The sequence below is a fragment of the Labrus bergylta genome, chromosome 15 (assembly GCF_963930695.1).
Source record: "Labrus bergylta chromosome 15, fLabBer1.1, whole genome shotgun sequence".
Taxonomy (NCBI): Eukaryota; Metazoa; Chordata; class Actinopteri; order Labriformes; family Labridae; genus Labrus; species Labrus bergylta.
The window spans coordinates 4,091,202-4,161,788 of NC_089209.1; the positions used below are offsets into that span (position 1 = coordinate 4,091,202).

Genomic DNA, 70,587 nt, shown 5'->3' on the forward strand with positions numbered 1-70,587 from the left:
TGATGGATGGATAGATAGATGGATGGATGAATGGATGGATGGATTCATGGATGGATAGATGGATGGATGGATGGATGATGGATGGATAGATGGATGGATGGATGGATGGATGGATTAATGGATGGATGGATGGATGGATGGATTAATGGATGGATGGATGGATGGATTAATGGATTAATGGATGGATGGATAGATGGATGGATGGATAGATGGATGGATGGATTAATGGATGGATAGATGGATGGATAGATGGATGGATGGATTAATGGATGGATAGATGGATGGATAGATGGATAGATGGATGGATGGATGATGAATGGATAGATGGATGATTAATGGATAGATGGATGAATGGATGGATGGATGAAGGATGGATGGATGGATGGATGGATGGATGGATGGATGGAAGATTTGAAAATCGTCTTGTGTGCAGCCATCTTAAGGTAAAATCACGCCCAAATGCAAATTTCCATAAACTATATCAAACCCTTATATGGAGCGAAGTCACCGTTACACTTTGTTACAGTAGAAGTTACAGCTCATCCTTTTTAGCAGCTACTTTATTTTAATTTGTTGATTTATTTTGGGGATTTTTATGCATTTGCATTAGCTCCAGGGGCCCCATCTGCACCCCACTGCTCTTTCCTGTGTGCAATTGTGTCCTCACAAGTCCTCTTAGAAGATTTTGGTGTCTTTCCTACTGTTGTTTACTTTTTATGGTTCGACTTAGAGTTTTATTTATTATGCATTTAATGTTTGCAGTTTCTCCTCAGGGTTAAAATAATAAAATAAACCCCACCTACATACCAACAACAGACCGTAGTAACTTTACTTAGTCATACATATCATCCCCCCCATTCATTTCATTGTTTCCGTGCAGCTAACATAAAGCTCTTTCATAATCAAGCTCTCCCGTGTGATATTGTCTCACACCCAAGTCTCACACACAGTCTATAAAGGAGGCAGAGACACAGACGGAGGGGTGGGGGGCCCCTTCAGTCTCATGCTTCAGTAGTGATTTGTCAGCAGCATGAATGGACTCCTTCATCAGGGAGTGGAGACAGCAACAAGCTGTGTGTGTGTGCGTGCGTGCGCGTCCTGTATATGCGTGTGTGTGTGTACACTAGTGGGGCGGGGGGGGGGGGGTCCAGTTTTGCTCTCAAGCCTCCTCGCTCCCTTGTATGGGCCCACTCTCCCAACGGCCAATCAGAATCCAGAGATCTCATTACCTCACTCTCTGATGGGGGCCATGCCAAGCTGGACCGAATCCACCCTACAAAAAAAAAGGCTAATTTTCAAAGAGCAGGACAAAAAGAAGAAATGTGCCAATCTGTTAATTACAAAAAAGTCAATTTTAGAGCTTTAAAAAACGTAAGGTTCTTACTATAACTTAAGAGCTAACAGGTTCATAAAATAATGAATAATATAAAAGTAATTATCAACTGTAATTAACCTCAGACTTTTCCTATGCACAGATATTTGTCACTTCTATGTCCTTAGCAGTCGATAAAGATACTATAATAAACACGATCCCTTCTTACAAATTGTTAAGACTTTTTAGAGTACATCTGAAAACGTTAAATATTCAAAGGTAAACAGACACCTTTATGCACCTCATGCACTTTAACTGATGTATCACTGATTGCACAGCTCCCTATGTCAATACTGTCCATTTACAACTCTGTTTTTGCACATTTACATTTAATCTTTCAGATGTAAGACTAGTAATGCTTAGTTAAATCCTGGTTGTGTATATTCCCATTCTTAGTTTTGATATTTTTAGTACTTATTTACTTTGTATTTAATATTATATTGTGTTTAAATTTGCTAACATTGTGTTTTTTGCTCATATTGTGTGTTTGGACAACCTGCTGCTGCAACGCCACAATTTCCCAGTTTGGGATCAAAGTAATTCTATTCTATGAGCTGCACCTCGAGGGCGGCTGTCTAAGAACGTAAGCGTTGTTTTTGTGACAGTACGAGTGTGTGTGTTTTCGTGTGTGTTTTTGAGCTTTCTGAGTGTGTGAGTTGGAAAGAAGCCAGCCACTGACGCCCCGGCTGCACAGTTGAGTCTCCTCTTCCAATTAGAACTCAACCCAGAAACGGGACTTGTACATTTCCCACTGGAGTAGATCTATTGTCCCGAGAGCACAAAGCTGCGACTATTGTGGCGGTCATGAATTTATGAATGGGCACAAAAGATGGCATCCACTGAAAAAAAAGAAAGTGTCTCATTATGTTGTGGAATGTCTTTTTTGCGTTAGAAACAATGAAACCTGCAAAATTAGAACTGAACTTCCATCGTGGCCAACACGCTACAACGGCTGAACCGACGCACCCAAAAAATACTCATCTTGTGGGATTGGCAGTACCAGGAAAATGATGCGCACTCACACTAGGCAATCTGTACTGTGCCCAAGAACGCTTCCCCCCCAAAGTCCAGTTTGTTTGACTAGTATGAGTGCTCCCATCCGTGCTTAAGAACAGTGCACTTCCTCGGCCCTGGCACGGTTGGAAGAGGTGTGCTTCCCCTCGCACTTCAGCACTGCAATTCTGTGTGAACTCACAAACTGGGACCTCAATTACTAATGTGTAAGAACAAAGGCGTACTTCTTAATATTGTAGTTACAGAGCTGTAAATGGTTAACTCCAACACTGTAATGGCAATGCTACTTTCCCAACTCCAACTTTATCCAGACTTCCTCCGTCCAGTTCCCCGAGTGGGTATGGGTGACCGCGTTTAGATGAGCGACTGATATAATCTTTGTGCATGTAATCGTACTATTTCTGTTTGCCAGTATGTTCTCACCATTCACTAGTGAGTTGCAAATACACCCGCTTACAAAAGCATTGATAACAATCAATAGCGTCAGACTCAGTCCTCTGTCTTTCCACTGCGTGTTCCTTGGGCAGTGAAAACTTCTCGCCGTGCAGGTCATGTGTGAATAAGCAACTCAAGAAGATTTCAGGGCCCAGCCTGTCTCAGATTTTCCTGACATTTTCAGGAGTGCGCATGTGGAAACATCTTCAAACACTCATGTGTCTTTATGTGGCCTTCTTGGACTACATCTCACTTTCAAAACAGCCTTAACATGCACAGCACTTTATTTTATTATTATTTTTATTAAGCCAGAATAAACACCAAGTCCAAGAAGTCCCCCATGAGTCCACTTCTGTTATCCTTTTATTCCGTGTCTGTCCTGCACAGACCTGTCATACTGCAAAGACGGAAATCCAGGAGGTTAATCTGGCTGTAAATCTTAATCTCTCTGTTCTTTCCTCCATGCATCCTCCTCGCCATCCGCACAGGATCATCCAGACCCCCCCCCCCCCCCCCCCCCCAAACACAAACACACACACACCCCGACCTCATCCTCGTCCTGTCTGCTGTGCTTACAGGGTCACTGAGTTTGCCCTCATGTTACAGGCAGAGAGGGGTCGAGGGGCGTGGCTTGTGGACCACTGTCTTTGATCACTGTGGGGGTTACAGCCCCCTTTTATTCCACCTGATCAACACTGTACTGACCCTGCGCTCCCCCCCTCCCCCCCCCCTCACCCCCAGCAGAGACACAAATGCATCGGGGGGCTCAGGGGAAGGTCTGCAGAGGTTCTGTCTGTTATCATTTCGTCTCGTCTGTATTTTAAATGATTTGAAAGGTAAACATTCCCACCTCGTTCAATATCTCTGCAAACAGCCTTATCTCATTATTTATTTTTTTCGGAATATCTTAATTAATTTCAAACTTTCCATCACAGGGTCTTACTTCCAATCTTTTACCAACCAAAATAATAACGTACAATTTCACTTAGTTTACACTATTCATGAGTGAAATCAGGATCACATGAGACATTCATACATTTACATCCCAAGACACAACACACAATGACAAAAAAATAAAAAAAATAAAGTCATGTACATTCATATCTCATTCATTCAGCTAAAAAAAACCTCATTCATCACAAAGCACCCCCCACCCTCGTCCTTGTCCTGTATTCTCCCCCGACTCCCCACTTCCCCCGCCAGCCATGTCACAGATAGTTCCGTAATTTCATTTCTACATTCATAAACTTCCATACGACATTGAGTTGTTTAACCTTGTTTTTACCTCAAATAACGCCTTTTCTACAGTCAAATAATATCTCATTAATTCTTTCCAAGTCTGAAGGGCTGGATGGATGGATCCAGTGTTTTAAAATCAACTTTTTATAGATGAGGGCAAAGAACACAATCTGCCGTCCCAAAGAATATCGTTTGTTTTTTTCAGCATGTTTGGAGGAAGAAAAAAAAACTTTGGCCGAAGATTTGATTTCTGTTTTGACATATAACAGACCTCCATTTTTGAATTTCGTTCCTCACTTTGTTCACTTCAGTACAAAACCAAAACGAGTGCATGAGGGAGTCAGGAGATCTGCAAACTGCCCAATCTTGTTTAGCTGTTTCTACAGTTACTTAGACTTAGACTTAGACTTAGACTTTCTTTATTGTCATTCAAACTTGTACTTTACAGTGCAGATAAGAACAAAATTTTGTTGCATTTGGTCCGTTGTAGTGCAGGATAAAAACAGCAGCATGTATTTACATATAAAAAATAATACTTACAACATATCAAGCTCGTCTTCCATTGTGAGAAAATGTAGCAACAAATTACATCATTAGACCGCAGAGAAAACAAATTGAACCAGATTGCAGGGTGTAATAATCAGATAGAACTCCTCATCATCATCAGTCATTAATCTACAGGCAGAATTATCAAGGTGTTTTAATACCTGCATCAATGCTGCCATCTGCTGGTACTCTTGTAGTGTTGCCTTCATACTTCAATGATACCAAAGCTATACGCACTAGAAGAGGGCTTCTCAAACTTTTCACCATATGCAGAGGTGCTGCTTGTCAACAGGCAAGTTATAGGCAACTGCATGGGGCCCCAGGCCAATAGGGGGCCCAATGACAGTAGGATACCTCTCTAAGGTGGTCCCATATGACACCACTCCCTTACTCTCCATGCCCAAAATGAAGAAGAATTACTGTTTCTGTGTGTGAGTGCAAAAAGAAAGAGGAAGATGAGTAAGAGTCGGGACACTGGCAGACATCATGTTGATGAACGCTGGTTGGAGGGGCCCCTAATGAAAATTAGCTTAGGGCCCCAACAGACTCTAATAAATTCATAAGTGTTGGGAACTTTGTGTGCATGACACGTAAATAAAATACAATAAATCAGTCAAATTCTTATGTTAAACTATGAAGGTTTTAATTTTAAAAAAAGATCTGAGAGCTTGTTGCTTGGAAAATATGCCATGCAGATTGTTGAAATGCATGACTGCAAGTAGTGAGCTCATGGTGCTGTGGAGGATCTCTGCTGCCCCCCTCTGGTGAAAAGTAGAAAATGGCAACACTGCATGACTTTCTGTCTGTTTCTTGAAGGTTTTTAATTTGACTGATGAACTCCCTGTTTTTATCCTCATTACAGATTAACAGACATTTAAACATTATTAAACATAATTTTTTAGTATGCAATCTCAGTCTCAGAGCTCCCCAAAACATGTGTGTGAAGTTTCTTGTTCTAAATCCACTCTGATCCTGTATTTGATCATGTCTATAAACCCCTCTATTTCAGCCCTGCTCAGAACAGGCTGTTTCTGTGTCTGTACCTTTAAATATGTAAATGAGCTGTGTCTGATCACGCCCCCTCTCTGGAAGGGCTCTGGTGACTCAGGCTTTCTCGCTCCATGCCCTATTGTTTACATTGAGAAGGCAGACTCAGAGGGCAGAACAAACACCTAGCTGTGGGAGTGTCACCCACCTGGGGGAGGGGCTACTGCCCTTTGTGATGTCATGAAGGGAAAATCTCCAAACGGCCTGTTTGAGCACACATTTTCTGAAAAGTGGAGCAGGCAAAAGATGGAGAGGATGGACTTTTCTCATCATTGGGGGGTTTGTAGACGGACCAGAGACTCATATTAGTGTTTGAGAAATATGGTGATGTATTTGTTTTTAAGATGTTTTAAATGGAAACGTATTCTACATCAATCAGTGTTTTTGTCAGAGGAAGTATCGACTAGGGAGAACGCGGTTCTAGGAACTAGAGTAGTTCATAGTTTCTGGTGTGGATTCAGTAAAGAGAGGGAGGGTTCCAACAGTTTCTAGAATTATGAAAAAGTTCCTGAGGTCTGAAAACACCTTTAATGACCCTGCAGATGTGTTTTTAATAATGAAATGATCACATGTTAAGACACACATTTCTTCTCCTTTCAGTTTATTAAGCAGTAAGCTCTCCAAACATTTATCCTAAAGCTTGCCAGAGTGACAAAGAGTAAATCCACATGTTTGATGTCATTAATATTGATACAGAAGATCAGGAGATTGGTGTAACAGATTTGACATTACAGAGTTCTTCAGTGTCTCACAAATGTGCAAAAACAATTAAAAAACCTCAATCACATCTAAAAGATATCATCAATACTTTCTGTTCAATGATAAAGGAAGAATGTGTGACTTTATGATCCAGTAGATGTCGCCCTAAAGCACCAGCATGAAACCAAAACAAACTGCTGTTTGGCCACGCCTCCTCCATCCTGAAGCCATCACTGTCCTCCAGAGACACACCTCCAACCCAACTCCATATACATTAACAGGAAGGAGTTAGGAGTTAAGCGTAAGCAGCGGACAAAATCGTCTTTGGCCAGAGCTGCAATTGCCTGTGGTCTGCATTGTTGTGTTAGCATGCTACTGTTAGCACAGTTAAGTTAGCTTGTAGCTTCAAATTGTATATAAATTGATACAGATAACAATCTAAAAATGCTTATGTGATATCAAAATAATCAGTGAGTTTTGACTGGAGATCACTGTTAGTCCTATTTTGGGTCTTTTGGTTTCTTTAGTTTAATCTTTTCTTCTTAGGTAGTTTTAGAGGGAGGTACCATAATGACGGCACATTACGTGGTTGGCTCAGCATCTTCCCATCTTTTGTTTTTTTTCTTCCGGGTCTCCAGCCCCTTTTGTTTCTTATCTATCTTTGATTACTTTGGGGGGAGTGGGGTATTTACAATAAATAAAGCTAGGGTTGAACTTTAACTCTTTGTGGCGTCCTTGTATGTTTTCCGTCTCAGAGTTTTGAGCCTTGGTTTAATAATTTTGGTTAAGAAGGCCGTAACAAATATCAACTTCATATTCCACATCAGCACATTTATCAAATCCTCACTTAGTACCTCAAATAAAATGTGGATCCATGTTTTTATGCTCAAAAGTACAATATAGAAATGATTGAAAGCGGTGGATTAATGTATCTGCTGAGTGGATGTTTGTGTGGAAGTTGTTGATCAGTGGAGCCTGACAGAAGCAGAAGGTTCTCCAACATTTTCATAGTTCACTGAGCCTTCATCTCCATCATAATACACCTGTGAAAATACAAAAACATACGAGTTAAAATGGAGGTAAGAAATGTTCCTTTTCTTTATGAAGACAGTTCATATGAGGCTTTATTTCCAGCTCACAGTGATGTCATCAGGTGCTCTCTGGTTCCCTGAAAAATAAAGCACACAGAAAGATTTCAGCTCTGACTTTAAGGTTGGTGGTGATAGGTGTGAATAAAAGTTGGTGTGAGTGTTTCTCACCTCGAGCTCTGAAGAGAAGAACAGTGATCACAGTAATCAGGAGGAGTTCAGCCACACGCAGAGCCAACATGACCAAGTCCAGATCAGAAGAACCTGTACAATCTGATGAACAGGAACCAGAGGTGGGCAAAGTTAATATTTCATATTTAAATGACTTCACAGATTTTGACTTTATTCCATCAAAATCACAACATTCCTCCCTGAGGTCTTCTTCAGGTGATCGTGTTTTAACAAAGGAGGGGGGGCCACGCCCATTTATATAGATTTCAACACCAATAGGCTGATAGGCACTATGATGGCCCGGTGTGGTCAAAGAGTTTCTTCTTCTGGTTCTGCGTCCACTGAAGACACAAATGCAAAAACACAACAAGAGATAAAATCAAACAGCTAACTCAAGGCCAAGCTGAGAGCTCTGATTGGTCTGAAAGAAGCAGTAACTGCATCAACTACTTAGTAAGTTATTATCAAAACTATAGAGTTAAAGCTTTAAAAAAAACCACTTTAAAACATCTCAGTGAAGTGGAAAGTCTGCATGGTTGTGGGTTGACTGTTGAGTCATTTAAAGTTAAAGCTTTGTTTGCTTCTGTCAGAGGCTCAGTGTGATGGTTCAGAACATTTGGACATGTTGATTTGTTACCATTTATTAAACAACAAAAAAAGAGAAGAAAACAAAAAACAGGGATATTGGTAGACTGCCTGCATGTGTTGTCTTTGTGACAATTTAATAAAATCAGACGTATAAAAACGCTGACTCACCGCCGTGTTGACCTGTTGTTGTTGTTGTTGTTGTTGTTGTTGGTGGTCTTGTTGTTGTTGGTGGTCTTGTTGTTTCTCTTGCGTCGTCGCCTGAAGAAGAGATAAACACAACTCATCAAACTGTTCAGTATAAAATTTGTGTTTTCATATAAAATTCAAATTTAGAATCCAAAATATTTTTTTTCATATTTTAGGCAAAACAAGTTTATTTATAAAACATCTTTCAGACTCCAGACAATTCAAAGTGCTTCACACAGACACAAAAAACATTTCAAACATTTCACAAGATGATAATAAAACTCTAAGAAGAGAATAAAAGTTGAGGTAAAAACTGAAGGTAAAAATAAGATTTAAATACAGATAAGTTGAATAAATGGTAATTGATTTATTGAGTTATTGTTAAATAAAGAAACAATGTTTCTACTTAAAAACATCTGAAAGTAAAACAAAACAAAGCAGGTCAAGTGTCTCTAATAACGGACATGGTGGTTTACTCCAAAGACACTTTGAAATGTTTTGATATAAGAAATGTAGAGTCCAAAGTAAGGATGGAGATTTTATAAGAGAAACACAACAAGAGACAAATTAACTTCATCAGAGTCTTTATAATTATTGTAATGTTTCAATTTATTGTTTGAATTAGAAAAGTTTTGTTTGAAAAGATTATGATTGAAATACTTACTCTTGGTAACAGAGAGATCAACTTGAGTCACATCGTCTGTTCTTCTTCCTGATTTGATCTGTAGACAGAGATAACGTCCAGCATCCTCCTCTCTGATCTTCTTTATAACCAGAGAACAGTCCTCTGTAACTCTCAGTCTGTCTGATTTAACTCCAGAGTTTTTAACCTGACCTTCTACAACCAGCTCTACTGCTGCGTTGTTTCCTAAATCTAAGAACCATGTCGTATATTCACACTTCTGTTGACCTTGTATCACAGTTTGACAAGACAACGTGGCGTCCTCTCCAACTCTGAATGTGACTCTTTTAACTAGAAATGCAGCTGTTGATAAAATGACAAAGAATAAAGTAAATCAATAAAATGTTGATTATATTCACAATCAGTTTGAGAATAATTCTTCATCTGTGGTTTCTCAGAGTTCATTAAATCCATCATGTTTAAAAAAAGGTTAAATATGTGATATAAATGTTCTTACCAGCAAACTGAAGCAGCGCTGTGAGAAGTAAAGAAGTTTGAATCCATTTGAGCTCGTTCATGGTGATTCTCCGTCTCTGTCCTCCCGTTGTCACGCTCCTAACTGTCTGAGTTTCTTCAGTAGTGCTTCTTTAAAGAGACGCTGCATCTACTTCCCTTTCTTAGTATGTCGTCACTTCCTCATTTTGACTTCAAGCCTGCTTTAAGTGTTCATTTCTATGAATGTGTCATAGTTATTAAAACATGATGTAACATGTTTAAGTGATCATAAACTGATGATCATTAAGATGAGCTGCATCGATCAGTAAAGAGGTCAGAGATCAGAGGTCAGAGGTCAGAGGTCAGAGGTCAGTACAGGCCGAGTACAGGCCGGTCACTCTCGCCTTTAATATTTGATTTGTTTTCTGATTCACCGTCAGATTTAAAGTTTGTTAATTTTAACCATTAAAATCAAAAGATTACAAACAAATCCTTCATTATCTTAATAAGAAATATTTATTTTACATGACAACTCAGACTGTTTGTACTTTTTAATTTATTATGATGAGAATGTCTGACAGAGTGTCCTCTTGACCTCCTGAATACAACTCTGAATGTCCGTCGTGTTTGAGAGATCAGAGATCAGATGTTATTTTAGTGCTCTGAGATGTGTTGACGCATCATTTTGAGTCTTTTCTTGAGAAGTGAAGGGGAAGTTGTTTGGTGAGAATGTGGGTATCATCATCAGCAGTCGAGTCAAAACAAACATTTCCTCCTCATCTTCAAACTCCTCTGCACGCTGCAGCAACATGGCCGTACTCCTGACAGCAGAAACACCTGAGAGGAGCTCTCTCATAAGCTCTCACTCTGTAGCAAACATTATCTAAATACACTATATCAGCAAAATCTCCTTCAAAGAGTTCACTATCAGAATATCAGTAAAAACCAAGTGGAAAAATGAGGCCAATGTGGAAGTGTGAAATCCTCTGGAGACGTAAGGCGCATAGCTGACATGATTGACGCGTGGGAGCGATGTAACCGTTCATCAAGAGGCTTAAAACCCGCCTCAGCTCCAGCTCTCAGCCTGTTGTTAGGTTGACTGAAAGTTAGGCTGGGACGGCATCCAGCATGGCGGCTGCTGACGATGAGCCTCCAGCGCCCCCTGCAGGAACAGATGCCTGACGTCACTCAGGCTTCATCCATTCATATTTACAGTCTGTGAGTAAAGAATGGAGCCAAGTTTAAGGACACGCCCACCTAGAAGCTCATTGATTCTGCCCACAGCAAGCTTCCACAAAGTGTCACTATTTTGCTGAAGGAGGCCGTAACACAGCTTAAAGAGAGCTTAAATACCTGCAAGTAAGACTTTGACAGTTCAATAGCAACAATACTGTTGCAGGTCAGAGCTGGTGAGGAAAAAGCAGAGGGAGAGACCAGAAATCTCACAGCTTAAAGACGTCATATTCTGACCTTTTTGGGGTTCATATATTTAATCTATGTATCTACTAAAGTATGTTCACAATAGCTAAAGTTCTTAAAAAGTGTCTGTTTTCATGAACTGCCGCTCCATGCACCGGCTCGCTTCTGACTCTCTCTCTAAGGCTCTGAAGTGCCCACGTTCAGAGTCCCCACGTGTGCCAAGTCTGATCTGATTGGTCGGCCTGTCGGCTCTGCCGTAATTGGTCAGTCGCTCAGCACGGTTCTTGGAAATGTCCCGCCCCTTTTACCATATTGGGAATGCAGCCACTCTGGCTCCGAGGGGAGAAAAAACATTAACACTGCCCACAGCAGGAACTCCTGAGCTGGTGGTGGGGAGGGCTTTGGTGCCTTGCTCAAGGACACCTCAGCACAGCTCAGGAGGTGATCTGGCACCAGCTACCAGACCAACTTCTATATTTGGTCTTAAACCCTTAAACCAGCGACCCTCCAGTTCCCAACCCAAGTCCCTACAGACTGAGCTACTGCCGTTTATAGGTTAGGAACGTTTTTTTTGCCCTCCAGCCCTCCGCGCTGGTGACGTCACTGAAAGCTATGAATAGAAAGGGGGTGTTGAGAGGTGATTGTAGAGAATGATGCATGTTTAAGTGTGAAATCAGTACAGCTCAAGTTGTCACCTCATTACTACAAATTGAGGCATCTAACACTTAAACTTGAAAAACACAGTCAACAAAAAAATACATACATAGGTTAGGTGTCTTGCCCAAGGACACATGAGGCTGCAGGAGCTGGGGATCGAACCCCCAACCTTCTGGTTGAGCTCATCTTATACATAACAACAGATGATCTCAAGATGACACTGTCTTTGAAATTGTTACATTGCATCTTTGCCATATTGCCTGCAGAGGGCGCCACCGTGCCTCTGTGTTTGGTCGTGGATCTGCTGAACTCTTCCTGTGATTTTGTGCACCCTGGTTAGAGCTGGAGCCTCCTCTCTGTAGTTCAACCATAGACTGTAAATATTACTGGACGAACCCTGACCCGTCTGTGACATAGGCAGAAAATGAGTCCAATCGACGGCCGCATCCATATTGGATTTGCAGTCTCAACCTAACTTCGGATCAACCTAACGACAGCAATACATGCCTTATTGTGAATAACTCTTATTCTTCATCAAATCAAAACTGATGAGTCATCAAAACATTCACCCCCCCGTACAGTGTGTCCATCGAGACATGAGCTAATCACACCTATTTGTTTGTTTTGTACCAAACTGTAAACATGTTCATCTCTGCTGTAAAAACAGACTTTTTTTAATGTTGTTTTTCAGATTAAATAAATATTTCTATATAAATGCACTCCTTTATGTCTACTTATGAGTATACATTTCAGATTTTAAAAGGACAAGACTAAAATGTGCATTAATGCTAAACTCAATAGCTTAGGGAAGGAAGTCTACTTTTACACAACTTCTTATTCTTTCAACATTTTTTTTTACCAAATACTAATGTAGTTCATTTCTGAAAGTGGGATGGAACAGAGTCATTGCAAAAATATGACCTTAAACACAGCCCCATTTTTAAATCAAGATACATGGAGAGTAAATAAGATCAATAACTTGTGAATAAAAACAGTTAAAAATGATTTAGAAATGTAGTCTTCCCTGATCAATATCACATAATATCAACTTCTCCCATCTAAACTGGACAAAGGGTTTTAAAATGGGAAGAAAATAGTTTGATTGCAAGTTGTTTGGAGGAGATCTATTTTTATTTGAACAGCATGAATACAGACCTGACCTGCTGACCTCCTGACCTGCTGACCTCCTGACCTGACAGACAGATGTCGCGCGAAGAGCTGTCAATCAAATCTGCCTCAACCCTATTATGGGCATAGTGTTTTCCTTAATAGAATAAAATCCGATGAGTTATAAAAAAATTCACCCCCCCACAGTGTGAGGAGAAGGGGCCGTCAACTTCAAACAGATTTGACATTACAGAGTTCTTCAGTGTCTCACAAATGTGCAAAAACAATTAAAAAACCTCAATCACATCTAAAAGATATCATCAATACTTTCTGTTCAATGATAAAGGAAGAATGTGTGACTTTATGATCCAGTAGATGTCGCCCTTAAGCACCAGCATGAAACCAAAACAAACTGCTGTTTGGCCACGCCTCCTCCATCCTGAAGCCTCCACTCTCCTCCAGAGACACACCTCCAACCCCTCTCCACTCAAGTTCCCATTAAGGAGTTAAGCGTAAGCGGTGGACTAAATCTTCCTTTGCTCGAGCTGCAATTGCCTGTGGCCTGCATTGTTGTGTTAGCATGCTACTGTTAGCAAAGTTAAGTTAGCTTGTAGCTTCACATTGTATATAAATTGATATAGATAACAATCTAAAAATGCTTATGTGATATCAAAATAATCAGTGAGTATGTTCTTCTTCTTCTTCTCTCTAGTTCTTGACTAAAACAGCTTTTATACACAAGGGGAGGAGCCGGCCGTCCCGTCCATGTAAACACGGCTCTGACAACAACACAGCGAGCGGGACTCGAGCTTCTCCCTCATTGTAGAAAGTCATGACTCAGAGACACATTTACACAGGATAGACTTGGTTTAAGATATATTTAGGTGTAACATGTCGCACATTGTTCCTTTAGTCTCGCTGGGCAGGTAAATGTCGCTCATCATCGACGTGAATGTAAATAAGATATTTTTCAAAGAAACAGACCATCAGATCAACAACAGAAACGTATAGCTGCCTCCATATTTTCCAGGATTTAAACGTTAACAAACATGTATAGTTCACTTCTTAAATTGAACACATTGAGCTGCACACAAGAAGTATTATTACAAAACTCAGACTAACTGTGTTTAAGGTATAAGAACGCATTCATGAAATGAAGTTCTTGTAATAATATTCTCACCTAAATCGAGTTGAAGAGCTATTTTATGATGTTCAGAAGAAAACATTTCAACAACTGAACCCTCATGTCTCTCTCCTCTCTCTTCTTTTAAGCGTCTAATGTGGAGCTGCATCAAGAGAACTATTCCTCACCTTCCTCTTATTAGTAAAGTGTATATTACCCCACTTTCTGGTTCCTCCTTTATCTGTCATGAAGTTCACACTCTGTCGATTTAGCCTTTTATGGGTTTCTACAGACTCTCGGATGTGACTTAGTCAAGATGATCGTTATCTCACTTCCTCTTCTCAGTCATGTACCTCTCAGTACATACAGAATGATCTGAGCAGTGATGAGAAACTACAACTTAACACATGCACATCAAAGTGCCTGCTGCGTATATAAACTTATTTTAAAAGCTGGTTTATATGGAGCTCCTGAAGTCCTAAAAAGTGGAAAAAAATATCTTGTGCACTTGAGTTATCATCTAACTTGTGCACAAGATGTTATGTTGTGCTCACAAGTGAATATCCTGTGTGCAAGGATTAAGACAAGAAACAGTCTGTGCTCACACACACTAGCATGTAGTCAAAGGTTTGTTAGTATCATGTTCACACAAGATATTAACTGGTGTGCCCAATATCTTTTTTTTACTTTTGGGATCTCCGTAGATTTACATTTCATGCAGAGGTATTATGCTAGGTCTTTGTGCTACTAGTAAACCTACAACGCCCTCTTTTGAAGGAAAAGCATCTTAAAGCAATAACTCTTGAAAGTCATCAACACAAAGTCTTATACAAACACATCTATCAGTATCTGTTTTCTACTGAGCCCTGCAAGGCTCAGGTGAGACAAAAAATAAAAAGCTGTCGATCATTTCAACAAATCCATGCACACTGATTTACAATCTGTGCACACAGATTTCAAAACAGTGCGCACGGTTTTTTAAACTGAAAGTGTGCCTGCAGATTGCAAATCCATGCACACGGTTTACAAATCCATGGGCACTGTTAATAAACTGTGCACACAGATTTGTAAACCGTGAAAAAAAGATTTACAAATTGCTTTAATTTTGTCCTACCTGAGCCTTGTAGGGCTCCGTAGTTTTCAGTGTAGAATGCTGAAAAAACCTGAGTTGTAACTTTACTTTGGATTCTTATTGCTTCTCTTTGTTGATGGTGGCGTAGAGGATGCTGGGATCAGCAGAGGCTCCTGCAGCAGTAGAAGAAGAAGAAGCTTTGACGGAGGCATAGGTCACTGAACCATCGTTAGCATCGTCTTTAGCACAAACCTGGAGATAGATCACAGAGCATTAAATATCACAAAATGACGTCATTAAATGCAAAGTGCAAGTTGATACATCGAGAATGAAGTCAAAATATAACATTGAAAAAATGTTTGTTTCTAGTAACATCTCCACATGTCATGCTGTGCTGAGAAATGTTATGTATAAATGTATGTGTGGATTCATTAATTCAGAAAACATGATCGTGATGTCTCTGGCTCCGCCCACACTAAGTGACTCAAGGTGTTCCTCGTGTCTCTGGAAACACTGGTCCAGATGTCTCTTTGTGTTCTTAATTACTGACAAACTGTAAACTGTAGTGATTATATCCCTTCGTTGATGTCCTGTGTTTATATTTTTTGTGCTTTTTTATAATGATAAGGACCGATGGGTCTGAAATAAAGTATCAAGTATAACGTGGAAATGTGAAGAATAAAGTGTAAACGTGGACACACTGATAGCACAGCCGATACTTGTTGACCTGAGCTTCATGACTTTAATAAAGACGTTTTTAAAGTTCACATCCATCCTGACTTTAACCAATCAGACAGCTTACCCGAGCTTCTCTTTTCCCCTTCTTGTTGTATCTGATGGAGGCGTAGGAAACCCCGCCTTCAGGATCAGCCTACACAGAGAAGACAACAAAACAGCTGCTCAGTAATGTTTATCGTGACCTGTGCTTTTGATTGGAGCAAATAAAAAAAAACTGGTTATGATCTTATCTAGGGGTAGCAGATAAAGGGAGAAGAGCAAGGGCCCCAGGACAGAGCCCTGTGGTACCCCACATAACTATGTACTGAGAATGTTCTGTCAGCAAGATAGGAAAAAAAACAATCTGTGAGCCCACAGTGTGATACGTTCCTGGTGCTCTGAAGTTGCATCACTATCAAACTTCCCTTTTTATCGTTGTCACCCTCTGAAGACTGAAGAGCAATTTATCACACTAATCTAAGGAAATTATGATTTTAAGGTGGGGGGGGTTTCTGCTCTTTAAAAAAAACACTTGCGTGCTGCTGATGACTTCCTGAACCTCCCACAAGTGGACAGATATAATAAATAAGATTAGTGTAATGGAAGGAATGACTCTTTCTCTGTGTCTTCACAGAAATGTTTTTTTAAACTTCTGAATATGCAGGATGAATTGTATAAAGCTCGTTTGATGGTATCCAAAGAATGACCCTTATGATGTCTTAATTTATCAAGCCTCTGTTTTCATCTTAATTTTCATCACAGTCTCCGTCTGAAGAACTTCTCTCTACTCTTATGTAAAAAAATGTTATGAATCCTGTTGTGTTTTTGCACTTCAATCTTAAAAAACCTCAGCTCAGATCAATGAAGAATTCAAAAAAGACTCTGCTATGGTCACATGTAGCGAGCAAACACAGCAACAAAGAGGGTAAAGTTGTGATCTCACCATGTCCTGACCGGTCCCTGCAGCAGACCGAGACCCTGCAGGGTCTGAGGTCAGCTCCTGGACAGAAAACACATCACATTATGCATTCAGTGCAACATTGTTAGGGAGCTAAATAATAATAACACCTGCAATGTAATGCAGTAGATTTATGCATGCTTCAAAACATCTTAAGTCTGTCAGCAGGGGCATGTCCAGACTTTTCTGACTTGGGTGGACTCATGCAGGGTGGTATGCCTGACAACAGGGGTTGCAAATTAGCCTAGAAACATGTATGCATGTCATCTACTTTTTATCTTACATAAGAAGCATGTTCCCTGTGAAATAAACTAAGTCAAATAACATATTAACCTTTGTCAAATTCCCAGAGGGGCAATCAAGGTTTCAGTAATTCATTTTCAAACTTAACTGTTTAAAAAGTAAAAAGAAAAGAAAAGATGTTTGTGGAAAGTCACAGAAAGATTTGCAACATCAAAACTTCACAAAAGCTACAGGCAGAACCTGTTGCCCAGTTTTGAACATAAGCCCCTCCTCCTCCAGGCAGAGAGCCAGGCTACCAAGAGTAGCGAGGGCCCTGCCACCCCTGGCCGCCCCCCTGGACACACCACTGACTGTTGGTTCAGTTCAGTTTAACTAGAGATGTTTTGAAGTATGACAGACAAAAAGTGTCTCCATGAAGCTTATTGATAGTTTATCATTATGGACTTTTCATTTCAGAGGCTGTAGTTTAATCCATTTATCTGACATCACTGCAGTAGACATACTCTGTTATTCCAACATAATCAAACGTTTTGGGACTTACAACATCGTCACTCATCTGCGTTCTGTTTCCTGCAGAGACACAGAAACAGCTGGACTTTAGCTTCCAAATAAGAAATATGGATCATCCAAACTTCTAGATATTAAAATGTGTTGGTAAACTGAAGCTAACAAACATTCAACTTCTGTAATTAAAGCTTTTTTTTTCTGCATGAAAATGTTCATCTGTGCTCTCACTTTTCCGTCTGATGACTTTCACAACGACCACTAACAGAACTATAAAAACCACCACGGGCACGAAGATCAACCACCAACGCCAGTCTGCCAGAAAAATGAAAATATGTGAAGCATGATGACCTCAGACTTCTGTCCTTAATCAGAATCAAACACAGAGAGGAGAAGACAACAGGAGACTCTACCTCCTGCAGGCGCAGGAATTGTTGTTGTTGTTGTTGTTGTTGTTGTTGTTGTTATTGGTGGTCTTATTGGTTCTGGTTTGGCATCCTCACCTGAAGTTGAGAGAAACACAACTCAACAAACTGTTCAGCACTAAACTTGTGTTTTAATATAAATTTCAAACTTCAAATCCAAAAAAAAGTTTTAATATTTGAAGTATTTCCAGTCCAAAGTAAGGATGGAGATTTTATAAGAGAAACACAACAAGAGACAAATTAACTTCATCAGAGTCTTTATAATTATTGTGATGTTTCAGTTTATTGTTTGAATTAGAAAAGTTTTATTTGAAAAGATTATTGAAATACTTACTCTTGGTAACAGATAGAAGAACTAGAGAGTCATCACCTGTTCTTCCTCCTGATATGTACTGTTGACAGACATAACTTCCAGCATCCTCCTCTCTGATCTTCTTTATAACCAGAGAACAGTCCTCTGTAACTCTCAGTCTGTCTGATTTAGCTCCAGAGTTTCTAACCTGACCAAGTGTAACCAGCTCTATTGCTGCGTTGTTTCCTGAATCAAAAAAGATCCATGTCGTATATTTGCACTCCTGTTGATCTTGTATCACAGTTTCACAAGACAACGTGGCGTTCTCTCCAACTCTGAATGTGACTTCTTTATCTCCAGCTGCTGCTGCTGTTGAGAAAATGACAAAGAATAAAGTAAATCAATAAAATGTTGATTATATTCACAATCAGTTTGAGAATAATTGTTCATCTGTGGTTTCTCAGAGTTCATTAAATCCATCATGTTTAAAAAAAGGTTAAATATGTGATATAAATGTTCTTACCAGCAAACTGAAGCAGCGCTGTGAGAAGTAAAGGAGTTTGAATCCATTTGAGCTCGTTCATGGTGATTCTCCGTCTCTGTCCTCCCGTTGTCACGCTCCTAACTGTCTGAGTTTCTTCAGTAGTGCTTCTTTAAAGAGACGCTGCATCTACTTCCCTTTCTTAGTATGTCATCACTTCCTCATTTTGACTGCAAGCCTGCTTTAAGTGTTCACTTCTATGAATGTGTCATAGTTATTAAAACATGATGTAACATGTTTAAGTGATCATAAACTGATGATCATTAAGATGAGCTGCATCGATCAGTAAAGAGGTCAGAGGTCAGAGGTCAGAGGTCAGAGGTCAGAGTTCAGTACAGGCCGAGTACAGGCCGGTCACTCTCGCCTTTAATATTTGATTTGTTTTCTGATTCACCATCAGATTTAAAGTTTGTTAATTTTAACCATTAAAATCAAAAGATTACAAACAAATCCTTCATTATCTTAATAAGAAATATTTATTTTACATGAAAAAACAGTAAAGGTTCAAATAAGGCTAATCATTAATGTTCATCTTGTTAATAAAGTTTCAAAACTGATCATTATTCAAGAAATGTGTTTCTAAAAGAAGATGGAGAGGACGGAGGAAGTTAAATGTGTGAAGATTGTGAGTTCAGATAAACGTCTGAAAAGTGCAACGCTCCTCTTTAGATGGTGTTTCTGAGTAAACAGTCAGATTTAATAATGATGTCTGAGAGCAAAAAGTGAACAAAACATGGAGGGTTAAACTCCTTGATCTCCTGAATACAACTCTGAATGTCCGTCGTGTTTGAGAGATCAACAAACATTTCCTCCTCATCTTCAAACTCCTCTGCACGCTGCAGCAACATGGCCGTACTCCTGACAGCAGAAACACCTGAGAGGAGCTCTCTCATAAGCTCTCACTCTGCAGCAAACATTATCTAAATACACTATATCAGCAATCTCCTTCAAAGAGTTCACTATCAGAATATCAGTAAAAACCAAGTGGAAAAATGAGGCCAATGTGGAAGTGTGAAATCCTCTGGAGACGTAAGGCGCATAGCTGACATGATTGGCGCGTGGGAGCGATGTAACCGTTCATCAAGAGGCTTAAAACCCGCCTCAGCTCCAGCTCTCAGCCTGTTGTTAGGTTGACTGAAAGTTAGGCTGGGACGGCATCCAGCATGGCGGCTGCTGACGATGAGCCTCCAGCGCCCCCTGCAGGAACAGATGCCTGACGTCACTCAGGCTTCATCCATTCATATTTACAGTCTGTGAGTAAAGAATGGAGCCAAGTTTAAGGACACGCCCACCTAGAAGCTCATTGATTCTGCCCACAGCAAGCTTCCACAAAGTGTCACTATTTTGCTGAAGGAGGCCGTAACACAGCTTAAAGAGAGCTTAAATACCTGCAAGTAAGACTTTGACAGTTCAATAGCAACAATACTGTTGCAGGTCAGAGCTGGTGAGGAAAAAGCAGAGGGAGAGACCGGAAATCTCACAGCTTAAAGACGTCATATTCTGACCTTTTTGGGGTTCGTATATTTAATCTATGTATCTACTAAAGTATGTTCACAATAGCTAAAGTTCTTAAAAAGTGTCTGTTTTCATGAACTGCCGCTCCATGCACCGGCTCGCTTCTGACTCTCTCTCTAAGGCTCTGAAGTGCCCACGTTCAGAGTCCCCACGTGTGCCAAGTCTGATCTGATTGGTCGGCCTGTCGGCTCTGCCGTAATTGGTCAGTCGCTCAGCATGGTTCTTGGAAATGTCCCGCCCCTTTTACCATATTGGGAATGCAGCCACTCTGGCTCCGAGGGGAGAAAAAACATTAACACTGCCCACAGCAGGAACTCCTGAGCTGGTGGTGGGGAGGGCTTTGGTGCCTTGCTCAAGGACACCTCAGCACAGCTCAGGAGGTGATCTGGCACCAGCTACCAGACCAACTTCTATATTTGGTCTTAAACCCTTAAACCAGCGACCCTCCAGTTCCCAACCCAAGTCCCTACAGACTGAGCTACTGCCGTTTATAGGTTAGGAACGTTTTTTTTGCCCTCCAGCCCTCCGCGCTGGTGACGTCACTGAAAGCTATGAATAGGAAGGGGGTGTTGAGAGGTGATTGTAGAGAATGATGCATGTTTAAGTGTGAAATCAGTACAGCTCAAGTTGTCACCTCATTACTACAAATTGAGGCATCTAACACTTAAACTTGAAAAACACAGTCAACAAAAAAATACATACATAGGTTAGGTGTCTTGCCCAAGGACACATGAGGCTGCAGGAGCTGGGGATCGAACCCCCAACCTTCTGGTTGAGCTCATCTTATACATAACAACAGATGATCTCAAGATGACACTGTCTTTGAAATTGTTACATTGCATCTTTGCCATATTGCCTGCAGAGGGCGCCACCGTGCCTCTGTGTTTGGTCGTGGATCTGCTGAACTGTTCCTGTGATTTTGTGCACCCTGGTTAGAGCTGGAACCTCCTCTCTGCAGTTCAACCATAGACTGTAAATATTACTGGACGAACCCTGACCCGTCTGTTACATAGGCAGAAAATGAGTCCAATCGACGGCCGCATCCATCTTGGATTTGCAGTCTCAACCTAACTTCGGATCAACCTAACGACAGCAATAAGGCGGGACCGGCGGGACTTAACTCCGCCCATTCAGCTCGACGTCAGCAGTCCATTTGACAACATAACTAACAGCTAGGCTGCTATCATCAACTATTCCTGCTCATCCTGAGAAAACTCTACAAACAGTAAGTTAACATTTAACTTTTCTACAACAGTTAAAACTAATTATATTCAACCCAAATATTTAATTAAAGTCTTAAAACTACACTTTTTTAAATACAGTTCATGTTACTGTTCTGACAAAAAGAGGAATGTCTGTGTTTTATATTTACTGATGTCAACAGCGATGAGGTGAACATGACAATTGAAAAATAATTATTTAGTATTTATTATAAGACATTTGTTTGTTATTGAACCCTGTGAAGTCATGGAGTCTGTGGACAGTGTCAGCTTCACACCAAAAACTAAGAATTAGAAGAAATAGTGTTTAAGACTGGCATCTATTATGATGAGTTGCAGCTACCTTGTTCAATATTATTCCTGCAGATGTGGCTCATAACAAAAAAACAGCCTGAGCTGTCACATGTAGTTAACTGTACATTTTGTCTTGTCTGAGGCATTAATTGAACACCTTTGTATTTCTCCTATAGACACAGTGTGGATTATTGGTGACTGGTCCATCGAGGTGCCCAGAGAGCTGCAGAGACAGAGGAAGAAACCTGAGCCTCAACAACATCTGTATTTGTTGGTTCTTCTGGGGTGGACTTCAGTTGCTTCTCTTCAACAGCTCGCTGTGAGGGAGGTCTCCCCCGGATGGCCTGAGTGATGTCACCCACAGGCTGAGAGCTGAGGCGGGTTTTAAACCTCCTGACAAACCGTTACACCGCGCCCGCCTGTCAAGCTGGTCAGCTACACGCCTTATTGTGAATAACTCTTATCCTTCATTAAATCAAAACTGATGAGTCATCAAAACATTCACCCCCCCGTACAGTGTGTCCATCGAGACATGAGCTAATCACACCTATTTGTTTGTTTTGTACCAAGCTGTAAACATGTTCATCTCTGCTGTAAAAACAGACTTTTTTTAATGTTGTTTTTCAGATTAAATAAATATTTCTATATAAATGCACTCCTTTATGTCTACTTATGAGTATACATTTCAGATTTTAAAAGGACAAGACTAAAATGTGCATTAATGCTAAACTCAATAGCTTAGGGAAGGAAGTCTACTTTTACACAACTTCTTATTCTTTCAACATTTTTTTTTACCAAATACTAATGTAGTTCATTTCTGAAAGTGGGATGGAACAGAGTCATTGCAAAAATATGACCTTAAACACAGCCCCATTTTTAAATCAAGATACATGGAGAGTAAATAAAATCAATAACTTGTGAATAAAAACAGTTAAAAATGATTTAGAAATGTAGTCTTCCCTGATCAATATCACATAATATCAACTTCTCCCATCTAAACTGGACAAAGGGTTTTAAAATGGGAAGAAAATAGTTTGATTGCAAGTTGTTTGGAGGAGATCTATTTTTATTTGAACAGCATGAATACAGACCTGACCTGCTGACCTCCTGACCTGCTGACCTCCTGACCTGACAGACAGATGTCGCGCGAAGAGCTGTCAATCAAATCTGCCTCAACCCTATTATGGGCATAGTGTTTTCCTTAATAGAATAAAATCCGATGAGTTATAAAAAAATTCACCCCCCCACAGTGTGAGGAGAAGGGGCCGTCAACTTCAAACAGATTTGACATTACAGAGTTCTTCAGTGTCTCACAAATGTGCAAAAACAATTAAAAAACCTCAATCACATCTAAAAGATATCATCAATACTTTCTGTTCAATGATAAAGGAAGAATGTGTGACTTTATGATCCAGTAGATGTCGCCCTAAAGCACCAGCATGAAACCAAAACAAACTGCTGTTTGGCCACGCCTCCTCCATCCTGAAGCCTCCACTCTCCTCCAGAGACACACCTCCAACCCCTCTCCACTCAAGTTCCCATTAAGGAGTTAAGCGTAAGCGGTGGACTAAATCTTCCTTTGCTCGAGCTGCAATTGCCTGTGGTCTGCATTGTTGTGTTAGCATGCTACTGTTAGCACAGTTAAGTTAGCTTGTAGCTTCACATTGTATATAAATTGATATAGATAACAATCTAAAAATGCTTATGTGATATCAAAATAATCAGTGAGTATGTTCTTCTTCTTCTCTCTAGTTCTTGACTAAAACAGCTTTTATACACAAGGGGAGGAGCCGGCCGTCCCGTCCATGTAAACACGGCTCTGACAACAACACAGCGAGCGGGACTCGAGCTTCTCCCTCATTGTAGAAAGTCATGACTCAGAGACACATTTACACAGGATAGACTTGGTTTAAGATATATTTAGGTGTAACATGTCGCACATTGTTCCTTTAGTCTCGCTGGGCAGGTAAATGTCGCTCATCATCGACGTGAATGTAAATAAGATATTTTTCAAAGAAACAGACCATCAGATCAACAACAGAAACGTATAGCTGCCTCCATATTTTCCAGGATTTAAACATTAACAAACATGTATATTTCACTTCTTAAATTGAACACATTGAGCTGCACACAAGAAGTATTATTACAAAACTCAGACTAACTGTGTTTAAGGTATAAGAACGCATTCATGAAATGAAGTTCTTGTAATAATATTCCCCCCTAAATCGAGTTGAAGAGCTATTTTATGATGTTCAGAAGAAAACATTTCAACAACTGAACCCTCATGTCTCTCTCCTCTCTCTTTTAAGCGTCTAACCTGGAGCTGCATCAAGAGAACTATTCCTCACCTTCCTCTTATTAGTAAAGTGTATATTACCCCACTTTCTGGTTCCTCCTTTATCTGTCATGAAGTTCACACTCTGTCGATTTAGCCTTTTATGGGTTTCTACAGACTCTCGGATGTGACTTAATCAAGATGATCGTTATCTCACTTCCTCTTCTCAGTCATGTACCTCTCAGTACATACAGAATGATCTGAGCAGTGATGAGAAACTACAACTTAACACATGCACATCAAAGTGCCTGCTGCGTATATAAACTTATTTTAAAAGCTGGTTTATATGGAGCCCCTGAAGTCCTAAAAAGTGGAAAAAAATATCTTGTGCACTTGAGTTATCATCTAACTTGTGCACAAGATGTTATGTTGTGCTCACAAGTGAATATCCTGTGTGCAAGGATTAAGACAAGAAACAGTCAGTGCTCACACACACTAGCATGTAGTCAAAGGTTTGTTAGTATCATGTTCACACAAGATATTAACTGGTGTGCCCAATATCTTTTTTTTACTTTTGGGATCTCCGTAGATTTACATTTCATGCAGAGGTATTATGCTAGGTCTTTGTGCTACTAGTAAACTTACAACGCCCTCTTTTGAAGGAAAAGCATCTTAAAGCAATAACTCTTGAAAGTCATCAACACAAAGTCTTATACAAACACATCTATCAGTATCTGTTTTCTACTGAGCCCTGCAAGGCTCAGGTGAGACAAAAAATAAAAAGCTGTCGATCATTTCAACAAATCCATGCACACTGATTTACAATCTGTGCACACAGATTTCAAAACAGTGCGCACGGTTTTTTAAACTGAAAGTGTGCCTGCAGATTGCAAATCCATGCACACGGTTTACAAATCCATGGGCACTGTTAATAAACTGTGCACACAGATTTGTGAACCGTGAAAAAAAGATTTACAAATTGCTTTTAATTTTGTCCTACCTGAGCCTTGTAGGGCGCCGTAGTTTTCAGTGTAGAATGCTGAAAAAACCTGAGTTGTAACTTTACTTTGGATTCTTATTTCTTCTCTTTGTTGATGGTGGCGTAGAGGATGCTGGGATCTGCAGAGGCTCCTGCAGCAGTAGAAGAAGAAGAAGCTTTGATGGAGGCATAGGTCACTGAACCATCGTCAGCATCGTCTTTAGCACAAACCTGGAGATAGATCACAGAGCATTAAATAACACAAAATGACATCATTAAATGCAAAGTGCAAGTTGATACATCGAGAATGAAGTCAAAATATAACATTGAAATTTGTTTTGTTTCTAGTAACGTCTCCACATGTCATGCCGTGCTGAGAAATGTTATGTATAAATGTATGTGTGGATTCATTAATACAGAAAATATGATCACGATGTCTCTGACTCCGCCCACACTAAGTGACTCAAGGTGTTCCTCGTGTCTCTGGAAACACTGGTCCAGATGTCTCCTTGTGTTCGTAATTACTGACAAACTGTAAACTGTAGTGATTATATCCCTTCGTTGATGTCCTGTGTTTATATTTTTTGTGCTTTTTTATAATGATAAGGACCAATGGGTCTGAAATAAAGTATCAAGTAAAGTATAACGTGGAAATGTGAAGAATAAAGTGTAAACGTGGACACACTGATAGCACAGCCGATACTTGTTGACCTGAGCTTCATGACTTTAATAAAGACGTTTTTAAAGTTCACATCCATCCTGACTTTAACCAATCAGACAGCTTACCCGAGCTTCTCTTTTCCCCTTCTTGTTGTATCTGATGGAGGCGTAGGAAACCCCGCCTTCAGGATCAGCCTACACAGAGAAGACAACAAAACAGCTGCTCAGTAACGTTTATCGTGACCTGTGCTTTTGATTGGAGCAAATTAAAAAAACTGGTTATAATCTTATCTAGGGGTAGCAGATAAAGGGAGAAGAGCAAGGGCCCCAGGACAGAGCCCTGTGGTACCCCACATAACTATGTACTGAGAATGTTCTGTCAGCAAGATAGGAAAAAAAACAATCTGTGAGCCCACAGTGTGATACGTTCCTGGTGCTCTGAAGTTGCATCACTATCAAACTTCCCTTTTTATCGTTGTCACCCTCTGAAGACTGAAGAGCAATTTATCACACTAATCTAAGGAAATTATGATTTTAAGGTGGGGGGGTTTCTGCTCTTTAAAAAAAACACTTGCGTGCTGCTGATGACTTCCTGAACCTCCCACAAGTGGACAGATATAATAAATAAGATTAGTGTAATGGAAGGAATGACTCTTTCTCTGTGTCTTCACAGAAATGTTTTTTTAAACTTCTGAATATGCAGGATGAATTGTGAAAAGCTCATTTGATGGTATCCAAAGAATGACCCTTATGATGTCTTAATTTATCAAGCCTCTGTTTTCATCTTAATTTTCATCACAGTCTCCGTCTGAAGAACTTCTCTCTACTCTTATGTAAAAAAATGTTATGAATCCTGTTGTGTTTTTGCACTTCAATCTTAAAAAACCTCAGCTCAGATCAATGAAGAATTCAAAAAAGACTCTGCTATGGTCACATGTAGCGAGCAAACACAGCAACAAAGAGGGTAAAGTTGTGATCTCACCGTGTCCTGACCGGTCCCTGCAGCAGACCGAGACCCTGCAGGGTCTGAGGTCAGCTCCTGGACAGAAAACACATCACATTATGCATTCAGTGCAAACATTGTTAGGGAGCTAAATAATAATAACACCTGCAATGTAATGCAGTAGATTTATGCATGCTTCAAAACATCTTAAGTCTGTCAGCAGGGGCATGTCCAGACTTTTCTGACTTGGGTGGACTCATGCAGGGTGGTATGCCTGACAACAGGGGTTGCAAATTAGCCTAGAAACATGTATGCATGTCATCTACTTTTTATCTTACATAAGAAGCATGTTCCCTACTAATAAAGTCAAATAACATATTAACCTTTGTCAAATTCCCAGAGGGGCAATCAAGGTTTCAGTAATTCATTTTAAAAACTTAACTGTTTAAAAAGTAAAAAGAAAAGAAAAGATGTTTGTGGAAAGTCACAGAAAGATTTGCAACATCAAAACTTCACAAAAGCTACAGGCAGAACCTGTTGCCCAGTTTTGAACATAAGCCCCTCCTCCTCCAGGCAGACAGCCAATCATAGTCTAGAATTTTAGAACGGCACCAAGCGTAGCGAGTCAAGTTTTACGGAGGGCCCTGCCACCCCTGGCAGCCCCCCTGGACACACCACTGACTGTTGGTTCAGTTCAGTTTAACTAGAGATGTTTTGAAGTATGACAGACAAAAAGTGTCTCCATGAAGCTTATTGATAGTTTATCATTATGGACTTTTCATTTCAGAGGCTGTAGTTTAATCCATTTATCTGACATCACTGCAGTAGACATATTCTGTTTGCCCTGGTTATCTTGAAAAAATAGATGTCTGTAACTTGATTGTGCTCAAGAAGCTTGAGCTTATACATGAAATATTACAAAAAGAGGCCAGGCAGACCAAACAAGGTACACAAAGAAATGCCTCCTGTAGGAGTTATGAGGGTTAAGAGTTTGATGGGAGAATAGGCAGAACAAAAACATGCTCCAGGACCATTATTGCTTCTTAACAAGCATTTCTTTACATTTTTGTTCAGCAGCCGGTGAGAACAAACATCATAATCAAACGTTTTGGGACTTACAACATCGTCACTCATCTGCGTTCTGTTTCCTACAGAGACACAGAAACAGCTGGACTTTAGCTTCCAAACAAGAAATATGGATCATCCAAACTTCTAGATATTAAAATGTAGAGGTTAACTGAAGCTAACAAACATTCAACTTCTGTAATTAAAGCTTTTTTTTTCTTCATGAAAATGTTCATCTGTGCTCTCACCTTTCCGTCTGATGACTTTCACAACGACCACTAACAGAACTATAAAAACCACCACGGGCACGAAGATCAACCACCAACGCCAGTCTGCCAGAAAAATGAAAATATGTGAAGCATGATGACCTCAGACTTCTGTCCTTAATCAGAATCAAACACAGAGAGCAGAAGACAACAGGAGACCCTTTTTTTAGGTGATTTTGCTGTTGCTTTTGTACTTTTACCTGTAGTAGCAGCTGTTGTCGTTGGTGGTTTTGTTGTTGTTGTTGTTGTTGTTGTTGGTCTTGTTGTTGTTGGACTTGTTGGTTCTGGTTTGGCGTCCTCACCTGAAGTTGAGATAAACTCAACAAAACAAACTGTTCAGCACTAAACTTGTGTTTTAATATAAAATTCAAACTTCAAATCCAAAAAAACTTTTAATATTTGAAGTATTTCCAGTCCAAAGTAAGGATGGAGATATTATAAGAGAAACACAACAAGAGACAAATTAACTTCATCAGAGTCTTTATAATTATTGTAATGTTTCAGTTTATTGTTTGAATTAGAAAAGTTTTGTTTGAAAAGATTATTGAAATACTTACTCTTGTTAACAGAGAGATGAACTCGAGTCACATCACCTGTTCTTCTTCCTGATATGTACTGTAGACACTCATAACGTCCAGCATCCTCCTCTCTGATCTTCTTTATAACCAGAGAACAGTCCTCTGTAACTCTCAGTCTGTCTGATTTAACTCCAGAGTTTCTAACCTGACCATGTGCAACCAGCTCTACTGCTGCTCTGTTTCCTGAATCAATGAAGTTCCATGTCGTATATTCACACTTCTGTTGACCTTGTATCACAGTTTCACAAGACAACGTGGCGTCCTCTCCCGTGAAGCTTTAAATGTGACTCTTTTAACTTCAGCTGCTGCTGCTGATAAAATGACAAAGAATAAAGTAAATCAATAAAATGTTGATTATATTCACAATCAGTTTGAGAATAATTCTTCATCTGTGGTTTCTCAGAGTTCATTAAATCCATCATGTTTAAAAAAAGGTTAAATATGTGATATAAATGTTCTTACCAGCAAACTGAAGCAGCGCTGTGAGAAGTAAAGAAGTTTGAATCCATTTGAGCTCGTTCATGGTGATTCTCCGTCTCTGTCCTCCCGTTGTCACGCTCCTAACTGTCTGAGTTTGCTCAAGGACACCTCAGCAGAGCTCAGGAGGTGATCTGGCACCAGCTACCAGACCAACTTCTATATTTGGTCTTAAACCCTTAAACCAGCGACCCTCCAGTTCCCAACCCAAGTCCCTACAGACTGAGCTACTGCCGTTTATCGGTTAGGAAGGTTTTTTTTGCCCTCCAGCCCTCCGCGCTGGTGACGTCACTGAAAGCTATGAATAGGAAGGGGGTGTTGAGAGGTGATAGTAGAGAATGATGCATGTTTAAGTGTGAAATCAGTACAGCTCAAGTTGTCACCTCATTACTACAAATTGAGGCATCTAACACTTAAACTTGAAAAACACAGTCAACAAAAAAATACATACATAGGTTAGGTGTCTTGCCCAAGGACACATGCAGGAGCTGGGGATCGAACCCCCAACCTTCTGGTTGAGCTCATCTTATACATAACAACAGATGATCTCAAGATGACACTGTCTTTGAAATTGTTACATTGCATCTTTGCCATATTGCCTGCAGAGGGCGCCACCGTGCCTCTGTGTTTGGTCGAGGATCTGCTGAACTGTTCCTGTGATTTTGTGCACCCTGGTTAGAGCTGGAACCTCCTCTCTGTAGTTCAACCATAGACTGTAAATATTACTGGACGATCCCTGACCCGTCTGTGACATAGGCAGAAAATGAGTCCAATCGAGGGCCGCATCCATATTGGATTTGCAGTCTCAACCTAACTTCGGATCAACCTAACGACAGCAGTAAGGCGGGACCGGCGGGACTTAACTCCGCCCATTCAGCTCGACGTCAGCAGTCCACTTGACAACATAACTAACAGCTAGGCTGCTATCATCAACTATTCCTGCTCGTCCTGAGAAAACTCTACAAACAGTAAGTTAACATTTAACTTTTCTACAACACAGTTAAAACTAATTATATTCAACCCAAATATTTAATTAAAGTCTTAAAACTACACTTTTTTAAATATACAACTATGGTTATTAGTTATTTGTCAGAGCAGTTAGACTTTGTCAGTGTTAGCAGAGAAATACATTAACAAAGTTTTATCCATAAACTGTAAATAAATATGAGACATCCAGAAGAAATCAATATTACAAAGCATACAGTTCATGTTACTGTTCTGACAAAAAGAGGAATGTCTGTGTTTTATATTTACTGATGTCAACAGCGATGAGGTGAACATGACAATTGAACAAATAATTATTTAGTATTTATTATAAGACATTTGTTTTCTATTGAACCTGTGAAGTCATGGAGTCTGTGGACAGTGTCAGCTTCACACCAAAAACTAAGTATTAGAAAAAATAGTATTTAAGACTGGCATCTATTATGATGAGTTGCAGCTACCTTGTTCAATATTATTCCTGCAGATGTGGCTCATAACAAAAAAACAGCCTGAGCTGTCACATGTAGTTAACTGTACATTTTGTCTTGTCTGAGGCATTAATTGAACACCTTTGTATTTCTCCTATAGACACAGTGTGGATTATTGGTGACTGGTCCATCGAGGTGCCCAGAGAGCTGCAGAGACAGAGGAAGAAACCTGAGCCTCAACAACATCTGTGTTTGTTGGTTCTTCTGGGGTGGACTTCAGTTGCTTCTCTTCAAGAGCTCGCTGTGAGGGAGGTCTCCCCCGGATGGCCTGAGTGATGTCACCCACAGGCTGAGAGCTGAGACGGGTTTTAAACCTCTTGACAAACCGTTACACCGCGCCCGCCTGTCAAGCTGGTCAGCTACACGCCTTATTGTGAATAACTCTTATCCTTCATCAAATCAAAACTGATGAGTCATCAAAACATTCACCCCCCCGTACAGTGTGTGTCCATCGAGACATGAGCTAATCACACCTATTTGTTTGTTTTGTACCAAGCTGTAAACATGTTCATCTCTGCTGTAAAAACAGACTTTTTTTAATGTTGTTTTTCAGATTAAATAAATATTTCTATATAAATGCACTCCTTTATGTCTTTCGACATTTTTTTTTACCAAATACTAATGTAGTTCATTTCTGAAAGTGGGATGGAACAGAGTCATTGCAAAAATATGCCCTTAAACACAGCCCCATTTTTAAATCAAGATACATGGAGAGTAAATAAGATCAATAACTTGTGAATAAAAACACAGTTAAAAGTGATTTAGAAATGTAGTCTTCCCAGATCAATATCACATAATATCAACTTCTCCCATCTAAACTGGACAAAGGGTTTTAAAATGGGAAGAAAATGGTTTGATTGCAAGTTGTTTGGAGGAGATCTTTTTTTATTTGAACAGCATGAATACAGTCTTCCAAAGTGCAAACCCTCCTCCTCCTCCTGAAGCTTGTGGAGCTCCTTCATGTACTGCTGTCTTATCTGCTGGCCATCTTCTCTCAGCAGAACTTTGACTGTTGAAAAGTCATTCTGAAGAAGCTTGAGCATGTGACATGGATCCAGGAGAACATGAACTTTTAGTGAGGGGTCTTCAGGATGACAAAGAAAGAGAGAAAATATCAGTTATTCATTAAATCATTTTTTTGTTCTCATCTATTTTTCTGTATTCATCTGTGCGTAAGAACACATTTATAAATTCAACAGTGTACTACTCAGACAACAAAGGTCCAGTATTCAGGTAATCAACATCTATTCAAAGTTAAGAAGATAAACCTCAACCTTATTGTAATCATGCTGTTTTCAGCTCTCTCACTCACACAATGATATTCCACATCAAATGGTCTCAGATTTTGTGTGAGGATTAATTAAGCAGTTTATTGTGGATAGTACTTCATCTTAACATGAAACAAATATAACCTGAATTATTTAAATCATTAACAGGTCCCAACTCTCTGTGCTTTAGTACAGAACATACAGTAACTCATTTATTATTAACATGAGCTCAGTACATGGCTGTAGTCTTCAAACTATTTCTTATATTTTATATCTATGTGCTTTATATCTTATTTTCATTCCATATGTTATTTATATTTTATATTTCTACTGCTATATTCTGTGTATGAGTTCAGTGAAAATTAATATGGTTATTAATATAGTTATTTTTTTAAATTTGTTAACAGTTTGCTCAAATCTTAAGACACTACATCAACCATGTAACATTAATGTCATCCTCTATAACCTACACAGCACATTAGGTTCAGTTCAGTTTATGTGACTGACGGATAATTACTACACAAAGTTTGTTTTTTAATGTCCACATTTACGTGGAGTATAACATTCATCATAACGTCAGATAACCATATTTACAGTCTGTGGTTAACCACCGAGATGAACCTTTAGCTTCTAACATCACACAAACTCATTATTTTCAACATCTTAACAACAAACATTTCTAAACCATTGACCGTAAATAATGAGCTACACAGTTAGCCGACTGGTTTACAAGCTAACCTAAATAAGCTAGGTCCGTAAATATAAACACATGAGTAAGCAGTAAATATAACACTACTATATCACTTACCGAAGAAAACTGAAGCATCAACTTGTTGGATGGTCTGTTAACCGCAGAGCAAGCCATGTATGTTGTCAGATCTGTGTTAAACAAACTCTCCAAACGAAGTAAAAAAGAGGAGAAATCAGACGGATCAAGCTGTTAGCCTCCTGACCTCCTGACCTGCTGACCTCCTGACCTGCTGACCTCCTGACCTCCTGACCTGCTGACCTGCTGACCTGCTGACCTGCTGACCTCCTGACCTCCTGACCTGCTGACCTCCTGACCTGCTGACCTCCTGACCTGCTGACCTCCTGACCTGCTGACCTGCTGACCTCCTGACCTCCTGACTTGCTGACCTCCTGACCTGCTGACCTCCTGACCTGCTGACCTCCTGACCTGACAGACAGATGTCGCGCGAAGAGCTGTCAATCAAATCTGCCTCAACCCTATTATGGGCATAGTGTTTTCCTTAATAGAATAAAATCCGATGAGTTATAAAAAAATTCACCCCCCCCCACAGTGTGAGCAGAAGGGGCCGTCAACTTCAAACAGATTTGACATTACAGAGTTCTTCAGTGTCTCACAAATGTGCAAAAACAATTAAAAAACCTCAATCACATCTAAAAGATATCATCAATACTTTCTGTTCAATGATAAAGGAAGAATGTGTGACTTTATGATCCAGTAGATGTCGCCCTTAAGCACCAGCATGAAACCAAAACAAACTGCTGTTTGGCCACGCCTCCTCCATACTGAAGCCTCCACTCTCCTCCAGAGACACACCTCCAACCCCTCTCCATATACATTAACAGGAAGGAGTTAAGCGTAAGCAGTGGACAAAATCGTCTTTGGCTCGAGCTGCAATTGCCTGTGGCCTGCATTGTTGTGTTAGCATGCTGATGTTAGCAAAGTTAAGTTAGCTTGTAGCTTCAAATTGTATATAAATTGATACAGATAACAATCTAAAAATGCTTATGTGATATCAAAATAATCAGTGAGTATGTTCTTCTTCTCTCTAGTTCTTGACTAAAACAGCTTTTATACACAAGGGGAGGAGCCGGCCGTCCCGTCCATGTAAACACGGCTCTGACAACAACACAGCCAGCGGGACTCGAGCTTCTCACTCATTGTAGACAGTCATGACTCAGAGACACATTTACACAGGATAGACTGGATTTAAGATATATTTAGGTGTAACATGTCGCACATTGTTCCTTTAGTCTCGCTGGGCAGGTAAATGTCGCTCATCATCGACATGAATGTAAATAAGATATTTTTCAAAGAAACAGACCATCAGATCAACAACAGAAACGTATAGCTGCCTCCATATTTTCCAGGATTTAAACGTTAACAAACATGTATATTTCACTTCTTAAATTGAACACATTGAGCTGCACACAAGAAGTATTATTACAAAACTCAGACTAACTGTGTTTAAGGTATAAGAACGCATTCATGAAATGCTATTTTATGATGTTCAGAAGAAAACATTTCAACAACTGAACCCTCATGTCTCTCTCCTCTCTCTTCTTTTAAGCGTCTAATGTGGAGCTGCATCAAGAGAACTATTCCTCACCTTCCTCTTATTAGTAAAGTGTATATTACCCCACTTTCTGGTTCCTCCTTCCTTTATCTGTTATGAAGTTCACACTCTATCGATTTAGCCTTTTATGGGTTTCAACAGACTCTCGGATGTGACTTAGTCAAGATGATCGTTATCTCACTTCCTCTTCTCAGTCATGTACCTCTCAGTACATACAGAATGATCTGAGCAGTGATGAGAAACTACAACTTAACACATGCACATCAAAGTGCCTGCTGCGTATATAAACTTATTTTAAAAGCTGGTTCATACGGAGCCCCTGAAGTCCCAAAAGTGGAAAAAAATATCTTGTGCACTTGAGTTATCATCTAACTTGTGCACAAGATGCTATGTTGTGCTCACAAGTGAATATCCTGTGTGCAAGGATTAAGACAAGAAACAGTCAGCGCTCACACACACTAGCATGTAGTCAAAGGTTCGTTAGTATCGTGTTCACACAAGATATTAACTGGTGTGCCCAATATCTTTTTTTAACTTTTGGGACTTCAGGATCTCCGTAGATTTACATTTCATGCAGAGGTATTATGCTAGGTCTTTGTGCTACTAGTAAACCTACAACGCCCTCTTTTGAAGGAAAAGCATCTTAAAGCAATAACTCTTGAAAGTTAACAACACAAAGTCTCATACAAACACATCTATCAGTATCTGTTTTCTACTGAGCCCTGCAAGGCTCAGGTGAGACAAAAAATAAAAAGCTGTCGATCATTTCGACAAATCCATGCACACTGATTTACAATCTGTGGGCACAGATTCCTAAATGGTGCACACAGATTTCAAAACAGTGCGCACGGTTTTTTAAACTGAAAGTGTGCCTGCAGATTGCAAATCCATGCACACGGTTTACAAATCCATGGGCACTGTTTATAAACTGTGCACACAGATTTGTAAACCGTGAAAAAAGGATTTACAAATGGCTTTTAATTTTGTCCTACCTGAGCCTTGTAGGGCTCCGTAGTTTTCAGTGTAGAATGTTGAAAAAACCTGAGTTGTAACTTTACTTTGGATTCTTATTTCTTCTCTTTGTTGATGGTGGCGTAGAGGATGCTGGGATCAGCAGAGGCTCCTGCAGCAGTAGAAGAAGAAGAAGCTTTGACGGAGGCATAGGTCACTGAACCATCGTCAGCATCGTCTTTAGCACAAACCTGGAGATAGATCACAGAGCATTAAATAACAAAAAATGACATCATTAAATGCAAAGTGCAAGTTGATACATCGAGAATGAAGTCAGAATATAACATTGAATTTTTTTTTGTTTTTAGTAACGTCTCCACATGTCATGCTGTGCTGAGAAATGTTATGTATAAATGTATGTGTGGATTCATCAATACAGAAAATATGATCACGATGTCTCTGACTCCGCCCACACTAAGTGACACAAGGTGTTCCTCGTGTCTCTGGAAACACTGGTCCAGATGTCTCTTTGTGTTCTTAATTACTGACAAACTGTAAACTGTAGTGATTATATCCCTTCGTTGATGTCCTGTGTTTATATTTTTTGTGCTTTTTTATAATGATAAGGACCGATGGGTCTGAAATAAAGTATCAAGTAAAGTATAACGTGGAAATGTGAAGAATAAAGTGTGTTGGGGTTGTATCAAGTCAACTTTGGTTATATTCTTGGACCCAAAGGGGATAACAGTTATGGCTTTAACCATTAACCAACAACATACAACACAACTAAGCCACAGCTTGATGTCTGCTTTGCTTAAACCACAAAAATTTAAAGAAAATATAATTTTCTTCCGAAGGATCCTTTTTAGGATTTTAACTTTGGATTACTGTGCATTTACAGTGCAATAAAGCTGGTTTATTGAAGACCTCACACGGGGCACCATTTGTTGGGGTTGTATCAAGTCAACTTTGGTTATATTCTTTAATAATTATACTTAATTATTAATAATATAAATAAAATATCATTAAACTATGTTTAATCTCGTTTTGGGGCACCAACCTGTAATCAGGTAAATATAACCAAAATATCACTCAAATCAGTCTCAAATTAGTTATTTAATTACTAATATTATTAATAATGAATAACTATATTTAATAAATTGAAGGCGTGAAATCCGTACACAAAGCCTTCGCACCCAGCTTATATCACAATGCAAATACACCAGTAATCACAAACAACTGCTCTCTTAAATTATAACAGAATTTATTTAAACAAAGCAACATCAATCCAAAATCAATGAATTAAACAAATAACTATTATAAACTAATCTAAGCAACAAACATTATCAAGCAAAGGCTTGTGGAAGGGGTGTGAATGTAGGTGTGTGTGTGTGTGTGTGTGTGTGTGAGAGAGAGAGAGAGAGAGAGAGAGCGAGAGAGAGAGAGAGAGAGAGAGAGGGGGGAAAGAAGAAAGGGGGGGGAGATGGCTTCGTACCCTCGTGGTCGTTCACGATGGCGCAAACCTAACAAAGACCTGGGTGCGTGCGCGTGTGGATGAAAGGGAGAGAGAAGGGGGGGGAAGATTACTTCGTCCCACGTGGTCGCCCTTCCGATGGCACACACCTAACAAAGGCCTAAATGTGGCCTTAAGGTCTAAAAGAGACTGAGTTCGGCCCTACACAATCTGTGTCTCTGAGGCGTCTGGATAGCCGCGAGTGTATAGATCGCTGTGCGTAATGGCGCGGTGGTGGAGTTGGTCTCCAGATGTACGTTTACACGGGAATATGTGTGTATGTGTGTATGTTCGTAGAAGGGGAAATAAAAGAGAATAAAAGAGAATAAAAGAGAAATGCGTGCCTGAAGAGGCCGGATCACAGTCCGACTCCCGCGCCACAACTCGGAGTAATTCCCTTCATTCACAGAAACAAACCAATAGCCGAATTCAGGTTAATACGGCTTACACTGGCCTTTCTGATCAGAAGAGTAATACCCGGTTATAACGCTGTTACGCTAAACACATATAGGACGCAGCGGTCCGAAACAACAAGAGTTTTAAACAGTTAAAACTCAGGACGCAGGTCCAACAAAGATAAAAATTACAGTTTCTGCTTTGATCAACAATTGTTAAAAAAACTCTCTAAAGCTAATTCTGCCCAGACCTAATTAAGCCTCACTTGTGAATCGCTTTGTCCGCAATTGGTGAAAGGAAAAGAGTCCGGCGATGGAGCAGATCTTCTGTCCGTCCTGGTGCAGAGGCGTCTGATGGCGGCGAGGGTCCCTTACGGCGAGAGCGGCTTCGTTGGTTCTCCGTCGAGTGGAAAGATGTCCTTTGATGTCCTTTCGTTGCAGGACGGAATAAGACCGTTATCTTTCTGATGATCTGTTATAGTCTGACGCTCTCCGAGAAACTGAGATGCGTTCACTGGACAATCCGAGCTCGGAATTTAGAACACTGCCGGCCGCGGATTACCTGCGCGCCAAAAACTTAAAACAAAGGAAGATTGTTGCAGGAAACAGGAGATAAGCTTGGATCTCCGAGCACCAGAAGTCAGCGCGTGAAAGAGGGCGAGCAATGGAAGTCTTGGAGCTTTGTAGCATGGCCTGCTCCATGGGGGGTCTACCTCAGGTCCCCTCCAATGAGGAGAGAGAGGTTCCGGTCCCCCCTTTACTTCACACGTAGGTGTGAAGTACCGCAGGGGATTCTGGGATTAAGAGTCCTTTTAGGCCTCTTTGTGATCTCAGTGAATAACTCAAATGAGGCTTTTACAGAGGTGCAGGCCCAAGTCCATTGTTTGACTGTCCTAAGCCTGCGTGGCCCAACATCCCCCCTTTGTCCTGAAGAATGGGATTGCGGGTCGCGGTCTTTAGGGCAAATAGGGCCAACAGTCCATGTGTTAGGAGACAAATGTTCAAATAGTTAGTGAGCAAAAGTCAATACATTTTGAGAGGCATTCGGTCTGGGCAGACACTGAGGCAAAGTCTGGGCAGACTGTCTAACTATGTCTAAAGCTAGGCATAAAACATAACCAGGCATTAGCAAAGCTTTGCTACTCAAGGTGCATTCTTTAACAAAACAAATGAAACAAACAGACAAGAGGAGGGGAGAAAGAGAAGAGTATAAGGTGTAGGTTTGTGGGCTAACTCCTAGCCTGGGCAGGAGTAAGCCTGTGGGAAGGTGTTTGTGGCATGTAGGTGTGTAAATGTACATGTACATTATGTGTCTTCCTACCAATGTCAAAACACAAAACAGGGACTAGGAAACATTCATGTCGGTAGAGTGACATTGTTGTGTTTCTAGAGTGGAGGCTACACCCCCACTCCTATGTGGAGTCAGAATCAGGTTCTCTGTAAGCGAGGGAGTCCTTAGGGAGCTCGTAGGGACTCCGGTTATACCTACCCTTCTGTCTCAGACTACGGCCATCCCGAGAGTTCTGTTCGGATCTGGTAGTGATCAGTTCTCCAGGCTGGAACCTACTCTGTGGTTGAGTCCCACCTTCACCCCCCTGGCTCTGTTCTCTATTCTGCCGGTGATATGGTCTCTTATTCTTAGCACAAGGCAACTTGTTGCCCTCACGTGACACGTGACGTAAGCGTGTCTGCCAAACCGCCTGTGCGAATCTCTTAATCTCTTTCATACTAAGCTGATGTGTACGACTATGCAGGGTGACATCTGAACGCACGCAGCCATGCAGATTGTGCATGAAGATGGACTTGAAAGTTGGGTTCTCTTCCAAACCTGGAGCCTCACATCCCTGGAAATATGCAGATCTTAGTCGCCAGTAAAAATCTTTGGGGGCCTCGTGCTTCTGGTGCAAGACACTGAAAGCACTAAGAAGGGCAGATGCAGGGTCAATGTAGGTGGAGTATTCCTGGCGCAAAGCATTGCAGAGCGCAGAGTACTGGTATCTGATCTCAGGCTGAAGGGTAGTCGTGAAGTTACGGACACTCTTGGAAGTTGTCTTCCAGATCAGCCTGAGTTTTTCTCTTGTGGATGCATCAGGTACCTCGCTGAGACACAGGTTAATCTCTCTGAGGTAATCATCGATGCAGAGGTCTGAGTTATCTGGATCAAACCGCTCTACATCCTGTGCCATAGATTCAATGAGCCTTATGCGCAGTCTTTGATCTCTGGGTAGAAGGGAGCCATCCCAGTCATCTGAGGTTTGGATATTCCTCAGCCGTGAATCCTGCAATGGGAACCTACAGGTAGCAGGAGGGGGCCTGGTGTTATCTCTGCCTCTGGGGGCTGAGAAGTCACCCCCCTTCCTATGTGGTGATTCAAACCTGTGAAGGTGTGAAAGGGTGTCACAGTTGTCAGAGAACTGGGGCGTTTCCCCAAGGAGCGGGGCTCCACAGTCAAAATCAGGGAAAACTAGACTTATTTCCTCAGTCCTTGGGTTATCCTGGCTGCTCGGTTCTTTACTGAGCTTTTTCAGCAGGGTTGTTTGATCTCTTAAGGGGCTTGGTCCAGGATCAGAGTCATATCCTGACGATATGTCTTGCTCCATGCTTACCTGTGCTCCCTGAATTAATTCAAACATGTCCAACACTTTCTGCTTGGCAGTTTGTAAGTGCTGACTAACAGATTTGTTTCCTTTCTGCAAGGATCGGACCTTTGGTGGGAGTGTCCCCATGAAATCACGGACACTCCTAGCCGTAGTCTTCCAGATCCGTTTCAGTTTTTCATGTGAGGACGCATGAGGCAGGTCAAGGAGACAATGGTCAACTTCTCTAAGGTAGTCGTTAATACTTGAATCTGGGCTATCTGGGTCAAAACGCTTCAGATCTTTGGCCTGAGGTTCTATCTGCCTGGTTCGCAGGCCCTGACCCGAAGGCTGGCAAGGGTCGTCCGATTCGTCTGACGAATCGTAAGCCCTATGGTTGTCACGGTAGTAGGGTTGTAACCGTGGCGGGGTTTGTGTTCGGCTCAGACGTGGCCGTCTATCGTGGGACAGGTAGCGTTCGGTGCCCAATTGGGCCTGTGTCTCCTCCCTGTCTCTAGGGGGAGTAAAGCCTCTCCTCCTGCGGGGTGAGGGTTCTCTTCGCTCAAAGCGTATTGCAGAACGCGGGGGCCCTTCATCTTTAATCATCCAGCTCTTTACCGGGTGGTCTGAGGACGTGGGCGCTTTTGTGCCTGGGTCGACCCGGCGGTGCCTTCCCCTCTCCTCCAGATCCTGCAACATGTCTGTCTCCCTCCTCCAGGGACTTGTTTCAGTCTCCCATCCTTCGTCTGAGGTTTCCTCAGCTGATCTGGGGGCTGCAGTACTTATCTGCCTATCCTGAAATCTGGGTACCGTGTCACTTCGTTTCTTCTGTTTGCCAGTTTGCTGCTTTCATGCAGTGTTTTATTCTCCTCCTGCAGGGTCTTGCAATTTTCCTGCAAGGTCTTTAGTTTATCCTGCATTCTTTCGAAGTCGTCCCACAGGATCTGTCCTTCTTCTAGTACCCGGGCTAGCTGTTCCCGGTGTATCTCATTCTGCACATTTGATTTGCGCTGATAAAGGAGGAGAATTTCGCCTAGAACATCTGAAATTGTGCGTGTTGGTTTCCCAGTTGGTTGATTTGCATATTCAACCAAGCCCTTTAGTTTCTCTTCACATGTGCTGAGGGTGTAGGAGTTCAGGCAGTCGAGCTGCTCTATAGGGAGGTGGATAAGATTAGCAACTACGTCTTGAAGGGGTGGATCATCTGATCCATAGTGAGCCTTGGCCCATGGTTGATGTATGTCTTCTGCATACATTCTGTCTTTATTAGGGGTGATCCTGGCTCGGTGGTTGACAAGATCAACTAGCTCTTCTAACTTCTTATCACTAATGCTAATTGACTAGCTATATAGGTTGACACTCTCCTCTAAGGAGAGGCTCGTCAGACCGGCAGCAGTCTCTTGCAGTGCTGCGTCGTCTGATCCAAAAGGAGTCTCAGCCCCCGACTCACCTAGGGTCTTGGTACACAAGAGCAAATCTTATCTAAGTTTCCCAACTGATCACTGCAGTCTATCCTGGAAGATAGGAGAGGGGATTCACACCTCAAGTCCTCAAAGGAAGGGAGGAACTCACACCTCTCAGACAGCTGGCTATGCAACAATGATGAGGTTACACTCTCATCTGGCCAAATGGCTCTCAAACAACAAGGAGCACCACAATCCTTTAGTAGAATACTTCAGGATCAAAATCTAGATTAATGCAACAAATCAAGTTCCTTGATAAAGTCACACTAGCTGCATCATTATGTCCAATTGTTGTATGGACCCAAAGGGGATAACAGTTACGGCTTTAACCATTAACCAACAACATACAACACAACTAAGCCACAGCTTGATGTCTGCTTTGCTTAAACCACAAAAATTTAAAGAAAATATAATTTTCTTCCGAAGGATCCTTTTTAGGATTTTAAGTTTGGATTACTGTGCATTTACAGTGCAATAAAGCTGGTTTATTGAAGACCTCACACGGGGCACCATTTGTTGGGGTTGTATCAAGTCAACTTTGGTTATATTCTTTAATAATTATACTTAATTATTAATAATATAAATAAAATATCAATAAACTATGTTTAATCTCGTTTTGGGGCACCAACCTGTAATCAGGTAAATATAACCGAAATATCACTCAAATCAGTCTCAAATTAGTTATTTAATTACTAATATTATTAATAATGAATAACTATATTTAATAAATTGAAGGCGTGAAATCCGTACACAAAGCCTTCGCACCCAGCTTATATCACAATGCAAATACACCAGTAATCACAAACAACTGCTCTCTTAAATTATAACAGAATTTATTTAAACAAAGCAACATCAATCCAAAATCAATGAACTTAATTAAACAAATAACTATTATAAACTAATCTAAGCAACAAACATTATCAAGCAAAGGCTTGTGGAAGGGGTGTGAATGTAGGTGTGTGTGTGTGTGTGTGTGTGTGTGAGAGAGAGAGAGAGAGAGAGAGAGAGAGAGGGGGGAAAGAAGAAAGGGGGGGGGGATGGCTTCGTACCCTCGTGGTCGTTCACGATGGCGCAAACCTAACAAAGACCTGGGTGCGTGCGCGTGTGGATGAAAGGGAGAGAGAAGGGGGGGAAGATTACTTCGTCCCACGTGGTCGTTCACGATGGCGCAAACCTAACAAAGACCTGGGTGCGTGCGCGTGTGGATGAAAGGGAGAGAGAAGGGGGGGGAAGATTACTTCGTCCCACGTGGTCGCCCTTCCGATGGCACACACCTAACAAAGGCCTAAATGTGGCCTTAAGGTCTAAAAGAGACTGAGTTCGGCCCTACACAATCTGTGTCTCTGAGGCGTCTGGATAGCCGCGAGTGTATAGATCGCTGTGCGTAATGGCGCGGTGGTGGAGTTGGTCTCCAGATGTACGTTTACACGGGAATATGTGTGTATGTTCGTAGAAGGGGAAATAAAAGAGAATAAAAGAGAAATGCGTGCCTGAAGAGGCCGGATCACAGTCCGATTCCCGCGCCACAACTCGGAGTAATTCCCTTCATTCACAGAAACAAACCAATAGCCGAATTCAGGTTAATACGGCTTACACTGGCCTTTCTGATCAGAAGAGTAATACCCGGTTATAACGCTGTTACGCTAAACACATATAGGACGCAGCGGTCCGAAACAACAAGAGTTTTAAACAGTTAAAACTCAGGACGCAGGTCCAACAAAGATAAAAATTACAGTTTCTGCTTTGATCAATAATTGTTAAAAACACTCTCTAAAGCTTATTCTGCCCAGACCTAATTAAGCCTCACTTGTGAATCGCTTTGTCCGCGATTGGTGAAAGGAAAAGAGTCCGGCGATGGAGCAGATCTTCTGTCCATCCTGGTGCAGAGGCGTCTGATGGCGGCGAGGGTCCCTTACGGCGAGAGCGGCTTCGTTGGTTCTCCGTCGAGTGGAAAGATGTCCTTTGATGTCCTTTCGTTGCAGGACGGAATAAGACCGTTATCTTTCTGATGATCTTTTATAGTCTGACGCTCTCCGAGAAACTGAGATGCGTTCACTGGACAATCCGAGCTCGGAATTTAGAACACTGCCGGCCGCGGATTACCTGCGCGCCAAAAACTTAAAACAAAGGAAGATTGTTGCAGGAAACAGGAGATAAGCTTGGATCTCCAAGCACCAGAAGTCAGCGCGTGAAAGAGGGCGAGCAATGGAAGTCTTGGAGCTTTGTAGCCTGGCCTGCTCCATGGGGGGTCTACCTCAGGTCCCCTCCAATGAGGAGAGAGAGGTTCCGGTCCCCCCTTTACTTCACACGTAGGTGTGAAGTACCGCAGGGGATTCTGGGATTAAGAGTCCTTTTAGGCCTCTTTGTGATCTCAGTGAATAACTCAAATGAGGCTTTTACAGAGGTGCAGGCCCAAGTCCATTGTTTGACTGTCCTAAGCCTGCGTGGCCCAATAAGTGTAAACGTGGACACACTGATAGCACAGCCGATACTTGTTGACCTGAGCTTCATGACTTTAATAAAGACGTTTTTAAAGTTCACATCCATCCTGACTTTAACCAATCAGACAGCTTACCCGAGCTTCTCTTTTCCCCTTCTTGTTGTATCTGATGGAGGCGTAGGAAACCCCGCCTTCAGGATCAGCCTACACAGAGAAGACAACAAAACAGCTGCTCAGTAATGTTTATCGTGACCTGTGCTTTTGATTGGAGCAAATGAAAAAAACTGGTTATGATCTTATTTAGGGGTAGCAGATAAAGGGAGAAGAGCAAGGGCCCCCTGGACAGAGCCCTGTGGTACCCCACATAACTCAGAAGACTCAGAGACACCATCACCAATACTTACTGAGAATGTTCTGTCAGCAAGATAGGAAGAATCTGTGAACCCACAGTGTGATACGTTCCTGGTGTTCTGAAGTTGCATCACTATCAAACTTCCCTTTTTATCGTTGTCACCCTCTGAAGACTGAAGAGCAATTTATCACACTAATCTAAGGAAATTATGATTTTAAGGGGGGTGGGTACTACTCTTAAAAAAACAACATGCGTGCTGCTGATGACTTCCTGAACCTCCCACAAGTGGACAGATATAATAAATGAGATTAGTGTAATGGAAGGAATGACTCTTTCTCTGTGTCTTCACAGATATGTTTCTTTAAACTTCTGAATATGCAGGATGAATTGTATAAGGCTCGTATGATGGTATCCAAAGAATGACCCTTATGATGTCTTAATTTATCAAGTCTCTCTGTTTTCATCTTAATTTTCATTTTCACAGTCTCCGTCTGAAGAACTTCTCTCTACTCTTTTTATGAATCCTGTTGTGTTTTTGCACTTCAATCTTAAAAAACCTCAGCTCAGATCAATGAAGAATTCAAAAAAGACTCTGCTATGGTCACATGTAGCGAGCAAACACAGCAGCAAAGAGGGTAAAGGGCAACATAAAAACTTCACAAAAGCTACAGGCAGAACCTGTTGCCCAGTTTTGAACATAAGGCCCTCCTCCTCCAGGCAGACAGCCAATCATAGTTTAGAATTTTTGAACGGCACCAAGCGTAGCGAGTCAAGTTTTAGGGAGGGCCCTGCCACCCCTGGCCGCCCCCCTGGACAAACCACTGACTGTTGGTTCAGTTCAGTTTAACTAGAGATGTTTTGAAGTATGACAGACAAAAAGTATCTCTATGAAGCTTATTGATAGTTTATCATTATGGACTTTTCATTTCAGAGGCTGTAGTTTAATCCATTTATCTGACATCACTGCAGTAGACATACTCTGTTATTCCCGGTTATCTTGAAAAAATAGATGTCTGTAACTTGATTGTGCTCAAGAAGCTTGAGCTTATACATGAAATATTACAAAAAGAGGCCAGGCAGACCAAACAAGGTACACAAAGAAATGCCTCCTGTAGGAGTTATGAGGGTTAAGAGTTTGATGGGAGAATAGGCAGAACAAAAACATGCTCCAGGACCATTATTGCTTCTTAACAAGCATTTCTTTACATTTTTGTTAAGCAGTCAGTGAGAACAAACAACATAATCAAACGTTTTGGGACTTACAACATCGTCACTCATCTGCGTTCTGTTTCCTGTAGAGACACAGAAACAGCTGGACTTTAGCTTCCAAACAAGAAATATGGATCATCCAATCTTCTAGATATTAAAATGTGTTGGTAAACTGAAGCTAACAAACATTCAACTTCTGTAATTAAAGCTTTTTTTTCTGCATGAAAATGTTCATCTGTGCTCTTACCTTTCCGTCTGATGACTTTCACAACGACCATTAACAGAACTATAAAAACCACCACGGGCACGAAGATCAACCACCAACGCCAGTCTGCCAGAAAAATGAAAATATGTGAAGCATGATGACCTCAGACTTCTGTCCTTAATCTGAATCAAACACAGAGAGCAGAAGACATCAGGAGACCCTTTTATAGTTGTTTTTGTTGTTGCTTTTTACCTGTAGTAGCAGCTGTTGTTGTTGGTGGTTTTGTTGTTGTTGGTGGTGGCGGTCTTGTTGTTGTTGTTGGTGGTGGTCTTATTGTTGTTATTGGTGGTCTTGTTGGTGTTGTTGGTGGTGGTCTGGTTGATGGTGGTCTTGTTGTTGTTGGTGGTGGTCTGGTTATTGGTGGTCTGGTTGTTGGTCTTGTTGGTTCTGGTTTGGTGTTCTCACCTGAAGTTGAGATAAACTCAACTCAACAAACTGTTCAGCACTAAACTTGTGTTTTAATATAAATTTCAAACTTCAAATCCAAAAAAAGTTTTAATATTTGAAGTATTTCCAGTCCAAAGTAAGGATGGAGATTTTATAAGAGAAACACAACAAGAGACAAATGAACTTCATCAGAGTCTTTATAATTATTGTAATGTTTCAGTTTATTGATGGAATGAGAAAAGTTTTGTTTGAAAAGATTATTGAAATACTTACTCTTGGTAACAGAGAGAAGAACTCCAGTCACATCGCCTGTTCTTCCTCCTGATATGTACTGTAGACACTCATAACGTCCAGCATCCTCCTCTCTGATCTTCTTTATAACCAGAGAACAGTCCTCTGTAACTCTCAGTCTGTCTGATTTAACTCTAGAGTTTCTTCTAACCTGCCCTTCTACAACCAGCTCTACTGCTGCGTTGTTTCCTAAATCTAAGAACCATGTCGTATATTCACACTTCCGTTGACCTTGTATCACAGTTTGACAAGACAACGTGGCGTCCTCTCCAACTCTGAATGTGACTCTTTTAACTAGAAATGCGGCTGTTGAGAAAATGACAAAGAATAAAGTAAATCAATAAAATGTTGATTATATTCACAATCAGTTTGAGAATAATTCTTCATCTGTGGTTTCTCAGAGTTCATTAAATCCATCATGTTTAAAAAAAGGTTAAATATGTGATATAAATGTTCTTACCAGCAAACTGAAGCAGCGCTGTGAGAAGTAAAGAAGTTTGAATCCATTTGAGCTCGTTCATGGTGATTCTCCGTCTCTGTCCTCCCGTTGTCACGCTCCTAACTGTCTGAGTTTCTTCAGTAGTGCTTCTTTAAAGAGACGCTGCATCTACTTCCCTTTCTTAGTATGTCATCACTTCCTCATTTTGACTTCAAGCTGGCCTGATATGTTCATTTCTATGAATGTGTCATAGTTATTAAAACATGATGTAACATGTTTAAGTGATCATAAACTGATGATCATTAAGATGAGCTGCATCGATCAGTAAAGAGGTCAGAGGTCACAGCAGATGGTGATGACTTTGAAGTTCAGCTCTTTGGTGTATTTGTTACAGAGATGTGTTACCAAAAAAATAAAAATAGGACGGAGGAAGGTAAATGTGTGAAGATTGAGAGTTCAGATAAATGTCTGAGTAGTGCAACGTTCCTCTTTAGATGGTGTTTCTGATAATCAGTCAGGTTTAATAATAATCTCTGAATGTCCGTTGTGTTTGAGAGAACAGAGATCAGATGTTATTTTAGTGCTCTGAGATGTGTTGACACCTCATGTTGAGTCTTTTCTTGAGAAGTGAAGGGGAAGTCGTTTGCAATAGTCAATGCATGATATCACAAGAGCCTGTACCAGGAGCTGTGTAGCATGCTCTGACATGTAAGGTCTAATCTTCCTGATGTTGTTCAGGGCCAGCCACGGCCACCTCTTCAGTTTACTATGCAAACCTAAGACGACAATTCACTTTTGGTGCATTTCTCTGTACAGTATTTTGACTCATTCTAGTTCTCTGGTTAGAAAAGAGCTCTCCAGCAGAGGGAGAATTAACCCGAGAATGACGGATACCCCAGAAATAAAGGAATGTAGAGAAAATGTTCACTTTCAGAAAGACTCTGTAATTTAATGAAGGAAACACAAAAGGCACACAGTAGAATTAAGTGGTAAATGTTTATTTATTTGCAGATTTAATATGATTTAATAAAGACATGATTATTACAGACTGAATACTGAAAAATAATAAAAGAGATCTATTATGTTGATCCATATTTAAAAACATACATATAATGTTACCATGTTGGATGTCCATACTAAACCTCTGCAAAAAATTTTAAACACAAGATACACAGATGTTGGTGTAATCCCCGGACGAGGTTTCCTGCTGCTCTGAACAAGATCTTAAAGAAAAAGTTAGGAAATGCATCAGAACAAAACATGGGGTAAAGTTGAAGGAGTTGCCCACCCGGTAGCTCATTAGTTCTACCCCCAGAGAGGTTTTAGCAAAGCTGGCCATTCAGAGTAATGTGGGCACGTGGGGAGGGGGGTCTTAAAGAGACAGCAGCTGAAATGAACCGTTTCACACAGAGGCTGATATGAGAGATTTTACCGACATAAATAAGAAGGTTTTTGAGCTACACATCTCACAACACTACTCAACAGGTGTCCCAGACTGACATGATTAATGGTGAAAGTGAGGATAATAGACCTCCTTTAAGTAAAACATACACATTCAATCAAATATATTGAAGCAACAATAAGACATGAAAGTTAAATTGACATAGTGATTCAAATTTAGTTAATATTGACATTTTAAGGCACTCAAAAATATGAAGAACTTTATACAAATGAAGCTTTCTACAAAAAAAATATTATCTGCCATGTTTGCAAAAACTGAAGATTAACCCAAGTGATGATTGATAACACAACACAATCTTTCTTGAACAGCAAGCTCATTAAAAACAGACCGGTACGTTCGACCATGTTCTCTCCCTCCTCCTTCACCTGCTGCTCACCTGAGCGGAGGAGGAGGAGGAGGAGGGGGGGGGGGGGAGGAGGAGGAGGACGAGGAGTAGGAGGAGGGGGAGGAGGAAGAGGAGGGGGAGGAGGAGGGGGAGGAGGGGGAGGAGGAAGAGGAGGGGTATTTAGAGGAGCCAGGTAGGAGAGTCAGGGGCGCACACACTCTGGGCAGCGATGTGGTGAGGAGCTTTTGTTTCCCAGTTTTATTGGTTTTCCCCACATATGTTATCATTGTTGGGTTTTATTATTTGAGTTTTGACTGGAGATCACTGTTAGTCCTATTTTGGGTCTTTTGGTTTCTTTAGTTTAATCTTTTCTTCTTAGGTAGTTTTAGAGGGAGGTACCATAATGACGGCACATTACGTGGTTGGCTCAGCATCTTCCCATCTTTTGTTTTTTTTCTTCCGGGTCTCCAGCCCCTTTTGTTTCTTATCTATCTTTGATTACTTTGGGGGGAGTGGGGTATTTACATGTAGTAAAGCTAGGGTTGAACTTTAACTCTTTGTGGCGTCCTTGTATGTTTTCCGTCTCAGAGTTTTGAGCCTTGGTTTAATAATTTTGGTTAAGAAGGCCGTAACAAATATCAACTTCATATTCCACATCAGCACATTTATCAAATCCTCACTTAGTACCTCAAATAAAATGTGGATCCATGTTTTTATGCTCAAAAGTACAATATAGAAATGATTGAAAGCGGTGGATTAATGTATCTGCTGAGTGGATGTTTGTGTGGAAGTTGTTGATCAGTGGAGCCTGACAGAAGCAGAAGGTTCTCCAACATTTTCATAGTTCACTGAGCCTTCATCTCCATCATAATACACCTGTGAAAATACAAAAACATACGAGTTAAAATGGAGAAATGTTCCTTTTCTATATGAAGACAGTTCATATGAGGCTTTATTTCCAGCTCACAGTGATGTCATCAGGTGCTCTCTGGTTCCCTGAAAAATAAAGCACACAGAAACATTTCAGCTCTGACTTTAAGGTTGGTGGTGATAGGTGTGAATAAAAGTTGGTGTGAGTGTTTCTCACCTCGAGCTCTGAAGAGAAGAACAGTGATCACAGTAATCAGGAGGAGTTCAGCCACACGCAGAGCCAACATGACCAAGTCCAGATCAGAAGAACCTGTACAATCTGATGAACAGGAACCAGAGGTGGGCAAAGTTAATATTTCATATTTAAATGACTTCACAGATTTTGACTTTATTCCATCAAAATCACAACATTCCTCCCTGAGGTCTTCTTCAGGTGATCATGTTTTAACAAAGGAGGGGGGGGCACGCCCATTTATATAGATTTCAACACCAATAGGCTGATAGGCACTATGATGGCCCGGTGTGGTCAAAGAGTTTCTTCTTCTGGTTCTGCGTCCACTGAAGACACAAATGCAAAAACACAACAAGAGATAAAATCAAACAGCTAACTCAAGGCCAAGCTGAGAGCTCTGATTGGTCTGAAAGAAGCAGTAACTGCATCAACTACTTAGTAAGTTATTATCAAAACTATAGAGTTAAAGCTTTTAAAAAAAAACACTCAGTGAAGTGGAAAGTCTGCATGGTTGTGGGTTGAGTGTTGAGTCATTTAAAGTTAAAGCTTTGTTTGCTTCTGTCAGAGGCTCAGTGTGATGGTTCAGAACATTTGGAAATGTTGATTTGTTACCATTTATTAAACAACAAAAAAAGAGAAAAAAAACAAAAAACAGGGATATTGGTAGACTGCCTGCATGTGTTGTCTTTGTGACAATTTAATAAAATCAGACGTATAAAAACGCTGACTCACCGCCGTGTTGACCTGTTGTTGTTGTTGTTGTTGTTGTTGTTGTTGTTGTTGTTGTTGTTGTTGTTGGTGGTGGTCTTGTTGTTGTTGTTGGTGGTGGTGTTGGTGGTCTTGTTGTTGGTGGTCTTGTTGTTTCTCTTGCGTCGTCGCCTGAAGAAGAGATAAACACAACTCATCAAACTGTTCAGTATAAAATTTGTGTTTTCATATAAAATTCAAATTTATAATCCAAAATATTTTTTTTCATATTTTAGGCAAAACAAGTTTATTTATAAAACATCTTTCAGACTCCAGACAATTCAAAGTGCTTCACACAGACACAAAAAACATTTCAAACATTTCACAAGATGATAATAAAACTCTAAGAAGAGAATAAAAGTTGAGGTAAAAACTGAAGGTAAAAATAAGATTTAAATACAGATAAGTTGAATAAATGGTAATTGATTTATTGAGTTATTGTTAAATAAAGAAACAATGTTTCTACTTAAAAAAATCTGAAAGTAAAACAAAACAAAGCAGGTCAAGTGTCTCTAATAATGGACATGGTGGTTTACTCCAAAGACACTTTGAAATGTTTTGATATAAGAAATGTAGAGTCCAAAGTAAGGATGGAGATTTTATAAGAGAAACACAACAAGAGACAAATTAACTTCATCAGAGTCTTTATAATTATTGTAATGTTTCAATTTATTGTTTGAATTAGAAAAGTTTTGTTTGAAAAGATTATGATTGAAATACTTACTCTTGGTAACAGAGAGATCAACTTGAGTCACATCGTCTGTTCTTCTTCCTGGTATGTCCTGTAGACAGAGATAACGTCCAGCATCCTCCTCTCTGATCTTCTTTATAACCAGAGAACAGTCCTCTGTAACTCTCAGTCTGTCTGATTTAACTCCAGAGTTTTTAACCTGACCTTCTACAACCAGCTCTACTGCTGCGTTGTTTCCTAAATCTAAGAACCATGTCGTATATTCACACTTCTGTTGACCTTGTATCACATTTTCACAAGACAACGTGGCGTCCTCTCCAACTCTGAATGTGACTCTTTTATCTCCAGCTGCTGCTGTTGATAAACTATGTGTCATAGTTATTAGAACATGATGTAACATGTTTAAATGATCATAAACTGATGATCATTAAGATGAGCTGCATCGATCAGTAAAGATGTCAGAGGTCAGAGGTCAGAGGTCAGAGGTCAGTACAGGCCGAGTACAGGCCGGTCACTCCCGCCTTTAATATTTGATTTGTTTTCTGATTCACCGTCAGATTTAAAATTTGTTAATTTTAACCATTAAAATCAAAAGATTACAAACAAATCCTTCATTATCTTAATAAGAAATATTTATTTTACATGACAACTCAGACTGTTTGTCCTTTTTAATTTATTATGATGAGAATGTCTGACAGAGTGTCCTCTTGACCTCCTGAATACAACTCTGAATGTCCGTCGTGTTTGAGAGATCAGAGATCAGATGTTATTTTAGTGCTCTGAGATGTGTTGACGCATCATTTTGAGTCTTTTCTTGAGAAGTGAAGGGGAAGTTGTTTGGTGAGAATGTGGGTATCATCATCAGCAGTCGAGTCAAAACAAACATTTCCTCCTCATCTCCTCCTCATCTTCAAACTCCTCTGCACGCTGCAGCAACATGGCCGTACTCCTGACAGCAGAAACACCTGAGAGGAGCTCTCTCATAAGCTCTCACTCTGCAGCAAACATTATCTAAATACACTATATCAGCAAAATCTCCTTCAAAGAGTTCACTATCAGAATATCAGTAAAAACCAAGTGGAAAAATGAGGCCAATGTGGAAGTGTGAAATCCTCTGGAGACGTAAGGCGCATAGCTGACATGATTGACGCGTGGGAGTGATGTAACCGTTCATCAAGAGGCTTAAAACCCGCCTCAGCTCCAGCTCTCAGCCTGTTGTTAGGTTGACTGAAAGTTAGGCTGGGACGGCATCCAGCATGGCGGCTGCTGACGATGAGCCTCCAGCGCCCCCTGCAGGAACAGATGCCTGACGTCACTCAGGCTTCATCCATTCATATTTACAGTCTGTGAGTAAAGAATGGAGCCAAGTTTAAGGACACGCCCACCTAGAAGCTCATTGATTCTGCCCACAGCAAGCTTCCACAAAGTGTCACTATTTTGCTGAAGGAGGCCGTAACACAGCATAAAGAGAGCTTAAATACCTGCAAGTAAGACTTTGACAGTTCAATAGCAACAATACTGTTGCAGGTCAGAGCTGGTGAGGAAAAAGCAGAGGGAGAGACCAGAAATCTCACAGCTTAAAGACGTCATATTCTGACCTTTTTGGGGTTCATATATTTAATCTATGTACCTACTAAAGTATGTTCACAATAGCTAAAGTTCTTAAAAAGTGTCTGTTTTCATGAACTGCCGCTCCATGCACCGGCTCGCTTCTGACTCTCTCTCTAAGGCTCTGAAGTGCCCACGTTCAGAGTCCCCACGTGTGCCAAGTCTGATCTGATTGGTCGGCCTGTCGGCTCTGCCGTAATTGGTCAGTCGCTCAGCACGGTTCTCGGAAATGTCCCGCCCCTTTTACCATATTGGGAATGCAGCCACTCTGGCTCCGAGGGGAGAAAAAACATTAACACTGCCCACAGCATGAACTCCTGAGCTGGTGGTGGGGAGGGCTTTGGTGCCTTGCTCAAGGACACCTCAGCAGAGCTCAGGAGGTGATCTGGCACCAGCTACCAGACCAACTTCCATATTTGGTCTTAAACCCTTAAACCAGCGACCCTCCAGTTCCCAACCCAAGTCCCTACAGACTGAGCTACTGCCGTTTATAGGTTAGGAACGTTTTTTTTGCCCTCCAGCCCTCCGCGCTGGTGACGTCACTGAAAGCTATGAATAGGAAGGGGGTGTTGAGAGGTGATTGTAGAGAATGATGCATGTTTAAGTGTGAAATCAGTACAGCTCAAGTTGTCACCTCATTACTACAAATTGAGGCATCTAACACTTAAACTTGAAAAACACAGTAAAAACAGATTATTTTAGTTAAGAACAAGCAGCAAAATACACGAGACAGTACTGACATTATCATGACTCCAGAAAATAGACAAACAAAACAACAACAAATACTGTAAGTCATTAAGTGGGGGGGGGGGGACAAGACAAAACAATACATACATAGGTTAGGTGTCTTGCCCAAGGACACGTGGGGCTGCAGGAGCTGGGGATCGAACCCCCAACCTTCTGGTTGAGCTCATCTTATACATAACAACAGATGATCTCAAGATGACACTGTCTTTGAAATTGTTACATTGCATCTTTGCCATATTGCCTGCAGAGGGCGCCACCGTGCCTCTGTGTTTGGTCGAGGATCTGCTGAACTGTTCCTGTGATTTTGTGCACCCTGGTTAGAGCTGGAACCTCCTCTCTGTAGTTCAACCATAGACTGTAAATATTACTGGACGAACCCTGACCCGTCTGTGACATAGGCAGAAAATGAGTCCAATCGACGGCCGCATCCATATTGGATTTGCAGTCTCAACCTAACTTCGGATCAACCTAACGACAGCAGTAAGGCGGGACCGGCGGGACTTAGCTCCGCCCATTCAGCTCGACGTCAGCAGTCCACTTGACAACATAACTAACAGCTAGGCTGCTATCATCAACTATTCCTGCTCATCCTGAGAAAACTCTACAAACAATAAGTTAACATTTAACTTTTCTACAACACAGTTAAAACTAATTATATTCAACCCAAATATTTAATTAAAGTCTTAAAACTACACTTTTTTAAATATACAGTCATGGTTATTAGTTATTTGTCAGAGCAGTTAGACTTTGTCAGTGTTAGCAGAGAAATACATTAACAAAGTTTTATCCATAAACTGTAAATAAATATGAGACATCCAGAAGAAATCAATATTACAAAGCATACAGTTCATGTTACTGTTCTGACAAAAAGAGGAATGTCTGTGTCTTATATTCACTGATGTCAACAGCGATGAGGTGAACATGACAACTGAAAAATAATTATTTAGTATTTATTATAAGACATTTGTTTGTTATTGAACCTGTGAAGTCATGGAGTCTGTGGACAGTGTCAGCTTCACACCAAAAACTAAGTATTAGAAAAAATACTGTTTAAGACTGGCATCTATTATGATGAGTTGCAGCTACCTTGTTCAATATTATTCCTGCAGATGTGGCTCATAACAAAAAAACAGCCTGAGCTGTCATATGTAGTTAACTGTACATTTTGTCTTGTCTGAGGCATTAATTGAACACCTTTGTATTTCTCCTATAGACACAGTGTGGATTATTGGTGACTGGTCCATCGAGGTGCCCAGAGAGCTGCAGAGACAGAGGAAGAAACCTGAGCCTCAACAACATCTGTATTTGTTGGTTCTTCTGGGATGGACTTCAGTTGCTTCTCTTCAACAGCTCGCTGTGAGGGAGGTCTCCCCCGGATGGCCTGAGTGATGTCACCCACAGGCTGAGAGCTGAGACGGGTTTTAAACCTCTTGACAAACCGTTACACCGCGCCCGCCTGTCAAGCTGGTCAGCTACACGCCTTATCGTGAATAACTCTTATCCTTCATCAAATCAAAACTGATGAGTCATCAAAACATTCACCCCCCCGTACAGTGTGTGCCCATCGAGACATGAGCTAATCACACCTATTTGTTTGTTTTGTACCAAGCTGTAAACATGTTCATCTCTGCTGTAAAAACAGACTTTTTTTAATGTTGTTTTTCAGATTAAATAAATATTTCTATATAAATGCACTCCTTTATGTCTACTTATGAGTATACATTTCAGATTTTAAAATGACAAGACTAAAATGTGCATTAATGCTAAACTCAATAGCTAAGGGAAGGAAGTCTACTTTTACACAACTTCTTATTCTTTCGACATTTTTTTTTACCAAATACTAATGTAGTTCATTTCTGAAAGTGGGATGGAACAGAGTCATTGCAAAAATATGACCTTAAACACAGCCCCATTCTTAAATCAAGATACATGGAGAGTAAATAAAATCAATAACTTGTGAATAAAAACAGTTAAAAATGATTTAGAAATGTAGTCTTCCCAGATCAATATCACATAATATCAACTTCTCCCATCTAAACTGGACAAAGGGTTTTAAAATGGGAAGAAAATAGTTTGATTGCAAGTTGTTTGGAGGAGATCTATTTTTATTTGAACAGCATGAATACAGACCTGACCTGCTGACCTCCTGACCTCCTGACCTCCTGACCTGACAGACAGATGTCGCGCGAAGAGCTGTCAATCAAATCTGCCTCAACCCTATTATGGGCATAGTGTTTTCCTTAATAGAATAAAATCCAATGAGTTATAAAAAAATTCACCCCCCCACAGTGTGAGGAGAAGGGGCCGTCAACTTCAAACAGATTTGACATTACAGAGTTCTTCAGTGTCTCACAAATGTGCAAAAACAATTAAAAAACCTCAATCACATCTAAAAGATATCATTGATACTTTCTGTTTAATGATAAAGGAAGAATGTGTGACTTTATGATCCAGTAGATGTCGCCCTTAAGCACCAGCATGAAACCAAAACAAACTGCTGTTTGGCCACGCCTCCTCCATACTGAAGCCTCCACTCTCCTCCAGAGACACACCTCCAACCCCTCTCCACACAAGTTCCCATTAAGGAGTTAAGCGTAAGCGGTGGACTAAATCTTCCTTTGCTCGAGCTGCAATTGCCTGTGGTCTGCATTGTTGTGTTAGCATGCTACTGTTAGCACAGTTAAGTTAGCTTGTAGCTTCACATTGTATATAAATTGATACAGATAACAATCTAAAAATGCTTATGTGATATCAAAATAATCAGTGAGTATGTTCTTCTTCTTCTCTCTAGTTCTTGACTAAAACAGCTTTTATACACAAGGGGAGGAGCCGGCCGTCCCATCCATGTAAACACGGCTCTGACAACAACACAGCCAGCGGGACTCGAGCTTCTCCCTCATTGTAGACAGTCATGACTCAGAGACACATTTACACAGGATAGACTTGGTTTAAGATATATTTAGGTGTAACATGTCGCACATTGTTCCTTTAGTCTCGCTGGGCAGGTAAATGTCGCTCATCATCGACGTGAATGTAAATAAGATATTTTTCAAAGAAACAGACCATCAGATCAACAACAGAAACGTATAGCTGCCTCCATATTTTCCAGGATTTAAACGTTAACAAACATGTATATTTCACTTCTTAAATTGAACACATTGAGCTGCACACAAGAAGTATTATTACAAAACTCAGACTAACTGTGTTTAAGGTATAAGAACGCATTCATGAAATGAAGTTCTTGTAATAATATTCCCCCCTAAATCGAGTTGAAGAGCTATTTTATGATGTTCAGAAGAAAACATTTCAACAACTGAACCCTCATGTCTCTCTCCTCTCTCTTCTTTTAAGCGTCTAACCTGGAGCTGCATCAAGAGAACTATTCCTCACCTTCCTCTTATTAGTAAAGTGTATATTACCCCACTTTCTGGTTCCTCCTTTATCTGTCAGTACATACAGAATGATCTGAGCAGTGATGAGAAACTACAACTTAACACATGCACATCAAAGTGCCTGCTGCGTATATAAACTTATTTTAAAAGCTGGTTTATATGGAGCCCCTGAAGTCCTAAAAAGTGGAAAAAAATATCTTGTGCACTTGAGTTATCATCTAACTTGTGCACAAGATGTTATGTTGTGCTCACAAGTGAATATCCTGTGTGCAAGGATTAAGACAAGAAACAGTCAGTGCTCACACACACTAGCATGTAGTCAAAGGTTTGTTAGTATCATGTTCACACAAGATATTAACTGGTGTGCCCAATATCTTTTTTTTACTTTTGGGATCTCCGTAGATTTACATTTCATGCAGAGGTATTATGCTAGGTCTTTGTGCTACTAGCAAACCTACAACGCCCTCTTTTGAAGGAAAAGCATCTTAAAGCAATAACTCTTGAAAGTCATCAACACAAAGTCTTATACAAACACATCTATCAGTATCTGTTTTCTACTGAGCCCTGCAAGGCTCAGGTGAGACAAAAAATAAAAAGCTGTCGATCATTTCAACAAATCCATGCACACTGATTTACAATCTGTGCACACAGATTTCAAAACAGTGCGCACGGTTTTTTAAACTGAAAGTGTGCCTGCAGATTGCAAATCCATGCACACGGTTTACAAATCCATGGGCACTGTTAATAAACTGTGCACACAGATTTGTGAACCGTGAAAAAAAGATTTACAAATGGCTTTTAATTTTGTCCTACCTGAGCCTTGTGGGGCTCCGTAGTTTTCAGTGTTGAAAGCTGAAAAAACCTGAGTTGTAACTTTACTTTGGATTCTTATTTCTTCTCTTTGTTGATGGTGGCGTAGAGGATGCTGGGATCAGCAGAGGCTCCTGCAGCAGTAGAAGAAGAAGAAGCTTTGACGGAGGCATAGGTCACTGAACCATCGTCAGCATCGTCTTTAGCACAAACCTGGAGATAGATCACAGAGCATTAAATAACACAAAATGACGTCATTAAATGCAAAGTGCAAGTTGATACATCGAGAATGAAGTCAAAATATAACATTGAAAAAATGTTTGTTTCTAGTAACATCTCCACATGTCATGCTGTGCTGAGAAATGTTATGTATAAATGTATGTGTGGATTCATTAATTCAGAAAACATGATCGTGATGTCTCTGGCTCCACCCACACTAAGTGACTCAAGCTGTTCCTCGTGTCTCTGGAAACACTGGTCCAGATCTCTCCTTGTGTTCTTAATTACTGACAAACTGTAAACTGTAGTGATTATATCCCTTCGTTGATGTCCTGTGTTTATATTTTTTGTGCTTTTTTATAATGATAAGGACCAATGGGTCTGAAATAAAGTATCAAGTAAAGTATAACGTGGAAATGTGAAGAATAAAGTGTAAACGTGGACACACTGATAGCACAGCCGATACTTGTTGACCTGAGCTTCATGACTTTAATAAAGACGTTTTTAAAGTTCACATCCATCCTGACTTTAACCAATCAGACAGCTTACCCGAGCTTCTCTTTTCCCCTTCTTGTTGTATCTGATGGAGGCGTAGGAAACCCCGCCTTCAGGATCAGCCTACACAGTGAAGACAACAAAACAGCTGCTCAGTAACATTTATCGTGACCTGTGCTTTTAATTGGAGCAAATAAAAAAAAACTGGTTATGATCTTATCTAGGGGTAGCAGATAAAGGGAGAAGAGCAAGGGCCCCAGGACAGAGCCCTGTGGTACCCCACATAACTATGTACTGAGAATGTTCTGTCAGCAAGATAGGAAAAAAAACAATCTGTGAGCCCACAGTGTGATACGTTCCTGGTGCTCTGAAGTTGCATCACCATCAAACTTCCCTTTTTATCGTTGTCACCCTCTGAAGACTGAAGAGCAATTTATCACACTAATCTAAGGAAATTATGATTTTAAGGTGGGGGGGGGGGTTTCTGCTCTTTAAAAAAAACACTTGCGTGCTTCTGATGACTTCCTGAACCTCCCACAAGTGGACAGATATAATAAATAAGATTAGTGTAATGGAAGGAATGACTCTTTCTCTGTGTCTTCACAGAAATGTTTCTTTAAACTTCTGAATATGCAGGATGAATTGTATAAAGCTAGTTTGATGGTATCCAAAGAATGACCCTTATGATGTCTTAATTTATCAAGCCTCTGTTTTCATCTTAATTTTCATTTTCAAAGTCTCCGTCTGAAGAACTTCTCTCTACTCTTATGTAAAAAAATGTTATGAATCCTGTTGTGTTTTTGCACTTCAATCTTAAAAAACCTCAGCTCAGATCAATGAAGAATTCAAAAAAGACTCTGCTATGGTCACATGTAGCGAGCAAACACAGCAACAAAGAGGGTAAAGTTGTGATCTCACCGTGTCCTGACCGGTCCCTGCAGCAGACCAAGACCCTGCAGGGTCTGAGGTCAGCTCCTGGACAGAAAACACATCACATTATGCATTCAGTGCAAACATTGTTAGGGAGCTAAATAATAATAACACCTGCAATGTAATGCAGTAGATTTATGCATGCTTCAAAACATCTTAAGTCTGTCAGCAGGGGCATGTCCAGACTTTTCTGACTCGGGTGGACTCATGCAGGGTGGTATGCCTGACAACAGGGGTTGCAAATTAGCCTAGAAACATGTATGCATGTCATCTACTTTTTATCTTACATAAGAAGCATGTTCCCTGTGAAATAAACTAAGTCAAATAACATATTAACCTTTGTCAAATTCCCAGAGGGGCAATCAAGGTTTCAGTAATTCATTTTCAAACTTAACTGTTTAAAAAGTAAAAAGAAAAGAAAAGATGTTTGTGGAAAGTCACAGAAAGATTTGCAACATCAAAACTTCACAAAAGCTACAGGCAGAACCTGTTGCCCAGTTTTGAACATAAGCCCCTCCTCCTCCAGGCAGAGAGCCAGGCTACCAAGAGTAGCGAGGGCCCTGCCACCCCTGGCCGCCCCCCTGGACACACCACCGACTGTTGGTTTAGTTCAGTTTAACTAGAGATGTTTTGAAGTATGACAGACAAAAAGTGTCTCTATGAAGCTTATTGATAGTTTATCATTATGGACTTTTCATTTCAGAGGCTGTAGTTTAATCCATTTATCTGACATCACTGCAGTAGACATACTCTGTTAGCCCTGGTTATCTTGAAAAAATAGATGTCTGTAACTTGATTGTGCTCAAGAAGCTTGAGCTTATACATGAAATATTACAAAAAGAGGCCAGGCAGACCAAACAAGGTACACAAAGAAATGCCTCCTGTAGGAGTTATGAGGGTTAAGAGTTTGATGGGAGAATAGGCAGAACAAAAACATGCTCCAGGACCATTATTGCTTCTTAACAAGCATTTCTTTACATTTTTGTTCAGCAGCCGATGAGAACAAACATCATAATCAAACGTTTTGGGACTTACAACATCGTCACTCATCTGCGTTCTGTTTCCTGCAGAGACACAGAAACAGCTGGACTTTAGCTTCCAAACAAGAAATATGGATCATCCAAACTTCTAGATATTAAAATGTGTTGGTAAACTGAAGCTAACAAACATTCAACTTCTGTTATTAAAGTTTTTTTTCTTCATGAAAATGTTCATCTGTGCTCTCACCTTTCCGTCTGATGACTTTCACAACGACCACTAACAGAACTATAAAAACCACCACGGGCACGAAGATCAACCACCAACGCCAGTCTGCCAGAAAAATGAAAATATGTGAAGCATGATGACCTCAGACTTCTGTCCTTAATCTGAATCAAACACAGAGAGGAGAAGACAACAGGAGACTCTACCTCCTGCAGGCGCAGGAATTGTTGTTGTTGGTGGTATTGTTGTTGTTGTTGTTGGTCTTGTTGTTGGTCTTGTTGGTTCTGGTTTGGCATCCTCACCTGGAGTTGAGATAAACTCAACTCAACAAACTGTTCAGCACTAAACTTGTGTTTTCATATAAATTTCAAACTTCAAATCCAAAAAAAAGTTTTAATATTTGAAGTATTTCCAGTCCAAAGTAAGAATGGAGATTTTATAAGAGAAACACAACAAGAGACAAATTAACTTCATCAGAGTCTTTATAATTATTGTAATGTTTCAGTTTATTGTTTGAATTAGAAAAGTTTTATTTGAAAAGATTATTGAAATACTTACTCTTGGTAACAGAGAGATGAACTAGAGAGTCATCACCTGTTCTTCCTCCTGATATGAACTGTTGACAGTAATAACTTCCAGCATCCTCCTCTGTGATCTTCTTTATAACCAGAGAACAGTCCTCTGTAACTCTCAGTCTGTCTGATTTAGCTCCAGAGTTTCTAACCTGACCATGTGCAACCAGCTCTACTGCTGCGTTGTTTCCTGAATCAAAAAAGAGCCATGTCGTATATTCACACTTCTGTTGACCTTGTATCACAGTTTCACAAGACAACGTGGCGTCCTCTCCAACTCTGAATGTGACTTCTTTATCTCCAGCTGCTGCTGTTGAGAAAATGACAAAGAATAAAGTAAATCAATAAAATGTTGATTATATTCACAATCAGTTTGAGAATAATTCTTCATCTGTGGTTTCTCAGAGTTCATTAAATCCATCATGTTTAAAAAAAGGTTAAATATGTGATATAAATGTTCTTACCAGCAAACTGAAGCAGCGCTGTGAGAAGTAAAGAAGTTTGAATCCATTTGAGCTCGTTCATGGTGATTCTCCGTCTCTGTCCTCCCGTTGTCACGCTCCTAACTGTCTGAGTTTCTTCAGTAGTGCTTCTTTAAAGAGACGCTGCATCTACTTCCCTTTCTTAGTATGTCATCACTTCCTCATTTTGACTTCAAGCCTGCTTTACGTCTTCACTTCTATGAATGTGTCATAGTTATTAAAACATGATGTAACATGTTTAAGTGATCATAAACTGATGATCATTGAGATGAGCTGCATCGATCAGTAAAGAGGTCAGAGGTCAGAGGTCAGAGGTCAGTACAGGCCGAGTACAGGCCGGTCACTCTCGCCTTTAATATTTGATTTGTTTTCTGATTCACCGTCAGATTTAAAGTTTGTTAATTTTAACCATTAAAATCAAAAGATTACAAACAAATCCTTCATTATCTTAATAAGAAATATTTATTTTACATGACAAAACAGTAAAGGTTCAAATAAGGCTAATCATTAATGTTCATCTTGTTAATAAAGTTTCAAAACTGATCATTGTTCAAGAAATGTGTTTCTAAAAGAAGATGGAGAGGACGGAGGAAGTTAAATGTGTGAAGATTGTGAGTTCAGATAAACGTCTGAAAAGTGCAACGCTCCTCTTTAGATGGTGTTTCTGAGTAAACAATCAGGTTTATTAATGATGTCTGAGAGCAAAAAGTGAACAAAACATGGAGGGTCAAACTCCTTGATCTCCTGAATACAACTCTGAATGTCCGTCGTGTTTGAGAGATCAACAAACATTTCCTCCTCATCTTCAAACTCCTCTGCACGCTGCAGCAACATGGCCGTACTCCTGACAGCAGAAACACCTGAGAGGAGCTCTCTCATAAGCTCTCACTCTGCAGCAAACATTATCTAAATACACTATATCAGCAAAATCTCCTTCAAAGAGTTCACTATCAGAATATCAGTAAAAACCAAGTGGAAAAATGAGGCCAATGTGGAAGTGTGAAATCCTCTGGAGACGTAAGGCGCATAGCTGACATGATTGACACGTGGGAGCGATGTAACCGTTCATCAAGAGGCTTAAAACCCGCCTCAGCTCCAGCTCTCAGCCTGTTGTTAGGTTGACTGAAAGTTAGGCTGGGACAGCATCCAGAATGGCGGCTGCTGACGATGAGCCTCCAGCGCCCCCTGCAGGAACAGATGCCTGACGTCACTCAGGCTTCATCCATTCATATTTACAGTCTGTGAGTAAAGAATGGAGCCAAGTTTAAGGACACGCCCACCTAGAAGCTCATTGATTCTGCCCACAGCAAGCTTCCACAAAGTGTCACTATTTTGCTGAAGGAGGCCGTAACACAGCTTAAAGAGAGCTTAAATACCTGCAAGTAAGACTTTGACAGTTCAATAGCAACAATACTGTTGCAGGTCAGAGCTGGTGAGGAAAAAGCAGAGGGAGAGACCAGAAATCTCACAGCTTAAAGACGTCATATTCTGACCTTTTTGGGGTTCGTATATTTAATCTATGTATCTACTAAAGTATGTTCACAATAGCTAAAGTTCTTAAAAAGTGTCTGTTTTCATGAACTGCCGCTCCATGCACCGGCTCGCTTCTGACTCTCTCTCTAAGGCTCTGAAGTGCCCACGTTCAGAGTCCCCACGTGTGCCAAGTCTGATCTGATTGGTCGGCCTGTCGGCTCTGCCGTAATTGGTCAGTCGCTCAGCACGGTTCTTGGAAATGTCCCGCCCCTTTTACCATATTGGGAATGCAGCCACTCTGGCTCAGAGGGGAGAAAAAACATTAACACTGCCCACAGCAGGAACTCCTGAGCTGGTGGTGGGGAGGGCTTTGGTGCCTTGCTCAAGGACACCTCAGCACAGCTCAGGAGGTGATCTGGCACCAGCTACCAGACCAACTTCTATATTTGGTCTTAAACCAGCGACCCTCCAGTTCCCAACCCAAGTCCCTACAGACTGAGCTACTGCCGTTTATAGGTTAGGAACGTTTTTTTGCCCTCCAGCCCTCCGCGCTGGTGACGTCACTGAAAGCTATGAATAGAAAGGGGGTGTTGAGAGGTGATAGTAGAGAATGATGCATGTTTAAGTGTGAAATCAGTACAGCTCAAGTTGTCACCTCATTACTACAAATTAAGGCATCTAACACTTAAACTTGAAAAACACAGTAAAAACAGATTATTTTAGTTAAGAACAGGCAGCAAAATACACGAGACAGTACTGACATTATCATGACTCCAGAAAATAGACAAACAAAACAACAACAAATACTGTAAGTCATTAAGGGAGGGGGGGGGGGGACAAGACAAAACAATACATACATAGGTTAGGTGTCTTGCCCAAGGACACGTGGGGCTGCAGGAGCTGGGGATCGAACCCCCAACCTTCTGGTTGAGCTCATCTTATACATAACAACAGATGATCTCAAGATGACACTGTCTTTGAAATTGTTACATTGCATCTTTGCCATATTGCCTGCAGAGGGCGCCACCGTGCCTCTGTGTTTGTTCGAGGATCTGCTGAACTGTTCTTGTGATTTTGTGCACCCTGGTTAGAGCTGGAACCTCCTCTCTGTAGTTCAACCATAGACTGTAAATATTACTGGACGAACCCTGACCCGTCTGTTACATAGGCAGAAAATGAGTCCAATCGACGGCCGCATCCATATTGGATTTGCAGTCTCAACCTAACTTCGGATCAACCTAACGACAGCAGTAAGGCGGGACCGGCGGGACTTAGCTCCGCCCATTCAGCTCGACGTCAGCAGTCCACTTGACAACATAACTAACAGCTAGGCTGCTGTCATCAACTATTCCTGCTCATCCTGAGAAAACTCTACAAACAGTAAGTTAACATTTAACTTTTCTACAACACAGTTAAAACTAATTATATTCAACCCAAATATTTAATTAAAGTCTTAAAACTACACTTTTTTAAATATACAACTATGGTTATTAGTTATTTGTCAGAGCAGTTAGACTTTGTCAGTGTTAGCAGAGAAATACATTAACAAAGTTTTATCCATAGACTGTAAATAAATGTGAGACATCCAGAAGAAATCAATATTACAAAGCATACAGTTCATGTTACTGTTCTGACAAAAAGAGGAATGTCTGTGTCTTATATTTACTGATGTCAACAGCGATGAGGTGAACATGACAATTGAAAAATAATTATTTAATATTTATTATAAGACATTTGTTTTCTATTGAACCTGTGAAGTCATGGAGTCTGTGGACAGTGTCAGCTTCACACCAAAAACTAAGTATTAGAAGAAATAGTGTTTAAGACTGGCATCTATTATTATGAGTTGCAGCTACCTTGTTCAATATTATTCCTGCACATGTGGCTCATAACAAAAAAACAGCCTGAGCTGTCACATGTAGTTAACTGTACATTTAGTCTTGTCTGAGGCATTAATTGAACACCTTTGTATTTCTCCTATAGACACAGTGTGGATTATTGGTGACTGGTCCGTCGAGGTGCCCAGAGAGCTGCAGAGACAGAGGAAGAAACCTGAGCCTCAACAACATCTGTATTTGTTGGTTCTTCTGGGGTGGACTTCAGTTGCTTCTCTTCAACAGCTCGCTGTGAGGGAGGTCTCCCCCGGATGGCCTGAGTGATGTCACCCACAGGCTGAGAGCTGGAGCTGAGGCGGGTTTTAAACCTCCTGACAAACCGTTACACCGCGCCCGCCTGTCAAGCTGGTCAGCTACACGCCTTATTGTGAATAACTCTTATCCTTCATCAAATCAAAACTGATGAGTCATCAAAACATTCACCCCCCGTACAGTGTGTGTCCATCGAGACATGAGCTAATCACACCTATTTGTTTGTTTTGTACCAAGCTGTAAACATGTTCATCTCTGCTGTAAAAACAGACTTTTTTTAATGTTGTTTTTCAGATTAAATAAATATTTCTATATAAATGCACTCCTTTATGTCTACTTATGAGTATACATTTCAGATTTTAAAATGACAAGACTAAAATGTGCATTAATGCTAAACTCAATAGCTTAGGGAAGGAAGTCTACTTTTACACAACTTCTTATTCTTTCGACATTTTTTTTTACCAAATACTAATGTAGTTCATTTCTGAAAGTGGGATGGAACAGAGTCATTGCAAAAATATGCCCTTAAACACAGCCCCATTTTTAAATCAAGATACATGGAGAGTAAATAAGATCAATAACTTGTGAATAAAAACAGTTAAAAATGATTTAGAAATGTAGTCTTCCCAGATCAATATCACATAATATCAACTTCTCCCATCTAAACTGGACAAAGGGTTTTAAAATGGGAAGAAAATAGTTTGATTGCAAGTTGTTTGGAGGAGATCTATTTTTATTTGAACAGCATGAATACAGACCTGACCTGCTGACCTCCTGACCTGCTGACCTCCTGACCTGACAGACAGATGTCGCGCGAAGAGCTGTCAATCAAATCTGCCACAACCCTATTATGGGCATAGTGTTTTCCTTAATAGAATAAAGTCCGATGAGTTATAAAAAAATTCACCCCCCCCACAGTGTGAGGAGAAGGGGCCGTCAACTTCAAACAGATTTGACATTACAGAGTTCTTCAGTGTCTCACAAATGTGCAAAAACAATTAAAAAACCTCAATCATATCTAAAAGATATCATCAATACTTTCTGTTCAATGATAAAGGAAGAATGTGTGACTTTATGATCCAGTAGATGTCGCCCTTAAGCACCAGCATAAAACCAAAACAAACTGCTGTTTGGCCACGCCTCCTCCATCCTGAAGCCTCCGCCCTCCTACAGAGACACACCTCCAACCCCTCTCCACTCAAGTTCCCATTAAGGAGTTAAGCGTAAGCGGTGGACTAAATCTTCCTTTGCTCGAGCTGCAATTGCCTGTGGTCTGCATTGTTGTGTTAGCATGCTACTGTTAGCACAGTTAAGTTAGCTTGTAGCTTCACATTGTATATAAATTGATACAGATAACAATCTAAAAATGCTTATGTGATATCAAAATAATCAGTGAGTATGTTCTTCTTCTTCTTCTCTCTAGTTCTTGACTAAAACAGCTTTTATACACAAGGGGAGGAGCCGGCCGTCCAGTCCATGTAAACACGGCTCTGACAACAACACAGCCAGCGGGACTCGAGCTTCTCCCTCATTGTAGACAGTCATGACTCAGAGACACATTCACACAGGATAGACTTGGTTTAAGATATATTTAGGTGTAACATGTCGCACATTCTTCCTTTAGTCTCGCTGGGCAGGTAAATGTCGCTCATCATCGACGTGAATGTAAATAAGATATTTTTCAAAGAAACAGACCATCAGATCAACAACAGAAACGTATAGCTGCCTCCATATTTTCCAGGATTTAAACGTTAACAAACATGTATATTTCACTTCTTAAATTGAACACATTGAGCTGCACACAAGAAGTATTATTACAAAACTCAGACTAACTGTGTTTAAGGTATAAGAACGCATTCATGAAATGAAGTTCTTGTAATAATATTCCCCCCTAAATCGAGTTGAAGAGCTATTTTATGATGTTCAGAAGAAAACATTTCAACAACTGAACCCTCATGTCTCTCTCCTCTCTCTTCTTTTAAGCGTCTAACCTGGAGCTGCATCAAGAGAACTATTCCTCACCTTCCTCTTATTAGTAAAGTGTATATTACCCCACTTTCTGGTTCCTCCTTTATCTGTCATGAAGTTCACACTCTGTCGATTTAGGCTTTTATGGGTTTCTACAGACTTTCGGATGTGACTTAGTCAAGATGATCGTTATCTCACTTCCTCTTCTCAGTCATGTACCTCTCAGTACATACAGAATGATCTGAGCAGTGATGAGAAACTACAACTTAACACATGCACATCAAAGTGCCTGCTGCGTATATAAACTTATTTTAAAAGCTGGTTTATATGGAGCCCCTGAAGTCCTAAAAAGTGGAAAAAAATATCTTGTGCACTTGAGTTATCATCTAACTTGTGCACAAGATGTTATGTTGTGCTCACAAGTGAATATCCTGTGTGCAAGGATTAAGACAAGAAACAGTCAGTGCTCACACACACTAGCATGTAGTCAAAGGTTTGTTAGTATCATGTTCACACAAGATATTAACTGGTGTGCCCAATATCTTTTTTTTTACTTTTGGGATCTCCGTAGATTTACATTTCATGCAGAGGTATTATGCTAGGTCTTTGTGCTACTAGTAAACCTACAACGCCCTCTTTTGAAGGAAAAGCGTCTTAAAGCAATAACTCTTGAAAGTCATCAACACAAAGTCTTATACAAACACATCTATCGGTATCTGTTTTCTACTGAGCCCTGCAAGGCTCAGGTGAGACAAAAAATAAAAAGCTGTCGATCATTTCAACAAATCCATGCACACTGATTTACAATCTGTGCACACAGATTTCAAAACAGTGCGCACGGTTTTTTAAACTGAAAGTGTGCCTGCAGATTGCAAATCCATGCACACGGTTTACAAATCCATGGGCACTGTTAATAAACTGTGCACACAGATTTGTGAACCGTGAAAAAAAGATTTACAAATTGCTTTTAATTTTGTCCTACCTGAGCCTTGTAGGGCTCCGTAGTTTTCAGTGTAGAATGCTGAAAAAACCTGAGTTGTAACTTTACTTTGGATTCTTATTTCTTCTCTTTGTTGATGGTGGCGTAGAGGATGCTGGGATCAGCAGAGGCTCCTGCAGCAGTAGAATAAGAAGAAGCTTTGACGGAGGCATAGGTCACTGAACCATCGTCAGCATCGTCTTTAGCACAAACCTGGAGATAGATCACAGAGCATTAAATAACACAAAATGTAGTTGTAAAGTGCAAGTTGATACATCGAGAATGAAGTCAAAATATAACATTGAAATTTGTTTTGTTTCTAGTAACGTCTCCACATGTCATGCTGTGCTGAGAAATGTTATGTATAAATGTATGTGTGGATTCATTAATACAGAAAATATGATCGTGATGTCTCTGACTCCGCCCACACTAAGTGACTCAAGCTGTTCCTCGTGTCTCTGGAAACACTGGTCCAGATGTCTCTTTGTGTTCTTAATTACTGACAAACTGTGAACTGTAGTGATTATATCCCTTCGTTGATGTCCTGTGTTTATATTTTTTGTGCTCTTTTATAATGATAAGGACCAATGGGTCTGAAATAAAGTATCAAGTAAAGTATAACGTGGAAATGTGAAGAATAAAGTGTAAACGTGGACACACTGATAGCACAGCCGATACTTGTTGACCTGAGCTTCATGACTTTAATAAAGACGTTTTTAAAGTTCACATCCATCCTGACTTTAACCAATCAGACAGCTCACCCGAGGTTCTCTTTTCCCCTTCTTGTTGTATCTGATGGAGGCGTAGGAAACCCCGCCTTCAGGATCAGCCTACACAGAGAAGACAACAAAACAGCTGCTCAGTAATGTTTATCGTGACCTGTGCTTTTGATTGGAGCAAATTAAAAAAACTGGTTATAATCTTATCTAGGGGTAGCAGATAAAGGGAGAAGAGCAAGGGCCCCAGGACAGAGCCCTGTGGTACCCCACATAACTATGTACTGAGAATGTTCTGTCAGCAAGATAGGAAAAAAAACAATCTGTGAGCCCACAGTGTGATACGTTCCTGGTGTTCTGAAGTTGCATCACTATCAAACTTCCCTTTTTATCGTTGTCACCCTCTGAAGACTGAAGAGCAATTTATCACACTAATCTAAGGAAATTATGATTTTAAGGTGGGGGGGTTTCTGCTCTTTAAAAAAAACACTTGCGTGCTGCTGATGACTTCCTGAACCTCCCACAAGTGGACAGATATAATAAATAAGATTAGTGTAATGGAAGGAATGACTCTTTCTCTGTGTCTTCACAGAAATGTTTCTTTAAACTTCTGAATATGCAGGATGAATTGTATAAAGCTCGTATGATGGTATCCAAAGAATGACCCTTATGATGTCTTAATTTATCAAGCCTCTGTTTTCATCTTAATTTTCATCACAGTCTCCGTCTGAAGAACTTCTCTCTACTCTTTTTATGAATCCTGTTGTGTTTTTGCACTTCAATCTTAAAAAACCTCAGCTCAGATCAATGAAGAATTCAAAAAAGACTCTGCTATGGTCACATGTAGCGAGCAAACACAGCAACAAAGAGGGTAAAGTTGTGATCTCACCGTGTCCTGACCGGTCCCTGCAGCAGACCGAGACCCTGCAGGGTCTGAGGTCAGCTCCTGGACAGAAAACACATCACATTATGCATTCAGTGCAAACATTGTTAGGGAGCTAAATAATAATAACACCTGCAATGTAATGCAGTAGATTTATGCATGCTTCAAAACATCTTAAGTCTGTCAGCAGGGGCATGTCCAGACTTTTCTGACTCAAGTGGACTCATGCAGGGTGGTATGCCTGACAACAGGGGTTGCAAATTAGCCTAGAAACATGTATGCATGTCATCTACTTTTTATCTTACATAAGAAGCATGTTCCCTCTGAAATAAACTAAGTCAAATAACATATTAACCTTTGTCAAATTCCCAGAGGGGCAATCAAGGTTTCAGTAATTCATTTTAAAAACTTAACTGTTTAAAAAGTAAAAAGAAAAGAAAAGATGTTTGTGGAAAGTCACAGAAAGATTTGCAACATCAAAACTTCACAAAAGCTACAGGCAGAACCTGTTGCCCAGTTTTGAACATAAGCCCCTCCTCCTCCAGGCAGACAGCCAATCATAGTCTAGAATTTTAGAACGGCACCAAGCGTAGCGAGTCAAGTTTTAGGGAGGGCCCTGCCACCCCTGGCTGCCCCCCTGGACACACCACTGACTGTTGGTTCAGTTCAGTTTAACTAGAGATGTTTTGAAGTATGACAGACAAAAAGTGTCTCCATGAAGCTTATTGATAGTTTATCATTATGGACTTTTCATTTCAGAGGCTGTAGTTTAATCCATTTATCTGACATCACTGCAGTAGACATACTCTGTTATTCCCGGTTATCTTGAAAAAATAGATGTCTGTAACTTGATTGTGCTCAAGAAGCTTGAGCTTATACATGAAATATTACAAAAAGAGGCCAGGCAGACCAAACAAGGTACACAAAGAAATGCCTCCTGTAGGAGTTATGAGGGTTAAGAGTTTGATGGGAGAATAGGCAGAACAAAAACATGCTCCAGGACCATTATTGCTTCTTAACAAGCATTTCTTTACATTTTTGTTCAGCAGCCGGTCAGAACAAACAACATAATCAAACGTTTTGGGACTTACAACATCGTCACCCATCTGCGTTCTGTTTCCTGTAGAGACACAGAAACAGCTGGACTTTAGCTTCCAAACAAGAAATATGGATCATCCAAACTTCTAGATATTAAAATGTAGAGGTTAACTGAAGCTAACAAACATTCAACTTCTGTAATTAAAGCTTTTTTTTTCTTCATGAAAATGTTCATCTGTGCTCTCACCTTTCCATCTGATGACTTTCACAACGACCACTAACAGAACTATAAAAACCACCACGGGCACGAAGATCAACCACCAACGCCAGTCTGCCAGAAAAATGAAAATATGTGAAGCATGATGACCTCAGCCTTCTGTCCTTAATCTGAATCAAACACAGAGAGCAGAAGACATCAGGA

The 70,587-nt window shown here is 40.5% G+C and overlaps 5 protein-coding genes and 1 long non-coding RNA gene across 8 annotated transcripts in view; 1 reads left to right on the forward strand and 5 right to left on the reverse strand.

Moving 5' to 3' along the window:
- Nucleotides 1-5,537: 5,537 nt before the first annotated feature.
- Nucleotides 5,538-13,443, reverse strand: LOC136182767 (uncharacterized). The gene is made up of 6 exons (XM_065964081.1): nucleotides 9,525-13,443; nucleotides 9,050-9,370; nucleotides 8,368-8,457; nucleotides 7,612-7,713; nucleotides 7,492-7,520; nucleotides 5,538-7,395 (listed from the first exon to the last, which is right to left on the reverse strand). The coding sequence occupies exons 1-6, from the start codon at nucleotides 9,583-9,585 to the stop codon at nucleotides 7,318-7,320; spliced, it is 681 nt and encodes a 226-aa protein (XP_065820153.1). The 5' UTR covers nucleotides 9,586-13,443; the 3' UTR covers nucleotides 5,538-7,317.
- Nucleotides 13,444-13,548: 105 nt separating this feature from the next.
- Nucleotides 13,549-18,725, reverse strand: LOC136182766 (uncharacterized). The gene is made up of 8 exons (XM_065964080.1): nucleotides 18,543-18,725; nucleotides 18,062-18,388; nucleotides 17,716-17,805; nucleotides 17,534-17,617; nucleotides 17,340-17,368; nucleotides 16,541-16,597; nucleotides 15,683-15,751; nucleotides 13,549-15,132 (listed from the first exon to the last, which is right to left on the reverse strand). The coding sequence occupies exons 1-8, from the start codon at nucleotides 18,601-18,603 to the stop codon at nucleotides 14,998-15,000; spliced, it is 852 nt and encodes a 283-aa protein (XP_065820152.1). The 5' UTR covers nucleotides 18,604-18,725; the 3' UTR covers nucleotides 13,549-14,997.
- Nucleotides 18,726-21,180: 2,455 nt separating this feature from the next.
- LOC136182768 (uncharacterized) lies at nucleotides 21,181-22,244 on the forward strand. Its single transcript, XR_010668800.1, has 2 exons — nucleotides 21,181-21,300; nucleotides 21,766-22,244. It is a non-coding gene; the product is annotated as an uncharacterized lncRNA (long non-coding RNA).
- Nucleotides 22,245-31,092: 8,848 nt separating this feature from the next.
- Nucleotides 31,093-46,439, reverse strand: LOC109975987 (hepatitis A virus cellular receptor 1 homolog). Of its 2 annotated transcripts, none has more exons than XR_010668715.1 (8): nucleotides 46,199-46,439; nucleotides 45,721-46,044; nucleotides 45,253-45,465; nucleotides 45,043-45,126; nucleotides 44,850-44,878; nucleotides 43,370-43,438; nucleotides 32,381-35,098; nucleotides 31,093-31,388 (listed from the first exon to the last, which is right to left on the reverse strand). XR_010668715.1 is itself a non-coding variant. In XM_065963387.1 (8 exons), the coding sequence occupies exons 1-7, from the start codon at nucleotides 46,257-46,259 to the stop codon at nucleotides 34,964-34,966; spliced, it is 915 nt and encodes a 304-aa protein (XP_065819459.1). In that variant the 5' UTR covers nucleotides 46,260-46,439; the 3' UTR covers nucleotides 31,093-31,388; nucleotides 34,955-34,963. The 2 variants fall into 2 exon arrangements, 1 of the variants encoding a protein (XP_065819459.1); XM_065963387.1 differs by having other exon boundaries at nucleotides 34,955-35,098.
- Nucleotides 46,440-47,159: 720 nt separating this feature from the next.
- On the reverse strand, nucleotides 47,160-53,770 carry LOC136182793 (CMRF35-like molecule 1). Its single transcript, XM_065964176.1, has 5 exons — nucleotides 50,538-53,770; nucleotides 49,799-49,945; nucleotides 49,052-49,153; nucleotides 48,932-48,960; nucleotides 47,160-48,840 (listed from the first exon to the last, which is right to left on the reverse strand). Exons 1-5 carry the CDS (start codon nucleotides 50,902-50,904, stop codon nucleotides 48,763-48,765), a joined length of 723 nt encoding a protein of 240 aa, XP_065820248.1. The 5' UTR covers nucleotides 50,905-53,770; the 3' UTR covers nucleotides 47,160-48,762.
- Nucleotides 53,771-66,152: 12,382 nt separating this feature from the next.
- LOC136182790 (uncharacterized) overlaps nucleotides 66,153-70,587 on the reverse strand; it is a 5,676-nt gene continuing 1,241 nt past the window's right edge. The window contains exons 4-8 of one of the 2 annotated variants that reach the window (XM_065964165.1): nucleotides 70,414-70,497; nucleotides 70,220-70,248; nucleotides 69,135-69,191; nucleotides 68,291-68,359; nucleotides 66,153-67,742 (exon numbers count right to left, since the gene is read on the reverse strand). In XM_065964165.1, coding sequence (XP_065820237.1) covers nucleotides 67,608-67,742; nucleotides 68,291-68,359; nucleotides 69,135-69,191; nucleotides 70,220-70,248; nucleotides 70,414-70,497 — 374 coding nt within the window. In that variant the 3' untranslated portion in view covers nucleotides 66,153-67,607. The remainder of the gene's footprint in view (nucleotides 67,743-68,290; nucleotides 68,360-69,134; nucleotides 69,192-70,219; nucleotides 70,249-70,413; nucleotides 70,498-70,587) is intronic. The other variant, XM_065964166.1, reaches the window with a different exon arrangement.

Coding starts and splice junctions, on each gene's coding strand:
- LOC136182793 (XM_065964176.1), bottom strand. CDS start 50,904: ATGTTACATCATGTTCTAATAACTATGACACATAGTTTATCAACAGCA. Junction 49,946..50,537: donor TGATCTCTCTGTTACCAAGA/GTAAGTATTTCA, acceptor TCTCTTCTTCAG/GCGACGACGCAAGAGAAACA. Junction 48,841..48,931: donor GAGCACCTGATGACATCACT/GTGAGCTGGAAA, acceptor GTATTTTCACAG/GTGTATTATGATGGAGATGA.
- LOC109975987 (XM_065963387.1), bottom strand. CDS start 46,259: ATGAACGAGCTCAAATGGATTCAAACTTCTTTACTTCTCACAGCGCTG. Junction 45,127..45,252: donor AACAACAGCTGCTACTACAG/GTAAAAAGCAAC, acceptor TTTTTCTGGCAG/ACTGGCGTTGGTGGTTGATC. Junction 35,099..43,369: donor AGGGGAAAAGAGAAGCTCGG/GTAAGCTGTCTG, acceptor ATCTATCTCCAG/GTTTGTGCTAAAGACGATGC.
- LOC136182766 (XM_065964080.1), bottom strand. CDS start 18,603: ATGAACGAGCTCAAATGGATTCAAACTCCTTTACTTCTCACAGCGCTG. Junction 18,389..18,542: donor AGCGCTGCTTCAGTTTGCTG/GTAAGAACATTT, acceptor TTTTCTCAACAG/CAGCAGCAGCTGGAGATAAA. Junction 15,133..15,682: donor AGGGGAAAAGAGAAGCTCGG/GTAAGCTGTCTG, acceptor ATCTATCTCCAG/GTTTGTGCTAAAGACGATGC.
- LOC136182767 (XM_065964081.1), bottom strand. CDS start 9,585: ATGAACGAGCTCAAATGGATTCAAACTTCTTTACTTCTCACAGCGCTG. Junction 8,458..9,049: donor TGATCTCTCTGTTACCAAGA/GTAAGTATTTCA, acceptor TCTCTTCTTCAG/GCGACGACGCAAGAGAAACA. Junction 7,521..7,611: donor TCTTCTCTTCAGAGCTCGAG/GTGAGAAACACT, acceptor TTTATTTTTCAG/GGAACCAGAGAGCACCTGAT.